The sequence below is a fragment of the Podarcis vaucheri genome, assembly GCF_965113315.1.
Source record: "Podarcis vaucheri genome assembly, chromosome: 6".
Taxonomy (NCBI): domain Eukaryota; kingdom Metazoa; phylum Chordata; class Lepidosauria; order Squamata; family Lacertidae; genus Podarcis; species Podarcis vaucheri.
Window position 1 is genome coordinate 75,284,280 of NC_138764.1, and position 63,386 is coordinate 75,347,665.

Sequence of the window (63,386 nt, forward strand, 5' to 3'; positions counted from 1 at the left end):
GCAGAATGCAGGAAAGCAGAAACTTCCTCTTTCCAGGTTTCCCTTCTCTGTGAAGCACGGTTTGATTTTTGCCTGATTTTTCGGCTCCAGGGACCACACATTCGCTCCATAACACGCACAGACATTTCCCCTTCCTTTTTAGGAGAAAAAATCTGCGTGTTATAGAAAGAAAAATACGGTATGCAGTCACAATTTTAAGTAGTCACAAAATGCGTGTTTTCTTAGTTGTGTAAAGGTACATCTCAACCTTTCTATATTGCAGAATGTTTGTGGAATACTATGTGGGATCTGGCCTCTTTTTCTTTGTCCGCAGCATAGGGGTTTGCAGAAGGGAGATACCCGGTTACCGGAATTAATTGCTATCTCACAGCCTTCTCCAAGTTGGTGCCCTTCAGATGTTGTGAATCACAGCTCCCATCAGCTGTGCTAGCTGGCCCCATGTAAAACTTTCACCTGCTGGTTTTAACAGATCAGGCTGCTGTTGAAGGTACACATGCAACCCTGGCAGCTCTTTTCTGGTTAATTGGCAAACCTACATTGCGAATGTCATGTCTGTTTTCTCTACAATAACTAGCAACCCCCTTGCCAAAAAATAAATAAATAGAAATGCAATATATATTAAAAAACTAATATTTATAGTGCAGCATTTAAGATGTTAAGTTTATTTATTTGCCACACCTTTCTGTCAAAGCAGAACAAGCATTATGGGAATCATAGAATGAGAAAGGGAAATAGATTCCTTGAATCACATAGCCAGAAAATAAGTTCCAGACATTCAAAAACTTTCCTAATAGATAACCTATCCCTCTCTTAAGCAGAGGCCACTTTAAGGAGATTATTTGAGCTGTTACAAGAGAGATATCAGAACAGAAATATAGAAGTGTTTGCATAGCTTGTTGCAGATGGCAGGAGCTTTAAAGTGAATCTTGTGTCCTGCCAGGGTAGATACATATCTGGCTGCCAGTAAAAACTCCCTCCACAAATCCAATTGTTGATAAAAGCATGTGAAAGAGGACGTCCTCTGTATGTGTGGCTTGTTTGATTCTTAGATTTTTGTTTCTTATTGCCATTGAAAATTCTTTCTTCCCCAATCTGAGGCTGCTGCGTTTGTGTGAGAGAGAGAAAACTCTCACTGCCTAACATCCCACCCCATTCATCACTCAGCTTGCTTTGCCTGTATTCTGAAGCAAACTTTTGGTGTCCTAACGTTTGACCATTAGAGGCAAAAGCATCCTGTTTTATATGTTGCCATCTAGTGGAACATGTGAATAAGAACAGATCTGGTATCGTTCTGAAGAAGTGTGCATGCACACGAAAGCTCATACCAAGAACTAACTTAGTTGGTCTTTAAGGTGCTACTGGAAGGAATTTTTTTATTTTGACTATGGCAGACCAACACGGCTACCTATCTGTAACTAGATCTGGTATATGAGGAGTTTATATGATGAGTTGGCTAGTTTGCCAGAAATCATCACTTTACTATAAACACTACAAATGGTTTCCTGTGGATTCTTGTTGCCTGGCCGTTGCTAATCCCAAATCTGCAAATAAATCAAGATTGGATTATTTTCATTTTGGTTTCATATTCCATACATCCTACTTCTAAGCATCAATTCGTCCTCCTAGGATGGATCTTCATGTAGTAGCCAAAATAGAACCATCCACACATGAGTCTGAGATTATGAGGAGGCATGTATGCTTGGGGGAACCAATATCTATATATAGATAAAATAATCACACCATTTTACTCTTAATACCCAGCATCCTTCCAGGATTTGGTCTGAAGGCATATGGCACAGCCTCTTAGGTGATCTTTTGCACATCTCAGTCTGGTGAGATCTAACTCTGGCCTGGATAGGAGACTGCCTGCAAATCCCATTACATTGCTGCAATTTCTGTAATGGAAGAAAGGTGGGATAGAAATGTAATAAAATAATGTCAGACATTCACTGGCCTTCCTTTTGGCCCTTTTTGCATGCTTTAACTTGGATGGAATGTGTCCTTGAACTGTGATAATGCCTCTTGCATGCGTAGACGGCAAGACTGGCCTGCCTATGAGGTAGACTGAAGCAGCCACCTCTGGCGATGGAATCCTGTGGGTGCAATCACTGCAAACTCCTTGCCTACCACCTCACAAGATCTCACCAGAAGACACTGCCACTTAACCTCAGTAAGCATGACCTTTACAGGAGGTGGCATCTTTCTGTTTCGCCTCAGGCAGCAAAATGGGACAGGTGGAGAGACGTATGTAGAGATCATAGAATCATAGAGTTGGAAGAGACCACAAGGGCCATCGAGTCCAACCCCCCTGCCAAGCAGGAAACACCATCAGAGCACTCCTGGCATATGGTTGTCAAGCTTCTGCTTAAAGACCTCCAAAGTAGGAGACTCCACCACACTCCTTGGCAGCAAATTCCACTGTCGAACAGCTCTTACTGTCAGGAAGTTCTTCCGAATGTTTAGGTGGAATCTTCTTTCTTGTAGTTTGGATCCATTGCTCCGTGTCCGCTTCTCTGGAGCAGCAGAAAACAACCTTTCTCCCTCCTCTATGTGACATCCTTTTATATATTTGAACATGGCTATCATATCACCCCTTAACCTCCTCTTCTCCAGGCTAAACATGCCCAGCTCCCTTAGCCGTTCCTCATAAGGCATCGTTTCCAGGCCTTTGACCATTTTGGTTGCCCTCCTCTGGACACATTCCAGTTTGTCAGTGTCCTTCTTGAACTGTGGTGCCCAGAACTGCCCCAGATACCATTGATTTTTTTAGTGGTTGCCATTTAGCCTTTTGTGTAAAGCTAAGAGTTGCATCCATTGCTCTGCCCCCTTTTACTTATGTTCTCCATCCTGGTCTAAGGACACAGAACAGAGTGAAGAAGTTTGGCTAGAATTTGAAGGCCATGTCTGGTCCATTATATAGGAGTTGTAGGGAACCAGTCAGTGGGGGAAGTGGATTATCAATAATATGTTGGCCATTTCTGTTTGCTGTTTTTTTTTATTGCAGGAGGAGATTGCCTTGGAATTATTCAAGCCTTGGAGTCAGCTAGGAAGATGTTTGCAATAGAGCTAAAACCGAATTTCTCAATATGTCAATGGCTGTTGAAATTTTAAAATTCAGCTTTGATTTTGAAATTTTATTTCAAAATGTGAGTGCTTTAGACTGTGGGGGTGCATGCTCTTTTTTTACTGGCAATGCAATGTTTCTTGATTGGTTCCTGAATCCCACCTTAGCCCTTTCAAGAGTGGCCAATTGCCAAAGAAGACAGGGCTGCACAGCGGCGTAGCGTGAGTTGTCAGCACCCGGGGCAACGCAAGTAATTTGCGCCCCCTAACCCGGGGCAAGGCAAGTAATTTGCGCCCCCCCTAACCCCTAACCTGTGAGTTGCCGCTGGCGCTGCCGCCCAAACGACGCCGCTTGCCCGGAGGAGGAGGGGGGCAGAGAGGCGAGGAAAATGCAACGGCCCAGCAGCTGCAGCAGCACCGGCGGAGGCAGGGCTGTGAGGAGGGGCTGCCTGGCGCGTCCTCCGCGGCGAGCACTGAGAGCCGCTGCCTGCCCAGCGCCTTCAGCCCGGACGCGCGCACAGCTCGTCGGTTCCGCGAGACATGCGGCTCCGCTACAGCCTGCGCCCGAGGCTCTTCGGCGACTCCGGAGGCAGCGAGCACGCCCCCCCCAGATGTTGCGCCCGGTGCGGCCGGCACCCCTGGCACCCCCCACGCTACGCCACTGGGGCTGCAAACAATTGAGTAAAAGAGAGTCATTCAGGAAGTGTGACTAGCATGTGCTGAATTGACCTTGCTATTTGTCACTATTTTGCTTTGTTGCTGTTTTACAGTTATTGATTATTTCTGCTGCTTTTTCTGCGGCTTTCCTATTGTTTTTAGATGTTCTATGGTGGTTTTGTATTTTTATTAAATATGATTCTGTATTTGTCTAATGGAAGCTGCTTTGTCAGGATCCTAGTCCTAAAAGACAGCCTAAAATATCTTAACTAATAAATATTGAATGCCAAATATCAAGTAGCATTAAGTATTGTATACAGAAGTGCTGAGCATTGGGTGTCAGTATAAGGTCTACAGAGGAGGAATGGGATTTTAAGGCTGTGGGTTTATTTGTTTTTAATGCAGGCACATATATTTGACCTTTATCATGATCATACAAAAGCCTTCTTAGCATAATGCATTTGATGAAAGCTTTCTTTACATCTGTTTAATTCTGTGCATTCTCACTTGGAAATGAGCCACACTGAAATCACACGGAGGTTAGAATTGTGCTGTTACCTGGGCCTTACTTTCGGGCATAATGGCCCTTACTTCTGAGTAAACATATAAAGGATTGTGCTCCACTATAGCTTTTAATATACACATGCCCTTTTTGCTAATTTTTTTTATTAATCCATCATAAAAAATACTACTCCCCGATTCTGTAGACACAGCAACTAACTTAGATTACAGCTGTGCTGAACTTCACCCACAGTGTGTACTGGGAGTTGGGGCAACGCCTTGCTTTCCGTAACTCAGTAACTTCCTCGTGAAGATGACTCGCGTGGATAAAAGGCCCACGCTTTAGAGCTTGGCAAACCCGCCCCCACTCCACAGTGTGGAAACGACGTCCCCTCGAAATTCAGGGTGGCGCTGTAAGTTAAAAGACCTGATCCCATGTGGCTCGACGGCGAAGACTGCCCTTAAGCTGTTGCTATGCTGGAGAAGTTGCCTAGCGCATACTTAGGGAAGGGCGCGGGGCAATGGAGAAGTCGGGATAATAGAGGGGGCGGTGTCAGGACCGCGGAGAAAGAGGAGTGATGGCTGCAAGGTTGGACGGCGGAGGGGGGCGAGAGGGAGGAGCAGGCTGGCCCAGAAATGCGGGAGCGAATACACGTGTGCTACGTGCAGCGCCCGCTGCTCCCCTGGGTCCTAGAGAGTTCCTCAATGGGGAGCCACCTCCGTGGGGTGCTGTGGGGTGGCTGCCTTGTCGATCGGCTCTTTGGCTCCACCATCCCTCTTTGCTGGGTCGACCCCCGAGGGGAGCCTCATGCCTCGCCCCCCTCCGCCAGCCCAACACGCCCTCCCTCCCTTTGGTAATAATGCTCGATGTGTTTCTTTACCAATGGAGGCGCTTCCTTCGACTCCCCTCGCCGGCCTCCATAAGGCAGACCCCTGCCAGATGCGGAGGGGGTGGGGAGGGGGCCTGGGTTGCGTCCGGGGTGGGTTGTGCCTCCCTTGGAGAAGCTGACACCGGAGGGGGCTGCCCCTTCCCTTTGTCCTGTTCAGCGGCCTCGACGGGGGCAGTGGCCCGGAGTAGGGGCCCGAGGGGGTGTCTGTTTGCTAACCTGCACGCCTTTAGAGCTGCTCACACCCAGGATCACCCGGCCGAACCCCAAGTTCCTCACCCTCTCCCAGTTATGAAATTGGGGGTGCGGAGGCAGGATTAGAGTAGCATGGAAGACTACACGAGGGGGGGGGCGATACTCATCCGGAGGGTTGGGACAGCTGCTGCTGGATTGCTGGAAGTGATACAGGGGTAGGTGTGGGGTAGGTAGCGGAACCCACGAGCTTTGTGCAATACTAAAGGAGGGAGGCATAACTACTAAGGAGTTCAGGGTGGGAAGAGATTACAGTGGGCGTCTCCAGATTTGGAGTGTGTGTGTTGGGGTACAATTGAGAAGATGGCTTGATCTGTTTTCTCTTAAGCGTAGGAAACAGTAGATCCACCGCCGCCGCCCCCCCGGATACACCGTGGGTGTTTAAGAAGGTCTGGAGCGGACCACTTCAGCAACCTTTATCAGTGGCTCCATTTGGGGATGGGGGGGGGGGCGAGAAGAGGAGGAACCTCTTTTGTGCACAACTTTTGGAACAGTTCCAATATCTCCCCCACCCCCTTGGAAGGGAGCCCGGTCTTTGCTGGAAGCGAAGGGGTTCTGCTGGGGAAGGAAGGATTATAAAACGGGGGGCGGGGGTGATGGTGTCAGTTCATCTCATGGAGAAGGTACGGGGCGGGGAGGGGAAAGGTTGTGGCCCGGTGTGGGGAGAGGAGCAGCGACAAAGCTGCCTTTTTTTTGGGGGGGGGAGCCCCACCAGAGATCAGTGGGCGGAGCACTGTTAACAACTGCCAGCTCCCCGGTGGATCACCGCCCCTCCCCCTGAAGCGTGGCACCGTTTATCAAAATAGCCTAGACGTTAAGGCTGCAGCCTTACGCTCGAGAATAAATCCTATTGAGCTCAGTGGGGCCTACTTATAAGTAAACCCGTGGTAGGATTGTATGATAGTTGCGCCGAGCAATGCCCCCCCGCCCCCTTCCTCCCATCCAACTATTAATTCCCATTGTCCTGGGGACTCCAGTGATCTGCCTACAGTCCCCTCTGAACCAAGGGGCCTCCAAGTCTTGTATTAGAGCTAGGAAGCGACAGGGATAGCAGCGTTACAGTGAGCCCCCCCCCCTTTGCCCCACGCACTGCTTTACACTGGAAAGGGAAGGCTTCCCCACTGCACAGAGCCAGGCGCAGACAATGAAACAGCTCGGCCTCCCTCCCCCTCTGACGTCCCCCCAAGCCCTGGCCTATCCCAGAGAATAGAGAGGCTCTTTAAAAAAAGAAGTGCCGGCACTGAGGTGGCTGTCAGCTGTGAAGGATCCCTCCGCACATGTAAACATAGATCATAAAGGCGAAGAAGGTGGATTAGAGAGTAGAGACCCATGTGGTTGGCGTTCTCTGCATGGAGCTCATTAGCTTAGAGGCCTCTAGTGATCCCCTGTTGCTGGCGAAACTGAAGGGAATCTGTCATTGCAGCAGTCACGTTGTAGGTCCCCACCCCCATGCCACAAAGACAAATCCTAAAGTTTTGCACAACAGGACTAAAGGAGGAGATTGTGCCAATCCTGCGGTACTCCTGCTCTACTTAATTTAATAAGAAGTTTGAAAAAGGCCTTTATCTTTTGGTTGAGGAGCCATTAACTTATACAGAACATAATATTTTAGGGATAAAATAATTCTTGTGGTTTAATAATGGAATCCTCTCTCTCTCTCACACACACACACACACTTGGGATAGATTATATGTATCCTCATTTTATTCCTCATTAGTTCTAAATTTAAAACAGCAGTATTATTCTGAAGGAAAGACTGAAGATTGCAGTCTTGTAACAAAATGCATGGTACTAAAAATGATCCATACCTACTTGAAAAGCCACCCACAATTTATATCATGTGATGTTGACTATGGTGATCAAATGTATAATCTGTGCATGATTTAAAATGTACAAGCCACACAATAAACTTCCCTCAGTGTCCCCTTCTCCACTATTAGAGCTAAAATGCAAGCATAAACGTATCTACCCAGAAGGAAGTCCTACTGAGTTAAATGGGGCTTACTCCCAAGTAAATAAGTTATAATTGCAGCCTTAAGCATTCTCTTGGAATCAATACAAAACCACATGATTTTGATCATAGCTTTAGACAGAACTTTCCAAATTTTTCATGTTGGTGATACACTTCTTAGACATGCATCATTTCATGACAAAGTGATCCAGTTTTCCTAGCAAACCTGAGGTTAAACTAACCCCTTTCCAGCCCCAGCAGAAGCACTGGGAGCGTTTGTGCGGACACACCTACACACTGCAGCCAACACACTAATGTTTTGCAACACACAATTTGGAAAGCTCTGGCTTCTCTAAAGATCAGTATCAAGAAATACTTGGGTTATGGGAAGTTACAAAATTAAACAAATAACTGAAGTTGGTGGGCTTTACCCATAAGCCTGCATACAATGTAATCAGGCTGTTATTTCGTTTAATTTGAAAAAAAACAAAGGTAATATTAGAAATGCATGAGAAATAAAGAAAATAAATAAAACTAATGTGAGAGAAAACATACTGCTTAACCCTATTGGCTCAGTCTCCATTTTGAATTAGGAATGGTTTCCACATAAAGAAACTAAAATTCTATCTATGAAACAGTATAAAGTATGAATATAAAGCAAACCCAAACTCAGTTTTAAATGTCAGACTATTATTTGTTTCATATACTGTACCTTGCTGAGACACATTAATATATTTTTGACAATGAAATATTTTTAAAACAATGCATGGCTAAATAAAACCACGGAGTCCTAATCTTCCTTGCATGTGCATTATTCTCTTGTAGAATTAACTACTGCATTTGAAAACACATGTGGATCTGTTGTATGTTTATAAAAAAAGAAGGTAAGAATCCTGCCTATTGAAGCATATTTAAGCACGTCAAGCATATTTAGGCATATTTAAGTATTTCAACATTAAGCTATAGCACATTTAAAACATTTACAAGTTTTTCAGAATTATGTAATTGCTAATCATTTGGCAGTATCAATGTGAGAATACAGCATCCTAATAAAACAAAATGTGATTTTCATCCCACCATATGTGAAACAAACTTATTTTAAATGCATAAATATGTTGTGCTTTGTTTTAAAAGTGCCTGGGGCTGGCAAAATTAAAGCTACTTCACTTAAAATCAGCAAGAAAATATGCTCATAATCAGAATGTCAATCTTTGCACATTTGGGTGTTATCACATAAAAATGGACATTTTCCTGTTATGGACAAACTGTTCTGTCCTAATAGGTGCCAAGTAAGTCAGAAACAGCTATTTAAAGCACAGCTAGTTGAAACATTTTATTAGTTATTAATTATGGAAAAACGATGAAATTAAGTTATAAATACAGATTTTAGAGTGGAAGGCATGTAATGAAGATGATGATTGCTAGGGTTTCCTGGTTTTGTCAGAGAAACAAAATGGAGTGACTATGTTGAGTGTACTGTGTATCCTGAAACAAAATAATGGATACCCAGACGAAGAACGCGAATTGCAAAGGTGGCTCCTTTTTCCTCAGTCCCGTTTTGTCGGCAGACAGGAGTCCAAATAGACTCCTGGATCACTGGATCGATCCCACCAAAACAATGAAAGCCTACCATGGGGCATGAAGGCCTAATCTCGTAGGAAGAACACGCTCCCTCTTTCCAAAACAGACACATTCCCTTTGGGGGAGGGGGCAAGAAACACAGCTGAACCAGCCCCGGCTGCAATACTTTCTCTGCTCCTGCTACAGCCCCATTACTTTTCACGCATATGGGCCCCATGGGCGTAGCCAAGACGGGCCCTATACTCGGCCGTCCCAGAAGAGGCCTTTCTGCAAAGAGGAGCGAGCACGCCCGCACGCAGGCAACCAACCAACCAACCAACCAACCCGTGTTTTGCGCAAGCTCTTTCGGACGCGAGAGTTGGGCGTCCGCGAGCCAACCCGAACAAAGGGGTGCGGTGGAGAAAAGGGGCTGGCACCCCATGTGGCGTGGGGGAGCGGGCGGGCGGGTCCCTCAGGAGGCACTTTCCATAGGGCCGGGCCCCCTCCTCCTCGGGACTCTTTTTCTCCCCCTCCCTCGCTTTGGCGGAGGCACACGGGCCGTTCCAGAGGCGCTCGGCGACGCTTTGGCTGTTGGGGGATTGTTCGGAGCGGCTGCCTGACTCGGCGCTGCCCGTCCTGCCGGCGACCCAGGGCTGACCATGGCCGAGTTCCTGCCGCCGCCCGAGTGCCCCGTCTTCGAGCCCAGCTGGGAGGAGTTCGCCGACCCCTTCGCCTTCATCCACAAGATCCGGCCTATAGCCGAGCAGACCGGGATCTGCAAGGTGCGGCCGCCGCCGGTGAGTGAGCCTGGGCGACCGACCTGTGCGCCGCCTTCACCCCCCCCACCCCCAGCAGCGACGCCGCGGGCGGCCCAGCAGGAACCGGGGGGGGGGGCGTCTGCGTGCAGAGAGTCTGGGGGCAACAATAACATCACTTCCCCCTTCGAGCCTTTTGCCCCCCCCCCGCCGTCCAAGTTCCTAAAAACTCCCGGTCCCAAGACCCCTGCATTGGGGGGGGGGGGTCAGGTATCATTTTACACATCCCCACTCAGTAAACTTGTACATCTTCCGTCGGTCCCCCTCCCCCCTTTAATCTTCAGCGCGTCTCGGGGGGCTTCCATTCGCCCCCCCCACTGCACGCCTTCATGGGGGGGGGGAAGAGTCCCCCACCTCCACCCATTGACCCTTGAATGATGGGCAAGCGTTGGGTTTGTGGACGAGAGTCCTCAAAGGCGTCCTTGTCCCCATATGGACTCGCTTTGGAGGCCAGGCTGGCGTTTACCCCACAGAAACGGGGTCATGGGTTGGAGTGCAGAATGGCCCTCTTGTGTCGCTTCAGCCCGGCAGACTTTTGAGGTTTTGGCTCCCCGAGGGAGACCCACTCTAATATGGCTGCCAGTGAGCTTTCTGCCTCTCTCTCTCTCTCGCCTCCCTCCCTCCTTTCCTCTCCCTCTCTCTCGCCCCCATGGCTCTCTCACTTTGGCCCCTGGCTCCCTTTCTACTCGGGGAGCTCCCCTCCCGCGGCTCCCCCATCTCCTCCTCCTCCACCACGACCCAAATAAAGTTGCCTTGTGTGTCTTATCCCGCGGGTTGGGGGGGGGAGCAAGAAACGCACACCGTTCACACAGAGGCACGTTTCCTCAGCTGCTAGTTTTCCAAATCAAACGGGGAAGTTGGTCCCGAAGTGCTTCCTTTGGGGATGACTCGTCCTAGGGTAGCTCCAGTGGCGAAAGCCTCTCAAGACCCAGTTGAGGCTTTTGTTTCTCTGCACAGGATCATATTAGCAGCTAGTTAAGTAATAAGAGTGTAGCTTTTAGCATGAGTGAGGAAGGGGGAGGTGGAAGAAACTTTATTAAGGCTCAAAACCTGCCTTGCAAGCCCACTTTTAAATTGAGGGAACAAGTTTTACCTCACAGGCAACTACAGTGAAGAAAGAAGACATTATTTATTTATTTCCTAAAGACTTAATGCAGCAGAAGTAGTTGATTTTTTTTATGGCTAGAAAGAGGCAGCCATTGTCACCGTTTTACCTTTTTTATAGTAGGGTATTTTGAAGGTAAATAAGTGTTTGTTCCACATGGTTTGTCTAACAAAGTTTAAGCATTGTCAAATTCTTGGGGACTGGGCTACTAATATCAAGAGAAATACTTTAGAGCAGTCACTGTGTTAAAACCTGAGACAGCTGCTTGGGTGTTGCCCTCCATGTTGGCATTGTGGTTGAGCTAGGACTGTGGATTTTCTTATTTCCATGTTTTCTGTACCCACAAAAAGCTTTTCTGTGGCCACTTTAGTTCCATCTGGGTTAATTTTAATACTGGCACCCATATTTTAAAGTTGGGAATATATAAATAGAAGCCATTGAGTTTTCAGAGATATTTTCTTTCAGAATCCTAGGCAGACATGGCCACCATTTTAGAGTGCGATACATAGTGGGAAGGGTGATAAGTCTTCATCATTACCAGTATAAACAGACACTACAGAGGGCTATAGAAGGGGTGATTTTGAGCCACTAACTCAATTCAGTTTTTAAAAAATTGTTTCTCAGTATAATTTGCTTCAGCTTTATTACCCCAGTTATTTGCACTTCCTTTTTAAAAAAGGTAAACTGTGGTTGAGGAAGGATTTGAAGAAACAAAGATTTGTTTGTTACAAGGGGTATACACTACTTTCACTAAAAAGAAGGCAATCTTCATTTAGGGAGATGTATTGGTAAATATGGATTCAAACAACTTACATTCTAGTTAAAATACTTGAAATGTTAATTTGGAGCTGAGTATAAATGAGACATATTGATGAACTTGAGTTCTGCAATGAAACTTGAATTTTATTCATTCTCTGTATCCAGTTACATTTCAGTATGACTTTCAGTCCTAACTGGAAAACATAACTGAAGATTGACCCTTGAGTGAAGAAAGTAGCTTGTAGGAACTTTTCTTATTCTACTAGGTGAAATCTTGTCAACCTTTGTTCCTGTTAAATTCCATTTATTTCAGTAAGGTTTGTATGCAAAGAATGATTGGTGGGTGGAACTCACATATACACTTGAGTAGGACAGCCTTTTGATTTGAAAGTAACTCCATTTAATATATGATGTTTTAAAGTTTCTCTTCAGTTTCATTTTTATGTTTTAATTGTACATGTGTATGCATTAAAAAGTCTGTGGCTGAACAAGATAAAAACTGCACCTAAGATTGTGTATCATTCCTACCTACATGACATCCATTTTAAATCCCTGTGTTTGTAAAATTATTGTTGGTGGTTGGTTGTGGTTTTAGCCCCTTTGAATAGGGTGGAGGTAAAGTGTGTGTGTTATGTATGTTGTTAAGGCTGAGATGGCCTGGCTTGATTGTTTGGTCCCAGTGGTCCTACCAATCAAGATTTACTTTTTAGGAAAATAAGTCATGAGACATGCATTTCACAGAAATTACTTCAGGTTTAGGTGCGTTCTAGAAAGGCAAAGTATTGCCAGGCTGCCCTTTGAGGTGATTTTTTTAAGGAAGCACATACCACAGGCCTTTTATCATATGAAAGCATTGTGTCCCATACATTTGAGATCCTTGCTGGTAGGTGACACCATATTTATAAAAGAGCCTGCTCATCCCTGAGTGGGTCAGAGCACACAAAATATTGATGGCCCATGGATTAGTATCTAGACTATAATATGACCCTCAAGGACACAAGTTGGCCATCTCTGTTCCAAAGGATTCATTGCTGTTGTTTTTTGTCATTTAATTTTGGCAGCGCTTGGTAGCAAATAATTGTTTATAGGAGCCTGCTTTCTTGCTTCCAGCTTTACAGAGACAAAATGACATCCCTTTTGTTTCTGTTGCCTTGCTGAAGAGCTTTTTAAAAAGGGGGGGGGGAGGAGCAATGAGAATTGTATGTATGTAATAATCCCTCCAACCCATAACACTAATGCTTTGTTCTGACTCAAGATGCAGTCTGCTGCCATTTTGAATGAGGTACACTCTACCACCATGTTCTTTGAGTGTGTTTCTTTTAAACTTGTTACTCCAACTTTTGTTGGTTATATGAGCAGACAAATATTTTTAAAAGAGGGACATTTGTGAGAATTGTATGTTTTCAAATGAAGCTGTTGAATAATGAAGCACACAAAATGCCCATGGAATTTAATGTCGCCAAATAATGCTACTCAACACCTCATATTGGTGTATTTGATGTGAAATTAAACTCTGGACTGTAGGTTCCATCTGCTTTTAAACTGAAGATTTTTTTGCACTGGTCTCAGAATACTTAATATTATAGGCTGCAGTCCAGCACACAGCCTGATTGTGTGCTTAGGCATGCCTAAGACCATGGATTTCAAAGGGTTTAGATGCTCCTAACTCTGATCAGGGTGATTGTTACGGATAATTGAGTCTCACTGAAATTAGTGCAACTTGTGCACTGAATTAAATCTGCAGACTTAAAATCCTGTACACCAGGGGTGTGTGTGTGTGTGTGATAAAGGAAGCCAAAGAAGAAAAAATGGGGTGGTAACCTTTATATTTTTTTAAAAAGAAAAGAAATGCCCACACCATAAATTACCAGTCCAAAATGCCACCCAAAGGATAGTGGGTTTTGTGGACACCATCTGCTAAATGCCTACTTGTTGTAGAGATGCTGTAAAGTTAAGTGGGATGGATGATTGTTTCTCTGGAGCTCTATCCAGAAGGCAGATGAATCTTCACTCCCAGGCCTTCCCTGGAAAAGGTGCTGTAGCAAGCAAAGTTCTGAAAATTAAAGCTTGTTCCCAGCTGTAATTGTGTTGATGTCTAGCAAGCAGGTAAAATGACTTCCAGATCTCCAAATGTTTTTTTCCATCTGCACCAGAACTATAAAGGCAATGTTGATAATGTAACCGAAAACCTCCTTTCTGGACTAAGAATTCGTTTTCCTAATAGCCCAACCAGAAATCGTCAAATGGGAATGTTTGGATTCAAATAATGTTCATTTCATAGAAAAAAAGACAGTTAAAATGGCTTAAATGTGCACATTTCAGCATTTGACATTGCCTTCTTGGTGGCGGCACTGAAGTAGGTTGTTGTTACTTGAATGAGCTGGCACAAGCCTTGGATCAGACCAGGTTTTGAGCCTAACTTATTAACAAACCACCATTTGCCAAGTTTGTAAACCCAACAAACCACAATTTGTTTCTAACCAGGAATAGAAGCTTTACATCTTTCTTTTTTTATATGAAGGGGAAAGGAAGTGCACATACCTAAGATTTGTTTGAGCTTGTTCATGTAACAACACACTATGGTTTTTTTATTACCCCTGATGAAGCCCTTACTCTGAAAATAAAGAATATGCATCTTGCTTCCAATTTTATTTATTATCAAGTGATCCTTTGATGTGAACAACTTTTATTTAACTGGGATAGCAGAATCACTCTCAATATCACATGCCTTATTCCTTCCAGTTGTAGAAGACTTAATATACATACCTTCATAAAAAGGTGAAACTTAGTCTGTTTCTTAGGCATTTTGCTTCCTGAAATGAGGTTATGATAGTATTGTTTACTATTCTGTATGAAGTGTCATATCTATAGCAACATGGAATACAGTCTTCTAGCATTACCATAAGACGATAGCTTTCAATCAAGCTTGTGACCTCTTGACTGTATTTGCTTGGCATAGACATTGTACCTTTGACAGCAAAAACTGAATTCAACAGGTGCTTCTCTTGGAATGGAGTTAGGAGATCATGCATATTAGATTTTTGCTGTCAAAAGGGCATGATCTTTGCCAAGAAAAACACTTTCACCAGACCTAAACTTGCCAAAGCTTGGCACACTGGTACTTCGATTAAATTCCAGCAGTTTCCTGTGTCTATACATTCAGGTGGTATAAATGTTAATTTCAAAATATATGCCTTTCAAAATATGAACATTTGGAAAATCTGAAGCAGGGACCTACCTGCTGATGATGGACATTACCTTAAATCTAATCTGTATCTTAGTCTTCATATTCTACTGTTGGGATGGCACAATCAGATGAAAAACTTGTAATTCTGGAATAGTTTTCAACACTTTCCTTGTGCATGCTATTGGTCTCAAGAGTACACTCTTATTTTTGGGAGGTCCAACAAAGGGATGTGGGAACCAACTCTACATTCCATGACTTAAAATTGGGGCTGTGCAATTTTTTAAAGGATAGCTTCTGTTTCTCTAAGAAAATTTGTAACATGGTCCTTTTAAGTTTTCTTTTCAAGCCATTGTTAGTAAAGGATCACCAGTTGCATTGCAGTTCATTTGCTAAACACCACTTCTCTGAACTTGCTTCTTAGTAGTCTCAATTTGGTTGACTGGTTGTGAAAATCTGCAGTTCTTGGTGAAGGAGGATTTTCCCAGTTGCTTTCTTGCTCTTGGAAAGTCCTCATAAACCCAACATCCTACCTGAAGAAATCCCAGCCAACCTCTACCTTCAGGTTATATCCCCAATCTTGGTCTAACTATAAAAAACTTTTAGGAGTTTGGTCTAGGGCTTGATCAGTGATGCCTTATTGAGCATCAGTCCTCCCCTCTTTCTCAGAGACCTAGAAGTGAATTTTACAGAGACTATACCTCACATGTCTGATTTATATTAATGTAATTTAATATTGCAATTTCATTCCCAAGAGAAACTGGTAATACACAAGTCTTGCTAAAAGGGCATACATAGATCAAAGTGATTTCTTGTGCAAAACCTGTGCATTATTATCACATCCCTGTAGAAACATGTAGAAACCAATCTGGTTATTTGTATGAACTGTGGCATGCTGAGGCATGCCTAATGTGTTTTGAACCAGACAGAGACAAGTGAATGTACCTAAGGCAGTGAACACAGCCTGGAGTTGGTGTACTGCACAAACTAAGAAGCTTGGTGTACATACACACCTTAAAACAACCCGGGCTGGAGAGTTCAGTATGAAGCACTAATTGGGTAGTACTTGTAGGATGGCACTTGAATACAAAGTACTTTTTGTATGATCAAGCTTTTTTGGGTTATCTGTGTGGGGCAATTAAAAAAAATTGCAAATTTAGTATTTGAAATACTGGATTTATGCAGGTAATGAAGTTTTCAAGACTTCATTGACCCTTTTCAATGCTATTAAAACAATTCCAGAGCATGCCATCAAATATATCTTTTAGATATTCCTACCAGTAATTACCCTTATTATTATTATCTTTAAGTTGGCACATCACTGTTTTATACCGTGGACCATGTCTTTTCATGTTTTCTTATCTTGAAGGAACATACTGGAAAAATAATTTCATCACTGTACCACAGTCCCTCTCTGTCTGATGTTCATACAGCAAGACTCAGTTCTGTGAAGGAAAACAACAGTTTACCATTAATCCTGCTATATTAAGGAAAAGGACTCAAGCAAATTTTTGATTAATTTCATGGCTTTGTGATGAGCTAGAAATTATACACACAATATTGTTGTAGCTGATTTATAACTCATTCCAAAGTAGTTGTGGGGGTGACAGCTACTTTGCATAAGTGAAGAGAAAAGGGAGAACAAATGTGGAGAAAATTAACATAAATCAGTATTGGAAAAGTTAGCAATATTTTAAAATCCAAGTCAGGAAAAGGGATGATAGGTTTGCTAAATTTTCAGTGTGGTAACTTGTGTAAAAAGGCTATGTAGCAGAGAAAAATAGCACTTGCAGTCTACAGAATTGAAAAACCTTATGGAGATTTCAGAACATACACTTAACAGGAAACAGTGAGTTACCAGAGTGGGCTTGTATCAGGACCACTTTCTATATGTCTGCTTCACAAGTCACATTAAACCACACTTCAATTTTTTTTAAAAAAATGAATGCACTGTAGTGAATGCCACTGGAAAGTTTTTGCGCTCTCTGCTTGCTCCTGATGTACCATTAGGAAACAAGCAACATTGGCTTGTCCTGGTGTCCAGACCTGGGCTTGTGGTTTGTTTTCCCAAAGCAAATGTTGTCTACTGCTTGTGCTTTTGAAAGAACCAGGAATCCTTGTTTGGATGCAATCACAAGCCAGACTCTGGCAGGAGCTGAGAAGGTAGAGTGAGAGATCCTTAGCTGCATGGGATAGCATGATGAGCATTCATATTAAACCATAGTTAACTTTGAACTATGGCTTAATGTGATGTGTGAACTAGACCATTTGAAAGCCATCTTTATATAGAAAAAAAATATGCCATGTGTGAAGTGGGCCAAACCTGATATTATGGGAGAAAAACTAGTTTCCCAGTATTTTCGCTTCTAAGGCAATGTGGCTTGGGGGATATTTGCAGAAGAAAACTAGTGGGTTGTTGCGTATGGGGTGCGGTGTTCTTACCTGTCAGTTCTCTCCTGTAGATACTGTCTGGACACTTACTTTCCTTCTCTGATTTTTGATTTTAGGACCTGGGGGGGAAGAAAAATTATGTTGTGGGTGGCATTTGTAGGAGAAATTTGCAGGTACTGGAGAGATTACATAGCCCTCCTTTCTGCATTCGAATCAGCACCTCCTGTCCCCCCCACTCTATCAGAAAATTTGGGATTGGAACCTTATTGTTCCTGAGAATGTATACTTTAGCCCTTAATGTCAGTATGCTTGCTGTAGCAGAGAAGTGGTAGCTGTTGGATTCACTTTCACCAGTGTGGGACTAGATTAATTCTTAAATCTGTAGCTGTTATACAGAGGGTGGGGGAGAAACATAAGTGATGTAGCCATCTTGAGTTTAAATAGATCCACCTCTGATTTCTAGTTTAGGTTCTTACATATTAGTGTGGCAGTTGTGTAACTATCCCTTTAAATTTAAATTTCTGCTGGCTTGTCTTTCTGGATGACAACAGAGGCTAACTGTAATTCTCCACTCCCACCCCAAAGGTAAAAAATAGGAATTTGAAAATAGTTGATTTCATACATTAACAAAGTTAGCCATTCACTGGTCCCATCACCTCCTGGCAAATAGAAGGGGAAGAAATGGAGGCAGTGTGAGATTTTACTTTCTTAGGTTCCATGATCACTGCAGATGGTGACAGCAGTCATGAAATTAAAAGACTCTGCTTCTTGGGATAAAAGCAATGACAAACCTAGACAGCATCTTAAAAAGCAGAGACATCACCTTGCTGACAAAGGTCTGTATTGTTAAAGCTATGGTTTTCCCAGTAGTGATGTATGGAAGTGAGAGCTGGACCATAAAGAAGGCTGATTGCCGAAGAATTGATGCTTTAGAATTATGGTGCTGGAGGAGACTTGAGAGTCTCTTGAGAGTCCCATGGACTGCAAGAAGATCAAACCTATCCTGGAAGGACAGATCCTGAAGCTGAGGCTCCAATACTTTGGCCACCTCATGAGAAGAGAAGACTCCCTGGAAAAGACATTGATTTTGGAAAAGATTGAGGGCACAAGGAGAAGGGGACGACAGAGGACGAGATGGTTGGACAGTGTTCTCGAAGCTACCAGCATGAGTTTGACCAAACTGCGGGAGGCAGTGGAAGACAGGAGTGCCTGGTGTGCTCTGGGTCCATGGGGTCACGAAGAGTTGGACATGACTAAACAACAACAATTGTAAATTTGATATATAGGTATTGAGCAGTCCTAACTCCTTCTCCTTCCATATTTATGGCTGGAGAAGGTTAAGATGGGATTGTGATGCTTCTCTGCTGGCCTCTGACATTAGAGTGAAGCACAGTTAGTGGGAGAGGTAGCTGTGTTCAGCCTGGTGGAAGGCTCCCACTGATGGTTCTCCCATTGGCAGAAGCAGGCAGTACATTCTGAAATGAGGTATTTTGAGGTTGGGCCCACAAATTCCCTGAGGAGTTTAATCCTAAGGCTCTTTTGGCTGCTTGAGCAGTGGATCCACCGCTCCATCACTCATTGAAAAGATCACAAAGCAGTATGCAAAGAAAAAGCAAAAAATCCAATAAAAATAGATATATTATGGAAAATATTGAAATCTATAAATAAGACAATATAAGAGATCAACCTCCAAAATGTAGAATTGCACACACTCAGTACACTTATCCTCTCTCAGTATCCACATCTACTAACTCCTCTGTATATCAGTCAGGCTGTAGCTGCACACATTCACCCACACTCATAGAATCTATGTTCTCTATATAGATTTCCATACTTCAAAATATTTCCATATAAATACATATTTACTTTGACTTGGTACAGATTGTTTTCCTTTTAAATTTTATTAAATTTTAGAGAGTATTATAAAAAAAATTGAAACAAGGAAACAGTGAGTTGCATCCAACTTAATCACTGTGCACATGAAACAATTTCTTTCCACACGGTGCAACTTCCCTTTCCTCTCCTCTCTCCACATGCCCTCCCCACCCGCACCTGATCTGGGCCTTCACCTGCCCCTGGAACAGATTTGGGGGTTGTATGTGGTCGGAGAAGGATGAGAGGTTCCATTATGCAAGCTAAAGTTGTTCTGCTCATGCAATGACTTGGATTAATTCCAGTGTTTGAAAAGATTAAAAAGGTAGTAATATTGGTGATGACAGCATTCTACTGTATTTGACTAGATTTCCAGCACTAGTGGTTTTTGGCATGCATTTTCTAATGCCAATGAGATCTGCACTGTATGGTGTGAGGTAGCATTTTTACCCCATATATTTGTGTTTGTAGTATCAGATGAAGTGTGCTCAGCAGAACCCAAACACCCAGAGTCAGAAAACATATTCATGGGATATTGTATAAACAAGAAACTAATGTTTTTATTTTAAATTGCAAACAATTCCAAAGTGTAAAAACTATATTTTAAAAATGCTCTGGAAATACTGTAAAATGTCTAGAAAATGCTGTAAAATGTCTAGAAATTACAACTGAGAATTAACATTAATGGTTTTTTTTGGGGGGGGAATGTTTTTCTTACCCCATTTAGAAACCTACAAGAAAACTCTTCCTGGTTAGAGAACGGTCCCCCAAACAGTGTTAACATAGTTTGTGCCAACCAACTGACATTTGCTTGACCTTTCCATGACCATTTGTCTGTGAAAAAACAGTGAAGTGTTTTACTACCCCAATCCACTAAATTGGCTGGAGTAATAAACACACCCCAGTGGCAAAATTCAATGCTTTTCTGGGCCATTTTATGCTGCAGGTGGTTTTTGTTTACACTACTAAATCAGTAAGTGGTAACTGGCTCAAACTTTGGAATGCTGTACAGCTGACAATTTGTGTGTGGTTATGTGTGTGAGTAAATTGCACAGTGAGAAATGTGCCTGCAGTAAGTGTCTTACCCTGCAAAGCTGGATGAAGGTTAATGCCAGTAAGAAGTAACTGTGAACTATATTTTTCTGTTAGTTTTTTGTACATCTGAAAATAAAGTGAACAAGATCTTTTAAATTGTATATCAGTTTTGGTTTGTCAAACAATTCTCTGTACTGAATTATTGTTTTCCCCTTTCCTAGGATTGGCAGCCTCCATTTGCCTGTGATGTTGATAAACTTCACTTTACTCCACGGATCCAAAGGCTGAATGAGTTGGAGGTAATGAATTAACTAATCGTAAATACTTCCCAGTGGCCACTGATGGATTGGGTGCTTAAAACTGTTGAGAAAAATGCAGTATTTTTAATTAAAATAGCAGATCTCCTTTTCAGACAAAAAGAGGAAACAGGTGTGGTGATTAGCTACCATTCTGTTGTGATCTGTAAGGCCAGATAGAGAAGTTCTAGAATGCTACTTCTCCCTCAACAGTTTGAGGATCTGACAAAGACATAAATTCTAGCTGGAGAGCCTCAGCTGCTAGCTCTCTGGCTGGCGTCTCAAACATTTTGACCTTTTAAAGATGTCTCTTTGGAGACAGTATGCACCATATTTTTCTGCCTAATGTTCAGCTTCCCAGGGATATATTATTTAAGTATGCTTTCTTTCATTTGGCATCTCATGGTATACAAAGGTATAAACAGATTAAACAATTAAGAACAATTAAAATCAGTAAAGATCCATTCCGAAAATATTAAAAATACAAAAGTGATCCAAGGAAAATTAAAGTTTGATACCCTATAGTGGAATCAAACACCAGCAAAAGCCTGGGGGCATTTGTATATTTTTTATGAGTGCTGAAATACACTAGTGTTGGTCTGCAGAAGATGTAAATAGTTCCATAGGGAAGGTGCTGCTACAGAGAAGGCCCTCTTCCTGGTTACTGCCAAATTCACGTCTCTAAAGTGTAGCGCAACCAAGAGAGCCTCCTCATCTAAGTGTAATGAACATGAGGATATCCTAAAATAGTATCTGCGTAGGAGTGAGATGGGAAATAAGATACAGAAAAGTGGAAAGTTTCAAATGTTCTAGAAATGTGAAGAAGGGGTACTTCATAAGCCTGGAAAAATCACACTACTGGTTCATTTGGCAAGGACTTCAGGAGAAGTCAATCTTAGACTGTATTTCTACCACTTTTCCTCTAAATATCTTGGCTGTTACATGTTTTATGTGACATTGAGTCATGCCTACCCCTTTCCAGCGGTTAAGATGTGGAGGTGCTTCAGAAGTGCCGTTTGATGCATTTTGGTGGTGTGTTGACAGCTATTTTGTTTTGAACAGTCTCATTAAGCTTGTTCTGCTCATTCTGCAAGCTCCTTTTGACTACTTTTAACATTCCATTCTACCAAAAATATCAGATGATTATTATTTTTGTCATTTTAAAGAAGCAGGAGTAAATAAATATATGCAGTGTGTATTAAAATGCTATACAGTATTTGCATTTGTTCAGAAGTCTTTTCCTGTGCATGCAAGACATCAGGTGGGACTTAAATGCCACCTAGTGGTAGCAGGCAGAATTCACTGTTTTAAAATTCTGAATGCTCTGGAGCGTTAATTCTCTCATCAACCTAGTCTAAAATTCTATCTCGCCACTTTTTTTGACCTCTTCTGATTGCATGGTTCAAGCCTTCCATTGCAGCGCATTCTTCATCTCTGGGAGCCCTGGTGGACTCTGTTGTGGGAACAATGTACTTGTCTCCAGAGAGGATAGGCAAGGTCAAAGCGGCACTCAGTTCTGTCAAAATCATGAGTGAACCTCAGGGTGCAAATTCTGGGTCTCATGGCAATACTACATTCTTGACCTCTTCAGTGGCTGCTGCTCTCTCATTGAAGTTCCATAGCTGCCAAGTGACATATCCTCATTTCCCTGCCAAGATTGGTATGTCACTCTTTTCAGTGGTGGCTTCAGAAATCCTCGCTTCACCAGGGATTCCCTCTTGGACAGTCATCATTTCAGATAGACAGAGGGCCTCTCTTCAGCAGCTGGATGCTCCAAGGCACCTAGTCCTCAGAGGAGACTCTTCTCATCAACCTGGAATGAAGGGCAGCCCACTTCATAGTCCAGTGCTTTGCAACCAAGGGACATTTGGGGGCGATCCTAATCTTAACCAGCAATGTCACAGACCAACAGTCACACAGACAGAGTGGCACTAGAGGTGGAAGAACATGTGTTCTCCATTTCTGTAAAGCACTTCAAAAGGATTGAAAATGCTCAAGCCAGCTGAGTGAGCAGGGAGCACCTCCTTCGTGGAGAATGAATGCTTCATCTTGAGGTGTTTAGAAAAATTGTGTCCCGCTTTTGGGACAGTCCAGGTGGATCTCTTCACCTCCTTAGTCAATCGCTCTGTCCTCACCATGGACTCCAGGAATGCTTTATGCCTTCCCCCCATTCCTACTCCTCTCCCAAGTCTTGAGAAAAGAGAGGGTTCAGTTCACTTTGTGGTCCCATACTGGCCTTAAAGGCCATGGTTTTCCAAGATGGGGACGGCATTCCCATGGACTCTTCTTTTGCATGACAACCTCTTGACTTAGGGAGAGCTTCATTATCCAGTTCCAGTGTGGCAGAACCTGCATGTTTGAAGACTGAGTGGAAGTATCTTAATCAAGTTGGGCCTTTCTCCCAGCAGCTGATACCATGTTGTTCTCCAGCATCCTCCTTCCTTGGATATATCAAAGCTCTTGGAAAGTACTCTCTAAATGGTGTAATAAGAAAGGGCTCTTGTACAAAAAGTTGGAATCTCAGAATTGTTATTACTTCAAGCTGGTTTGAGCATGGGCTTCAAATCTCATACCCTAAAGCTCCAGTCACCAGTCCTTTCAGCTGTGCTGTCAGAGAATCTGAGCAAGACTCAAGGCTCTCATCCATGTGTCAAACATTTCCTTTGTGGTGCTTTGCTCAAATGTTCTCCCACTCACCATAGATTCCACCCATCTATGGGAATCCACATGGTGCTCCTAGCTCTCCAAAGATCTAGCTTCATAAAAGGACTAGAGCTCTAGAACATCCAGAATTTTAAAACGGCGAATTCTGCTTGCTACAGGTAGGTAGAGCTCAAGTCCCACCAGATGTAGTTTTTACATGCACCGAGAAGAACTCACATTTGGGTGGTGTACATGGTTGCTTAAAAGCACAGCAGATTCTTCCTCCATACTTCTGCTTGCATCCCAGGATAATGAGTGCTTCTTAACCTGAAGAGAGAGTAATCACCTTTATTTTCACTTTCTTTGTTCATTATGCATAATAGATTGGAGAATATTAAATTTGTACTTGAAAATAATAACTAAACTGTATAATAAATCCACACTCTGAACAGGCTCAGACCCGCGTAAAACTGAATTTTCTGGACCAGATTGCAAAGTTTTGGGAACTTCAGGGATGCACACTGAAAATTCCACATGTAGAAAGAAAGATCTTGGATTTATTCCAGCTTAATAGGGTAAGTTTCACATGCTTTTAGGCTGAAGTCATGCTAATTTTCAGTCGTAAGCAAGTAAAAATAAACTTGTTTGGTCCTGAAGGCCCTTGAGTTGATAAATATTTTAGAATGTAGCATCTAGATAAACGGGGATTAAGTAGTTGTATTAATTAAAGCTTTGTTTTTGTCTGACACACTAAGTAATTGTGTTAAGGTAATAACTTCCTCTGGATCTGACATTTATTTATAAGATTTATAAGATAGCACCTGCTCACTGGAGTTAAGCAGTTTCCTTTTCTGAGTTATATTTGTCGGAAATGACCCTGTAAATTTGTAAATCTTGATGTGCAATCCTTTTCATTTGCAGCTAGTTGCAGAAGAAGGTGGATTTGACTTGGTGTGTAAGGACAGAAAATGGACTAAAATAGCTACCAAGATGGGGTTTGCTCCTGGAAAAGCTGTGGGCTCACATATTCGTGCTCATTACGAGCGCATTCTTTACCCTTACAATTTATTTCAGACTGGAGCTAGTCTGCTGGTGAGTATTGACTACTTTTCCTAGATTGTGTACTTCTTTACAAATTGACTGTTTTTCCATTGTGGGAAAGAGTTCTCCAGTGTTTCAACATTGCTTTCAATTTTCTTTCTTGGTGAATGCTTTTAGAGTTCTAAAAAAGACTTACTACAGCAGAGTCATGGAAATTTTAATATTTTTTTTAAGTTTCACTGGGCACAAAGACATAGTGGTATATTAGCTGCTGTTTTTAGGATTTTTATCTTCTTGCTTGATCAAGAAGTTGATACTTACAGTGGCTATTCTTGCCTAGTAGAAAGGAAGTGGTTTGGACTGCTTTGCTCCTTCCTCACAGTTAGAAACAAGGTAGTTAGCTTTTGAACCACATCTAAAGCTGTACTTTGCTTTGAGGGCTCTATGCAGCACTTTTTTACAGTACACATTTTCGGTGTGCTAATCTTCTTAGCTTACATTTGTGCAGTTCTAGCCTGCTTGGGTTCCTTCCCTAGCTTCCACTGAATGGGAGTAAGCTTCTTACTTTATTGGACCCAAAGTGGTTAAAGTTTATCTGCAGTTTCTGAGATAGTTGTGCAGTTGGTATATAGAAAGCTGGTATGTCTGAAAAGACTTGACACTGCTTTATTGAAAGAGTAGAAATGTATGTAGAAAGGATAGGCTTCATCTGATCAAAGACCAGTTTAGACCATCTATAGCAGCCTTTCTCAACCTGTGGGTGCCCAGATGTTGTTTAACTACAACTCCCATCACCCCTAGCTAGCAAGGCCAGAGCTCAGGGATGATGGGAGTTGTAGTCCAACAACATCTGAGGACCCACAGGTTGAGAACCGCTGAGCTACAGAAACATAGGAAGCTGTCCTATACTTAAGTCATTGGGCCACTTAGCTACAGCAGCTGGCAGCAGCTCTCCAGGGGTTCTGATGGGACAATCCCAGCCCCATGTGGAGATGCTGGGGTTTGAACCTGGGACTTTCTGCTTGCAAAGCAGATGCTATATTTCACTGAGCTGCAGTTCTTTTATGGCCAAGAACTTATTACACATGCACTGGGTACATCCAGACTAGACTATTGTCATTTTCTGTATGTAGAGTTGTTTCTGAAGACAGTCTGGAAACAGATGCCAGGATGCTTGTGAGGATTAGGCAGTTTGATTATATAACACTAATTTTGTATTAGTTGCGTTGGTTTACCTTTTTGTTTCTGGACTTAGTGCTGGTACTGATTTCTAAAGTCCTATCTCAGCCCCATTATTCAGGCAGCCAGGTCCCAGGGACATGGCCTATATAGTGATGTCCCTACCCTTGTAGAATTTCTTCTCCCTAGAACTCTTTAATTGGGTCCTAAATATTTATTCTGTCTAGATTTTGATTTTTTGTTCCCTTCCCATCAACTTTATCAAATGCTATTTTTGTTATGCTGTATGTCAGTTCTGTTCTAAAATTGTTTATTGCAAGCCCTAAAACGCAGGGTAGAAATTTATCCGATAAATAAGTGAATAGAATGGGAAGAACTTCATGATCCAGGCTGATTTCCCAGACACCCCCCCTCTCTCTTTGTCTCTCTCTGTCTTGTCAAATGAAAATCATAAAGGGTTCCCCCCTTACCCACAAATACAGGAGTTTTAAAGATTTACAGATCACTTCTGGCAATTTCTAAATAATTGAAGTATTTTGAGCAAAAGGAGAGATCCAAATTATATATGTAACACTAGCTTTAAAACTAGTTTGGTCTGCTAAAAGGCATTTTTATTTTGGAATTTGAGAGAAGTTGTATCCTTGTGTGTACAGACTCCTCTATACCCTTCCTTCCTTTCTTTTACACTAATCTTGTTTTCTTTCTCCTTAAAAAAAAGAAAAATAAGTTGAAATTATTTGGTTTGATATAAATTCAGAAGGTAGATAGGCTTTTAAACTGAAGTCTGAAGTTGCAAAGAAAGCTGCACATTTTAGTGCAAGGTTTCTTCATCACAATTAAAAGGCTGTGCTTGCATTACCTCCCATCTTGAGCATAGCATACTTTGAATTAGTCTTTGTTTATTCTTCATAGTAGTTGTGCTGTTTGATAGCACATTAGAGGTCATTCTAAATATCCATAGTATTGTTTTTTAGAATTTGTCTTTTAAGACATTTACTAACCTATCTGTAGGTCTATGTGGTACTGTGGTGCTTATTCACTAAGTTAGCCTACACAGTAAAAGCTATGGATGTATGGTAGTAATCAAAATAGCCGTCAAACTCTAGCTGTGTCTATAATAACAGGGATCTCTTCATATTCAAGGATCATGCAGAAAGCTGATGTTACTAATTTTATCCCAATCTGCAATATGACAGGCCCTTTAAACTTAATGGTCTTTGTGTCATAAGCTTACTTACAGTGGTTGTGTTTGCACAACATGCATAGAACCACCTCATTCTGGGGGGACTGTAATAGGCCAACTGAAACATAGCTGCTGATGAGCTAAAAGGGTTTAATTAACATAGAAAGTAGATTCCTTTGTTTCTACTAAATAACCATAATGGTATATTGTAGGTTGTAAAAATAAAACTCATATTTTCTCAATGAAGTATATCTATATGTGTGTTTTTTGAAAGTTCTGAATGTTTTGTTTATTTGTAAAAATGCTAATGATGCAAGGACAAAACCTTTGAAGTAAAAATACTAGATTTTTGTATCAGAAAAGCAATTTTAGTGTTTCTGTCATTATCTTTGTTAATACATTCCTATTGTTTGTCCAGTAGAAACCAGTAAATCATTGCAGTCTGTGTTTTGCTCTAAAGGCTATATAGTCATGGTACCATCTTATGAAGATCTGCTGCTTTGGCCTTGTGTAATCAGGTTTTTATAGTTATTGTAATAGGAACTTACAGAAGAGGATCTTTTTGTTCCATCTTAAAACAGGGCTGTCTTAATGCCCATGTACTTACTGAAAATCTAGTCCTGGTATAGGTGTCTTTATATTCCTGAAATGAAAACTTGCAGCTTTTCAGAAAAGGACCACTTAGAAGGAAATGACTTTCAAATAGCTACTTGTGACCCCACTTCACAGGGTCACAATTCTTTGAATTGTAACTCTCCAAGCTCTCTCTTGCAATAGGCGCCAGACATTTGTTCCAAACTGATGTGTTTAGTGGATGATGCAGTTCTGGAAAAGGTATGTTCAACATTTTTTTAAATGATGATCCTTTCCCGTTTCTCTTCTAAGCTGTTTTAGGTGCTTCCTCTATATCCACCTGTGCAAAATAGTTCTATATTCTGTGAAGTGCATCAAGGAATTGTGTGAATCTGTGTTTTGGGCACAGGATTTCAATTATATGCTTTTCAATAATGTTTCTATAAAAGCATGTTACATTAACTTGGTTTATCCTTGATCCATTGACTCAGGCCTATTCACTGTATTTTAATTTAGTGTGGAGTGTTCATTGCCTAACTCAGACAGTATTTCCTGTATTCCGTGATTGTGTGTTAGTGTATAATATAGAGAGGGAGAACTGGAAGCAAATGCTGTATAAAAAAATAGTTGCCTCTTATTAATATCTTGCATTCATTTTTAAGCAGCTATATATTTGTGATGTTATGGAGTATTGTGGTATTTGTTGTTGTATATACCTTTGCAATTATTTACTTAAGATTTTATTTTTTCATATGTAAAGCTTCTACCCTTCAAGCAAGTGCTGTTGTTGGATGCAAAATGATTCTTTAGCAGCTATGATTATTCTTCTCCCCTGTCTATTACTTGTATCTTCATAGCTTTTTGTTTGAAGTCTAAATGTTCCTCAGGAGAACAATTAGCACTGTGATGACAATTGACAACCTTCTATGGAATTTTGTTTTATTGGTGCTTCTGTAAATTTTGGATTCTTGAAAGCTGCGTGGAAAAAAAGTTAAACGCCATTTTGTGCATGTAGAGGTTTATATAAGTAGTTTGGTGAATGATTAAAATTCTGGTTATTTAAAAGGCATGGTGTACATGGTCAGGCAGAGAGAGAACTTTCAGATGCATCCAGGCCATTTTGGCCTTTTCCTTGTCTGGGCATCCCTGTTCTACCACCATGTGGTGTTTACCTATGTACCACATATTGATCAGGCAACACTTTAGTTCAATTGTAGATTTGTAAGTTCAGTTGTAGATTTGCTAGGAAACATATTTCAATGCACAGCTGGCAGAAGAGGAATGATCAAAAGGTTGAGAACTGTTTCTCACTGTGTCTGTTAAATCTACAAAGAATTCAGGTTTAGCTTTTTATGACAATAGCACCTTGGTGTCAAAACAGATGTGCAATTCTCCCCCCCCCTTTTTTTTTAATACTGGGAAAAGCAACACTCTCTGTTTAATATCCCCCTGCTGCAAATCTGCTGCTAATCCTGCTGGGGGAAGGTACAGGTACATGTACATTGACTTAATATTTCCCTCCATTAGAATAGCAGTCAAGATTTATTTATTTTTTTAAAAAAGTGGTCATGGAGAAAAAGTGTATTTTCTACATCAAGCAGTGTATAACTTTAGTGAAATAAATACATAAATATAAATGTTGCTCTCTTTTTTCCCTAGCAGTAAAACATTTATGCTTGGTAACTACTTGCGTTCTTTGCTTCTTCAGCAAAACATTTAATGATTTGTGCCTACCTGAGAGGCAGTGGTTGGAGGGCTGCAGTCAGAATGTTGTACCAGGACTGACCCAATTTCAGATTCCTTTCTCTTTCATGACACTCCTTGGGAGACCTTGGGCCAGTCACCACTCTATTCATAACCTTATCTCACAGCATTGTTGTGACAATAAAATGTGCATGGTAGGGAATAAATGTACACTATCCTTCTCTCTAGGAATGAAGGGTGAAAAAAACAAGTAATACTTCAGTATATTCATAGCAGATTAGGTATTTTCTTCCCGCTGCCCAGAAAACTCAAGTGTTATTATCAATAGCAATCCACAGAAATGGTGAAATTGTCAAGAATTCTATTGCAGGTCCCATGCAGAGTAACTTGGATGTAAATGATCGCAATCTACTTCTCTTCTGTCCACTGTCACTAGTCGCCACCACTGCAAAACTGCCAGATTGTTGGATCCAGATTTACTTCTGCAATTACTGTTGGAATGCCGTATAGAACACAAAACTTGTAACAGATTTATTTTCAAATAAATTTGCCATTATTAAACCATTTTAGAAAGTACAGATCGGTCATTCCAGTCCATCTGTAGTGAATATAATCGTGCATGGTTTTTTATTTTAGCTACTAAAAATACTTTGCATTGGTGTGTGGTTTTTTTTTTTAAAAAATGAAATATTTGTTAGAAAACAGAGAAAGGAAAAAAATCACTTTTGCTTGTTTTTTTAGTGTCTTCAGAAGCCAGATATTACCAGTGGCACAAAGGACAAGGAATATAAACCACATGATATTCCTCAAAGACAGTCTGTTCAGCTGTCTGAAACTTGTCCACCTGCTCGTCGAGCAAAACGCATGAGAGCAGAGGTAGGATTGACTTTTCATGTATTGATTTCTAAAATGACCATAAGTCAAAGCCACAGAAGTACTTTATAAGTAGTTATTTTCCTTGCCAGAAATTAAACAGCAGTTCCAATATTTCCACATCATCGCTGCCTATGGTTCTGAGGAGCACATACAGTTTTATTTATGGACTGATGCAGACATACTCTTTAAGAGATTATGAGTGGGTTGTAGGATCACACTGCCTTTCCTTGTGGGAACAAATCTTTCAGCCTTAACCACAGTGAAGTCTTGTGTTGGCACTAACAGCAGCTGGATAACCAGGGTTCCCATTTAACAAGGATTTGAAACTAGGGTCTAGATTTCACTAGCATTTCCTCATATTGTCTGAACCTGTTGACATCTTAAGTAATGCAGTTTATATTCATACAACATTTCTTATACACATTGGGGTTTAGAATCTCCTGTAGTCATCTATACAACAGCTTTGTAGAATATATGTCATAATTTCCGCTTTTGAGTAAACTGAGGCTGAGAAATGCTGACTATCCAGAAATCATGAGTCACGCACAATTTTGGTTGCCATTGAAAACCGAAGGCCTTAAGCAACATAACATTCTTTTGAATTCCTACTAGAATCTAGTTTAGGAAAAATTTCCATTTGGGTGTCTTAGACTAAGTGTAGCATCCCTGAAGCTTTACAGTTCTCTGGAGAACCACCAAGGTGACTTATCAATTGTCTGAATTGGTGTGGGTTTTTTTTTGTAATTTTAATCATATACTAGCACATCTGTTTTAAAGCAGCTGAATCTAAACTTACTGAATAGTCTAGGATGCAGCTTTAGCCTGGATTGTGTGAATAGCCTTGACTTTGACTTAGGCATCCACCTACAGCTGTGCAGGAGCAATATCAGCACATGAAACTCCTACCTACTTTTAGTAGGGAACAAAATGTCTATGAATGGGACTTCATTCTTCTAGTTTATCAGTAAAATATTAATTGTAGGTGTTGGATACTTCAGGCAAACATTCCTCAGCATTGTCGTTACTGTGCTTCCATAAGAGAAAATCAAATGCCAGCAGTTGAGGAAGGAGTCAGAAGCACTCCTTCCTTTTCACCTTTGCATAATCTTACTATTGTCATCAATAAGTTATGGGGCAGACTATACATTTGAACACATCCAAATAACTATTCCAGGAGCGGTCTACTGTTGCATATTATAAGCTCATGACAGGTAATTCTGTACTGAACAAAAAGGAAGAATAAATAAAGATTAAGCTTAATTCCCCTCCCCTCTAGGCTACTAATATTAAAACTGATTTGGAGGAAGCTACAGAAACCAAAACTCACAATTTGAGACGTAGAATGGGAACCACGCCTCCAAAGCTTGAGCCTGAAAGTGGTAAGTGTATCAATGGGGTGGGGTGAGGGAATAAAATAGTAGGCATTTGCTTTTTAACATCCAAGTTATAGCTTGACCAGTATTCATTTGGATGTAGTATTTGCCAAAATTGTGGTGGCTTTGAAGCAAAATCTTTTATTTTAAAATAAAGCTTTGAAATTTATGAACTTGCTGACCTTTAACAAGAGAAAATACATTGCAAAATACATTGGTTTTTTAAAATGTAACTTCTGTAAAAAATATATTAACAAATTATAAGTAGGTGGTAGGCACCATCTTAGAAGAACCTATTCTCTTTCTCTTTGTTTTTACCTGACTTGCAGATTTAATAAATTAATAAATATTCACACAATTTAATCACTTAAGGATTCTTTAAGTGGGTGACAGCCCCATTTAAACTCTTTTAAAAGCATTTCTATTTTGTCTCAAACACTTCTGAGTAATATTTTCTAATTTTTCTTGCTGAATCAGATAAAGAGTCTCAAGGCCTTGTGAAACGGGAAACGGTTGAAAAAAAGCAACCCATCTGGGAAACAGAAAGAGAAAAACCAAAGGGACGTTCTAAGAAAAGCTTTAATGCAGTGAGTACTCTTCTCCCCCGCCCCCTTTAATGCTGATTGTAGAAAATTATGGGCTTGTAGTTTCAATTTAGTAGTCAGTAGAAAAAGAATTTCTTGGTATGTTGTATTGTGAAATACAGTGATGCAATACTTTTGATTCTTGGTTAATATAGAAAAAATATGATGTGTTAACTGTAACATGTTTTTGCAAAAAGTTGATCCAAATGAGGTTCTACAATTACCTCATTCATTTAGAATGAGATCTCAATTTTGGCATTCAGCTGTCCAGTAGACATATGGCAAATTCCATCTGATATCTGTGTCATGTGCTCCATCTTGCTATGCAATGGGAAAGCTGCTTTTTCTGAAAAGCTGAGATGCAGGAAGCTTTGTAACTGTTACTGGATCCTTTTTCTCTTCTAGGAGACAGACTGACTGCATATTTCTTTATAGCAGCCACAGCTGAGATGATAAAATAAGGTGGCTCATGCATCCCATTATGCTCCTTGATGGAAGGGTGGGATAACTATTAGAAAATAAGGGTGTTTTTGATGGTAGCACACCAGGTTTTCTTTACTCTTTTTTTCTATCCATCTATTCATAGATAACGCACTCCAAACAATTGGGACATTAATGGTGCAATCCAAACCTGGCCTGGCAGCAGTAGGGTTTAATGAAGTGGCAGGATGCTTCTACATCCCTGCCACTCAAGCTGCCCAGGACCGAAGGTTGCACCAGTCCGGAGTTGGCACAGCTATCAGGCTTGGGCCCAGTGCCATCAAGTCACAGCAGTGAAGTCCTGGGGCAACACACCTGCTCCCCCAGAATGCCCTGTTTTGGAGCTTTCTGTGGAGTGCTGCTAGTAGGTTATACTTCTTCTCAAACATACAGTTCATGAATCTTCTCACCAGTTCAAAGGGCGTTTGGATCACAGTGCTTCTAGCTTGAGATGTTTGTAAGAATAAAGAAATGAAATGTGTTTCTGCATACACATGACATGCCTACATCATATCTATCTGTCAAGTGTTTTCTTACCAAGAACCATGCATAGAAGTAAGCAAGGTAATGATGGGACCAATCCCCCATCCCTCACTTTGGCATTTTGTTTTTTTACAGGTGGATTTGTATGTTTGTCTCTTGTGCGGCAGTGGTAATGATGAGGATCGTCTGCTCCTATGTGATGGCTGTGATGACAGTTACCATACCTTTTGCTTAATACCACCTCTTCATGATGTTCCCAAGGGGGACTGGAGATGCCCCCAATGCCTAGCTCAGGTAATAATAAAATATGGGTGAAATATTTCCCCCCCCCCAGGTCTCACAAATATAAAGGGTCAGCACCCAAGTAGACTAAAATACATTAAGCAAAAATCTGTTTTTCTTTGACTTCTCCTCTACCTTGGAGGTTACTGAGTGGTATCCAAGTAATATGTCCCATCAACACAAGGGTTTCCAGAGGTACTTTATCTGCACAAGTGCCTTGCGCCTTCCCCAGATCTGCTGTACAGGGTGTATGGAGGTGTGGGGGCAGGAGTTGTGTTGCACAAGTAGTAATCCAAGTAGTAATCCTTCTTCTGATGGGACTGCAACTTAAGGCTACTCTGGAGACAATCCACTGTTGTACACCTTCATCCTACCCAACCCCATGGTACAATTACTCATTCAGTATAAGAGTTTGTTTAGATTCAGCATACTCCTAGAGCCCCAGACCCTTCTTATCATTCAACAAAGGGTTCTGGTGGCTCCATTGTTCCTCCTGGAGACAATTTAAGATTCTTCTCATCATAGGGCACCCATACATATCTAATATAGTGTGTGTCTGCCTGGGTCTTGTTACAAAACCCCTTCCAATACTGTCCTGTATTTATGGAGTTAATTTCACTCCTCTTATCAGTAGCTTTCCCACTTACCTTTTAGGCAGTTCCCTCTCCAAGGTTAATTTATGGGTCTGGGATGTTAAAAGTGGCCTTCTACTAATTAACATTTAAAGTCAGTTGCTCTGTGTCCCGGTCCAGCCTCATTCTCTCCACACACACCCCGGCCACACTCTTTTATGTTGTCAGAAGGGTACAGAACATGTGCATGCTTGACATATTCTCTTACTCAGGTGATTTGTTTTACCACTATGGTAAATGTACACTGCTGCACTCCATCCAGTTATGGTTAGTTTTTAATTCATGCCTCACAGGGACCTTTGGTTTAGATAATTAGATGTGAGTTATTGAACCCTGTGACCCAGGATTGATGGGAAGCTCCCACTGTCAGCCCTCTGTCCCCCAAACTGCCAATGAGCATTCTCCCCAATGGTTTGTACTCATTTTGAGAAAAAGGTGGTGGGGCTTTTGAAGAGCACCATCTACATTTCTCTACTCCTTGTTTATCCTTGTAGTGTAACCTGCAATTCCTGTAAAAATGGATCCATGCTAGTCCATCTTGGATGAAGTCCATTTTGTTGTTTGTTTAAAAAAAATACTTGCTTTATGTATGGTATGTTTTCTCTTTGTTAATTCAGTGCTGTATTTTAATTACACAGGAGTGTAATAAACCACAAGAAGCATTTGGTTTTGAACAGGCAGCAAGAGACTACACACTTCGCACATTTGGAGAAATGGCAGATGCCTTCAAGTCAGATTATTTCAATATGCCAGTGCATGTATGTTCACACTTCTAATGAGTCTGTTAACTTGGGTTTCATTATTGGGTTTATTAAAATTTGCATTTGGGGGAAACTCTTGTGTTGGTATCTAGAAAACAAAAATGGAGAATTTAGTTTTGAATTTGGAATGGGAAACTAAACGCTGGCAGTAGGGTTTCTATCTCATCCATATAAAGTGGGTGGCAATGTGACGTTTTATAAGACAGAATGGCAGCTGTTTCCCATTTGGTTTTTTACGTGATAAAGTTGAAGATTCAGAATTGACACTCTGGGCAGAACCAGTGTGGGGAAGGAGTTAAGGTGTTGAAAGATTCTTGCCTCCCTCTCCCACTGCTATTCTGGTATTTTAAAGGAGTTCAGTGTAACTTACATTTTAATGAACAGGTGGCTACTTTAACAACTTGACGGCCCCAGAAAGGATTTATATCCTGCTTGGTACTTATTTATTTGCCATGACACTGCCATACCGCCCATCAGCTAAGTCCTTTGGTATTAGTTACTACCTGACAAACTTGTCTTGTCACCTTTTCTAATGTTTCCTCTAGCATTTATTCTGATTTAATGCATTTGTTAAAATTTGTTACTCCACACTGAGTTGTGGAGTACAATATCTTCTAACAGTACCAGTGTAAATAATAATTTTTTTTACTGACTCCCTAAAACTGCATGTGTTTGTAGTAACAGAAAGCAAGTACTGACCCCTGCAAAATGTTGCATGCAAGTATCACTGGTCATTTCATGTATAATTCTTACTGATGCCCATTAGAGACTGTTAAATCTATGACCCTAGGAATAGGATTTCCCCAACCTAAAATATTTTAACTATTAACCTGAGATACCTGAATCATCCACTGGTCCATCTCATCTTTCTCATTGGCATGTCTCTATTCATGCAAGGACCCCCAAGTTTCTTTCTATGTGGCACTTCAACTGGTCCAGGGAAAGTATGAAAGTGGTATTTTCCTTCGTTTTCATGGTTTTCACCACTAAGGTGCACTTCTAGTTCCTTTCCAGCTCTCTTTGTTTGTCTGGTTTCATTGTGGCCTCTCCTACTTGTATTTGCAGCATACCTGCTACATTCCCCCTGTTTTTTGATAGGGGATGGCATTCTGTGTTAGGGATAGTAACACTTAACCCTCACCACCTCACAATTCCGTTTCGGCCCTTTATATTTATAACATGCTGTTGTTTTATTTTTTGTTAGTGAGTAACTTTTACCTGCCTCTTGTTCAGATGGTTCCTACAGAATTGGTTGAGAAAGAGTTTTGGCGTCTTGTTAGCACAATTGAAGAGGATGTTACAGTGGAATATGGTGCTGATATTGCTTCAAAGGAGTTTGGCAGTGGGTTTCCTGTGAGAGGTGGGAAAATCAAATTAAAACCAGAAGAAGAGGTAAGATTTGATTATTAACTTATATTTGGCATGTAGGCTGTTTAGAAACATATATAAAATTTCATGGATTCAAAGTAAGAAATGAGCAACTCGGACTGGCCTCAGCCTTTTGGCGGTTTCTCTGCTTGTGAATTAGGTGGTGGTTATGGTATTTTTCAGTTCCAAAATGGCCATCTTGCTGATTCTCCAAGAGGAAAGCATTTTGCTATCACTTTAGACGTGAATGAGATTCTAGAACAACAATATACTCCCCCAGATCAAGCACTTCCTTTCCAATGTGGTAAAATAAGCCAAAAATATCCCAGATGGGAATAATTTGAAGCCAATTACTTAGCTGCTCAGAGTTTCTATGCTTATTTCAACCATGGAAGCTTTTAAACTAGCTATTTAGTCCAAAATCACAATCTTTTGTTCACATACTATTTTTTTAACAAATCATCCAGATGACTTGGCCATCAAATGATTGTTGTTTTGTCTTTGTCTTGTTTGTCTCTCATTCCTTTTTGGAGCACATAAATTCCAACTATTGCAAGGGGAGGGAATCAGAAGACCATTGTAGCCCTGGCTGGTGTACATCACCTTTGTCCCTACAGTCCCATACCTCCCTTCATTACATTTCTAGCCCAGGTTTTCCACCCACCCTTCCTTGTTGCACTGGAATAGAATTACTGTCATAATTCCACCCGACCCCCTGCCCTTAGACTCCAATTTGAAGGAAGAGGACTTTGTGTGGCATAAAGCTGGGGAGGTTTGCAAAACAGTGAAATACCTTTTGCAAATAATTCAAAGACACTATGAAATCCCCCTCCTTTCTCTGATTCATATGGCACTGGAGTTAGTGGAACACCCTCCCATCAGATGTCAAGGAAATAAACAACTATCTGACTTTTAGAAGACATCTGAAGGCAGCCCTGTTTATTGAAGTTTTTAATGTTTAATGTTTTATCGTGTTTTTAATATTCTGTTGGGAGCCACCCAGAGTGACTGGGGAAACCCAGTCAGATGGGCAGGGTATAAATAATAATATTATTTGTTTGTTTCTTGAAATCAGTGAGAGGTTCTGCTGCTTTTCAAGGCTGAGAAGAGAAGATCTCACTCTCTCTTGCACTGGGCTGTGATGGAAAGCAGCAGGATCTCTTGTTGCTTTCTGATTTCTGCAGCTTCATGTGAGTTAGAAAAGGCAGGGGGAAATCCATGCCATCTGCACTGAGAGATATTTTACTGTTCTGATGTTCAGCACATCAAGGAAATGTGGGAGGAAAGAGTAATCCAGGGTAGGAAAACCTGTGGTTCTCCTGATGTTATCGGATTCCCATCAGCCTCAGTCAGTATGGCTAGTGGCCTGGGATTATGGGAGTTGGAGTCCAGAGAACCACAAATTCCCTGCTCCTGGATGAACCCTTCTTGCATCCCCTTCTCTTCATAAGTTCTGTAAAATTACAGTTGTGTGTGGACATCCACATGTACCCATCTTCATTTGGCCCTTCAGCATACGGGTGGGCATTCCTGGATGCTAATGGAAATGAAGCAACAGTGTTAACTGCAGTATGGAACCATTATTTTTATTTTATTTTACAGCTGAGAATTATACCTCAGCAATGCTAAGACATCCTACTTCCAAGCAGCCCAGGTGATCTGTAATACATGTATTAGGACACAAGTGCAATAATAACTTAATAGGAATATAAATTTATTTTACTGGAAAAGCTAATGTTAAAGCAATAGCTAGACTTCGGGTGGTAAAGTACCCATGCAATATTCTATGGCATTTTTTAAAGTTATCAAATTAGAAAAATGTCCTCCTCAAATAGTAAACTGCTTTTTAAATGTGGTTTGTGTTAAACCTGTGGACTCTCCCATTTGCTTTGCTTTCAGGAGTATCTTGATAGTGGATGGAATTTGAACAATATGCCTGTGATGGAACAGTCTGTACTTGCTCACATCACTGCAGATATATGTGGAATGAAGTTGCCTTGGCTATATGTAGGGATGTGCTTTTCTTCATTTTGCTGGCATATTGAGGATCACTGGAGCTATTCCATCAACTATCTGCACTGGTGAGTTTATAGGGAATGGAACATACAGATATGTTTGTGCAACCTGATATATATAGGTCACCAGACTAAATTATTTTGTTTCCTTTCCTGTTAACATTAATATCTAGGTATTTGTATCTCTGCATACCTAAATTGTCTCCCCACTTATAGGACATATTTATGATCCTAAAACCTGCAAATGGTTGATTATTGTAGTTTATCTGCTTTTTTATGTTTGCAGGGGGGAGCCTAAAACATGGTATGGAGCCCCAGGATATGCAGCTGAGCAACTGGAAGATGTAATGAAGAAGTTGGCTCCTGAGCTATTTGAATCTCAGCCAGACCTTTTACACCAGCTGGTTACAATTATGAATCCCAATACATTAATGTCCCATGGTGTGCCTGTATGTCATTGAGCTTTTGTTTTCACCCCTACCCCTTCTAGTGCAAAGTTCATAGCTTAAGCAGTTGTTTTGTAGTACCTGACAAACTTCAAGCTTTTTTGCAAACACTAATAGTTGTGATGTTTCATGAGGTATAGCTATAGAAAGAGCAATACTGTCCTTGCTTATCAATAATTAATTTGAAACTATCAAAACCAATTTTTGTTTGCTGTTCCAAGCTCCTATTGTGCACAAAAAAATGAGCACAATTCCACAGTGGAAGATTATTAATTCCTTTGTTACACTTTGCTTGCTTTTTGTGCAAATTAGTCTCCAGGTAGGAATTCTGTGACTGTAAAATGATGTAATGATTTTTCTTCAAGGGCACTATTTTGGAGTAATTCCTATAAAGGAATAAAGGTGGAAAGTTACATCAGAATGCAAAATATAAACGGAAAGAGTTATTATTAGGTTTTCTTCTCCTCTCCCTCTCCTTCTCCCAATACTACAAAGCTTTAAAGGTGACTTGCAGAAGTAAGATATAAACATTCTATGCAACAAAACATCTGTGTGGATAATACTGAGCTAGATGGACCAGTGGTCTGACTTAATGTGAAGATGGAAGCATCCTTATAACAGTGATTATATACCAATTATGAGCTATTGAAATCCCCCTTCCCCTGCTGCAACAGTAAGATAACCATTATAATAGGGAGCTAACAAAACTCTTCAAGTAGCAAGAGAAAACATTTTACAATAAAATGCCGAGGAGTCTTGGCCTGGTGCCAAAAGATGTGGAGTTATGGGTTGTTTACATGCCACTTTTTGGCTCAAAACCCCCCAAAGCAGTGAATGACATAGTAGTACAAAAGAAATATACAAAAGATAAATCAAAACAATATAAAATAGCTAAAACACCAAACTCTCCTGATCACATTTGAGAGTTGCATTCATGTTTTCGCCACAAAAGCAGCTCCACAGCATTACGCATCCCATTTAATTTGCATCGTCTTGTGCAGCACCAGTAGCATGCTGTCACTGGAAAACAGGTTGTAGGCTGGGCGAAACAGGTTGTGTCCAACTTGGTTTTACTCGTAGCAGAGACGTTGATTAGCTACTTGAACGTTCTCTTTGTACTATTACAAAACTTTAATAAACATGTTTAAATAAAAAAGAGCAAACCTGTTGCAATGACTAGCTCTGGGCTAGTCATGTTCATTAATTTCAGTGGCTCTGCGCTGAGTAAAAGCTTAGTTGAATAGCTTCCTTAATATTTAGCCCCTTTATGTTTGCCAACATAATGTGACAGGGAGCGTATTAGAGTTAGAGGCTGAGTCACCTGGATAATTGAACCCCTCAGTATCCATGGGTTTCGAGAGCTGTCCCACTTTGCGAACAGCAGTGACTTCTTTCTGATGATGATGATGGCTGTCATCATAGATAGCTTGAAAGAAAGGCTTGGACAAACTCACAGGATATTTCTGTCAGCATCAAATAGATTTGATACGTAAATGTACAGAAGCAGTCCATACTCCTGGATACCAGATGGTGGGGACAAAGAACATGGAGGGTTGTTTCTCCCTTTACACCACATTTATGGGTTTCTTGGATGCAACTGATTAACTATGGTTAGGATCCAAATGGATGCTTGGTCTGATCTAGATGGCTTTTTAAAAGATTCCTAAAAATTCTAAATTTTCAACTTCAGCATTTTCTGGTTTGCTTTGCTTTGCCATAGATTTACCGTACCAACCAGTGTGCTGGTGAATTTGTGATTACGTTTCCAAGAGCCTATCATAGCGGCTTTAATCAAGGTTTCAACTTTGCTGAAGCTGTTAATTTTTGCACTGTTGACTGGGTAAGTTTTCCATTTTATTGCCATCTTGTTGGAAAGCATATTCTGAAATTTGAAGGTGTGGCCATTGTTTCCTTTAACCTTCAAAACACTTCTGTGAGTTGGATCACAGTGTGGTTAGTATGAGTTTTATTCTTTTTTTAGAATATGAAATCCGGTTTTAAAAGATCTTGCTGTATTCTTTGGACACCTTGTCATCATCTCACCATAAGAAGCAAACGAATGTTATACATTTTGTTTCTGGTTCAAAATTTTGTAGAAGGGCTTCATTGTGCATATAGCATTCTTGACTGCCGAGATCTTCCAATCCACTGAAGTAAAATGGATATATCTCTGCCGATGTATTCCAAATTGTGTGAATGATTGAAACATTTCAGCTGGAAGTGTGCTGTCAAGTTTCTGGTTATGCTTCAGCTTTGTACATAGCACTGTACAATCTTAATTAGCATTGAATTCCTTTCTGCAGAGAATCGTTTTAAATATTTATTTGTACAGGGTCCTAGAATGGGCTGTGCTTACCTTGTTTATTCTGGATCAAGTGGACTGCATTAATTTAATATTTTGGCCAGTGATGTATTGGCAAGAACCTGTTGCTTTATACAGCTTCACCTCTCCTGAGAACATTAAGAAAATCCATTTATTGTATTTTTTCTTCTAGTTGCCATTGGGACGTCAATGTGTGGAGCACTATCGCTTATTAAACCGCTATTGTGTGTTTTCTCATGATGAAATGATATGCAGAATGGCTGCCAAAGCAGAGACTCTTGATGTAGTAGTAGCATCTACTGTTGAGAAAGACATGGCTATTATGATTGAAGATGAAAAGGCTTTACGGGAGGCTGTGTGTAAACTGGTATGTTTTATGAAGTTAAGCGATTAGCAGTGAAATTGTCTCAAAGCGAGCAGCTCAGTGGTAGCCACCTACTTTGCTTACAGGTCTCTCTGAGCAGGCCATCTCAGAGCCCTGGGCCACTTACAACTTTTGAGGCCCCCTAGCCAGTGGTGGCTTACTTCTGAGATCCACTCCATGGGAATTGCTCTCTGATAAGTATGTACAAGATTGCAGCCTGAAACCGCTAGTGTTAAAGGTGCCATACAAGGGCCCCCATGAACTTCCAAGCTATGGGGAATTTTTTTCCCCTCCCAAGTTATTCACTTCAATACTTAAAGTGGTGTTGAATATTGAGTGGAATGGGACTTGGGAGATAAAGGGTTAAAAACACTGCTCAGATGGATGAGACCTCCTGGCCATAGGAGTACTTTTGGACTGAGTGACTGAGTTGTGCAGAGAGTTGATAGGCCAGTGAACAGGAGCTGGAGAAGGTCCTCCTGGAGAATACACACTTCTCTCAGAGTTTAAATTGGTTGTAGAAGGATATATGGAACTGGAAAAAATGTGCCTTTGTGATTTTTGGGGGGTGTTAAAAAGCACTTGGTGTTTTAAGCCCTGGTTGCCCTAACGGCTCCACTGCCCCAGCCATAATAACTATGAAACATGACAACATGCTTTTCTACCCTTTTCCTGTGGAAATGCATAAATTACTGAGGTAAAATGGTACTTTCATGTAATATGGCAGTTGATATTAAGCATATGACAGAAATCCATATCAGTTAAACAAAAATGGTGTCTTTTAGCAAATCATCCATTTGTTTAAATTTGCATTTCTAAGTTGGGAGGGTGTGTCGCAATCTGGTCCAATGTATATGAAAACAAGTTGTGAAACTTAACAAATTCCCCCCAAATAACAAGTGTTGAATTAAATTTGAGGCTTCCTTTGAACTTGAGTCCTCGGGGCAAATGGCCCTCTTAGGTCCCTCTCTGTTTGGCCCTGCTTCCAGGTTCAGTTTCAGCATCTCTAGGTATGGCAGGGAATGTCCCTTCTCTCAAACATGCCAGCCAGTAATGAGGTAGATGGATCAATGTTCTGACTCTGCATAAGGCAGCTTCCTAAATTTCTATGTCCTGTACTCTCAACTAGCAAGGAGAGAGATTCCTACTTCTATTCCTTGCATGGTAGCTGCCTCATGAATAGTCCGTATTAGAAAAAACAATCAGAATGTTTGGTCGTTAATGCAGGTAACATTTGTTTTTTTGAAAAGTTTTATTGTTTGTTTACTAACTTTGGTAAGGTAATTAATGTCTTAGCTGTTTAACTTCACTATTTAAAATGCTTAATTCTAAAAAACGATAATTGTTGATAATTTTAATCTACATGATGGGGTAATTTACTCATAAATGTACAGTTTACATGCAGTGAATCAATTTATTTTTATGGAAAGTAGCTATGCCTGAATCTCTCAGGATGGTACGTTGCCATTCTTGAAATTTACTTACATCCATGAATTGTTTTGTTTTTACTGTCCTATGAAGTGAATGACTGTTGATTATTACAGGGGGTTACTGATTTAGAGAGAGTGAATTTGGAAATATTGCCCGATGATGAACGACAGTGCATAAAGTGTAAAACCACTTGTTACATGTCTGCAGTCTACTGTTCTTGTAATCCTGACTTATTGGCATGCCTGTATCATGTAGAGGACCTCTGCACATGTCCCGCTTATAAATACAAAATGGGGTAAGATTTTGTTTGCAAAATCTATTCCGAGGAATAGAAATAATTGCATTTCTTTTTCCTGCTTTTGCTGAATATTGTGTGTAATAAAAGATTGCATCTTAGAAGCTTAAACAACAAATTTTGTTTGGTTTATTATCACAGCCTGTAATAGGTTAGATTTTTAAATAAACAGCAACAGATCATAGTTGTATATAGGAGGGAGGGAAGTTACAGAAGCATAGCTTTTTCTGGGGTAGTTCTAGGTGAATTCTTTGCATTTTCAGCTTCATTTGGGGACAGGCAATGTATCTTTTGGATTTGTTCCCCCCTCAGTGTTTAGCTAATAAATACCTTAATATTGTAATACATTATTTTGGAAGTAGTTGTTGGACTGAAAAAATTAAATGCTTGGTCTAGCTTATGTGACTTAAGTTATGTACACCTTTTCTCTGTAGTTGATTTTATGACTTCCTTCCCAAGTTTTCCCCATCCTTATTGCTCTAAAATACTGTATCTCTGAAAAGCAGGTGCAAACTACCAGGAAGTGTTTCCATGCTGCTGTTTGCCACTCTGTAGGTTATTGGGGGTGGGCGTGTTATATAGACATGGTTGTGTTGCAGACCTGTTGCTGCGGTCATCACACTTCAGGGGTGTAGGGGTGTGTGTGTGTGTGTGTGTGTGTGTGTGTGTGTGTGTATACAGGCATACACACACACCACACCACACACACACACAGCCCTGCCATTTGATTTACCTGTTATCCCTTCCTTCTAAAGCAGGGGCTGAGGAGAAATTTAAAGAGTAGAGTGATGCGTCATCTCCGGAGGAGGAAAAAACTTAAACACGTAGCAGAGTTCCCAAAAAATAGACCAGAGGCCATTGTACTTCATCCAGCAGAGCTTTACTTGCTACTGAAGGCAAATGGGCATAATCTCATTTGCATGGAATAATAATAATTTTATTATTTATACCCCCCCCCCATCTGGCTGGGTTTCCACAGCCACTCTGGGTAACTTATAGCACATATTAAAACGTAGTAGAATGTCAGACATTAAAAAAATTCCTGCTACAGGGCTGCCTTCAGATGTCTTCTAAAAGTTGTATGGTTCTTTATCTCATTGACATCTGATGGGAGGGTGTTCCACAGGGAGGGCAAAGGTGAAAGCAAATCCCTCCCCATCCCATTGTTTTTGGAATCACTTCTCCACAGCTGTCTGGACCTTTGGACCACTTCTGTGGTCAGAAGTAACTCTTGATGAGAGAAGAATAGATGGGGGAAACTGTACAGGCAAGCTCAGTTCCCTGTCTTCCTGCACTTTAAAACTTGTCCTACCCCATAGGGAATTGACAGTATGTGTTACCCCCACATCTTTTCTCCTTTCCTTTTCCTCACCCAACAAATAGTAAATAAAAATGTGTCAATATGATGTAACTGCATCACAGGCTCAGTGATCCCCAGTTCACATTATTGAATTCTGGCTGTGGAGGTGGGGAAGCTTTAAAAAACAGTGACATTGCATCATTCATTTTTGTTTCTTAGCTGTTAGAAAGGGGAGAAGTGGGGCTGCTACCTTTGGCAGTGGCTACAGTCTCCCTAACAATTCGGCATACTGTGCAGATTATAGTAGAATAGTACATGCCAAAATGTTTCACTTAGAATTTCAAATTTGCAAGTCTTTATTGAAATTCTGTACTATTTCCAGATATCGTTACACATTAGATGAACTCTATCCAATGATGAATGCGCTTAAGCTGCGGGCTGAATCCTACAATGAATGGGCTTCTAATGTAAATGAAGCTTTGGAGGCAAAAGTTAATAATAAAAAAAGTATGTATCTTTGCCTTTTTGTTTTGTGCTATGACTACATATTGTCAAATGTTGTTATTAGTTTGATATAATCTTTTTTTTAAAATAATTTTTATTAACCGACCAATCACATCAAATCAAACCAAATTACATAAATTCCAAATTACAAAGCCGAATTTTAAATTTTTGTTGGGGGTACCCATATTTCAAGTTCCGAAGGGGATCCAATCATCTTCCTGCTGCTGCTTTAATGTCCACAAATCTGTCCATATGATGTTCACAATACTGTCCAGTCCTTATTGTTTTCCACATCTCCTCTTGTTATTCTCATATATTTTTCCTTTCTCTTTGTGACCTCTGATGCTCTCCAAAGCGGGTTAAAACAAGTTGTAATCCTGTGTGGATATTTTTATTCATCCAAGAACCATATTCAGACGGTTTCCGTATATCATCACTTCCATAAACAAAAACAGTCTTACTGTCGTTAATCTTCACAAGTCTGTCGCCTTTCTCCCAACCTCTGAGGAGGTTTGCCAGGAATGCAGTCCGAAAACAAATCCATTCCTCCTCCTGGTTGTAAATCCTTCGACAAAGCCTGGCAAGATGGTGACTGTTTTTATTGCTGTGTCACTCCAAAAGCTCTTATTCTTTACTCAATCTCCATAAAACATACTTTTGGTTAAAGTTCATTTCCACACAGTCCTTAAACATCCTGCTTAGGTCAGTTAGCCGACGGATCCAGTAGTGCCCTCACCGCTTTCACCACTAGTGCCCTCACCACTTTCTTTCGAATCTGGGGGTGATTTATGGGCACAGCAGGCAAGGGCAGTGTTCCCCATATCCCTGGGGCAACAAGGGAGGCTGCATACTCCCATAACAGCCTCTTAATTACCTCGTGTGGGCCGGAGAGATGTTATTGTCAGCCATCTGCCAATGTGCCCCTAGTGCCCCCCCCCAGTTTGATATTATCAGGCTGTTATTTATCACATGTACCCAGAAATTCCACTAAGTTCAGTGATACCTACTTTCCACTAAATGTACATAAGACTGCAGCCTAGTTCCGTATAGGTTGAAGATGAGCAACCTCATCTGTTACCAAGCCAGGTTCAAGCTTTAATTTACGAAGCCCGGAACAACTTAGGTCCAGGGTACCCCAGAGCTCTCCTGAACCCTTTCCCCCCAGCTCAGTCACTGAAATCAACTGCAGGAATGCCATTGGTCGTTCCCCAAGTTAATGAAGGCTCATTTTACAACTATCAAAGGCCCAATCCTGTGGAATACTCTGCTCATAGAGATTCACCAGGCCATGTAGGCAACTAAGAATACATTCTTCCACAGTGTTTAATTAATGTCTGTTTTATACTTTTTTATATGGTTTTTATTGTACAGTTTTATATTTTATTGCTGTAAGCTGCTTTGATATACCGTATTTTGCTGTGTATAAGACTAGGTCTTTTCCTAAAAAATAATGTTAAAAATTAGGAGGCGTCTTATAAATCTGAGTCCCCCCCAAATAGGGGGGGTCTTATACATGGGGGCATCTTATAGATGGGAAAATATGGGATATATTTTGCAGTATTTTAATTAAATAAATAAATAAATAAGAAAGTAGAATGGTTTACTATAAAAGTGCAGACCCAAAATAGTGCACTTTACTATTCTAATGACCAAAAATTTTGGTTCTCACAAAGGTCTCATGAATTTCAAAGCTTTAATTGAAGAATCTGAAATGAGGAAGTTTCCAGACAATGATTTGCTGCGACACCTTCGTTTAGTTACTCAGGATGCAGAGAAATGTGCCTCAGTTGCACAACAGCTTCTTAATGGCAAACGGCAAACTAGGTATGTTTAATATGTGTTTTGTAGCTTGATTTCAAATTCCCAGGGGGTTTATTAGGAAAACTTGCTTCATGTCTTTAAATTATTGTGTTTAAACATTTTTTGCTTCTAAAAATGCTGAATACAACCCTACAGCATAAAGTGCTGAAAATAGCTAAATTACCTACATTTTTATTGAGGTTAAATGTGAATAGAAACGTGCATATCTATGCTTGGCATCATCAGTTACTATGATGGTGGGCATTAAAGGTAAAGGGACCTCTGACCATTAGGTCCAGTCGTGACCGACTCTGAGGTTGTGGTGCTCATCTCGCTTTATTGGCCAAGAGAGCCGGTGTACAGCTTCCGGGTCATGTGGCCAGCATGACTAAGCCGCTTCTGGTGAACCAGAGCAGCAGACGGAAATGCCGTTTATCTTCCCGCCAGAGCGGTACCTATTTATCTACTTGCACTTTGATATGCTTTCGAACTGCTAGGTTGGCAGGAGCAGAGACCGAGTGACAGGAGCTCACCCCGTTGCGGGGATTCGAACCGCCGACCTTCTGATTGGCAAGTTCTAGGCTCTGTGGTTTAACCCACAGTGCCACCCGCGTTGGTGATGGGCATTACCTGGAGCTATAAGAGAGCTGAGCAATGTTCAATTTCCCTTTGGGAGGAGTGCATGTTTGCAGCAAATAACACAGTGAAGTAATTGTTTGTTCATTCTGCTGTTCTCAGATAGCCACATTGACCTAATTAATAGGAAATGGCTGCAGACACTCTTGCATCATCAAAGGAACCTTGGTGGCAATCTCCCATATCTTGAGGGGAGAGGTGTTGGCAGGAACAGAGTGTAACTTTCTTAGGCTTCTTTTAGCAATGGTAAACACCAGAGGAGATTAGAAGGAGCAAAACAGGAGTGGGAAAAGACACAGAGGCAAGCATCACATGGTGCTGAAGAAAATACTTTCTTTCAAAAGCACTCAAGTTTTCTATTTTTACACTTAATGTATTTTGAGTGCAGCAGTTCTTTCAGTAACAGTGGCAGCTTCTCAGTTTTTGAATGAGGAATTTATGTTTGGTGTGGCGGTAGACAATTGGAATGAGCATGGTAAGCAGTAAGATGGCCAACAGTGACACCAAATTATTCAAGGTAGTAAAAATAAAAGATATGTCTCCTAACTGGGCATTAAAATGGGAAATACAGCTCAGTGCATGTAATTGTAAAGTAACACACATTGGCACTAAATAAAATATCACCAGTGATGTCAGCTGATGGGCGGTTGGACGTGGTTTAGAGAAAGTGGCATTGCACACCAGTTTTGACTCAGTAGTGGACCAGGTTTGGCCTGCAAACTGGATGTTCTCCACCCCTAGTGTACAGAAAGTGGAGAGATGTCATCCAATGAAGCTAAATGATGGGAGGTTCAAGACAGATAAAAGGGAGTACTTCATAGAGCTAAACCCTGGAATTCACTATTGCAGGATCTGAGGGTGGCCATCAGTTTAGCTTTTTAAGGAGATTAGGCAGATTCATAGACAATAGCAGTGGCTACTACTCATGGCTGCATGCTGTCTGCAGGTTCCAAGGGTGGCATGCCTCTAAATATTAATAATTGTGGGGTAACAGTGGCTGAGAACTTTCCCCATGATGTCCTCCTTGTGGGCTACCCATAGACATTGGGTTGGCCACAATGGGAAACAGGATTCTGGACTAATAGACTTTTGGTCTGATCCAGCAGGGTTCTTCTAATATTCATGTGTTGCAGTGTGTTTGTAAAAAAAATTAGACCATTTTCTTCTGCTCCTTTAAGATTTGCCATTGTTGTATGAAACTTGTGTTGGCCTCATTATTCTCTCAGAAGAGTAAAATTAGCACATTCACACTTTACTTGGCATTGACCACATGCTGTTCCCCACCCCTAGCTTATATGAAGTTTAAATAGCAGGTGAAAAAGTATCAATTGCAACAAAATTCCATCTGCTGTAGGAATTTCATTGAATAGTGGGGCAGAAATCCCTTTTAAAAAATCATTTCTGATTATGCAAATAATTGGAAGCATGTTGTAATTATGTCTGTGTGATTGCAGGTATCGGTCTGGAGGAGGAAAATCTCAAAATCAGCTGACTGTGAATGAACTCCGTTTATTTGTTAGGCAGCTCTATGCTTTACCATGTGTCATCAGCCAAACAACATTGCTGAAGGTAAATTAGAGTGCTCCAGATAATAAATACTAAGAAAACAGACTCAGATTTCTGAATGTTCCAAGAATTTGGATAGAGAAACAAATGCCACTAGAGCCAACAACTTATTGGGACTAAACAAACCGTAGTTAAGCTTGTTGGGCAGGGTTCGGGCAATCAAAACAGCCAAGTCAAGTAACCTTTATTGGCATCACATAAGAACATTCAAAATACATTTAGAATAGATAAGCCAGTACGATCTCGTCACCACCCCAACAGCACGGTCACCTGCCAAAGGGGAAGGAGGTGAGCAATCTGCCTCATATCTGTGGGTTTCCAGCAAGGGCAGGATCCTGTAGCATACTTCGGCAACAAAAAATCAAATAGAGGAACTTAGCTACTGTCTTGGTGAGCTCCTGGTCTCTCCCCTGTAATAATATGTGCTCGCTTTGGCAGCACATATACTAAAATTGGAACGATACAGAGAAGATTAGCATGGCCCCTGCGCAATCAAACAAACAGTGGTTTTAATAAACCATGGGTTAGTGTTTTGTGCAAACCAGATATATATCATATTTTGGTGTATGTATTTGAACATAGTTTTAAATGAATGTAAATTGGCAGGTCTGCATTACTAATTTTCTATGCTTTCTTGGTGTAGAAACCTTACCCCAGGGAGTTGTCACTTCCTAAGAGCAGGAAGAATATGAATTCAGATTGGAGCTCTCCCTGACCAAAATCCACATCTAATAAAGTTGACTTGGTTAACTCATACAAAATTCTGAAACACATCAGAATTTTTGGTCTTTATTTATTTAAGCAGATCTTGGCAAAGTTGATAAGCTCTTAAAATGAGATTTGTTCAGAAATGTTAAAATCTGAGGAATTATTATTTTTTACTTCTTGAAAACAAATATGCCTGGCATTCTGAAAAGCCTGCTAGGTCGCTTGCTGTTCAGGTGAAAGTGACAGAATAGGTTTCATGATATTTTGGTGGGAGAGTTTTAAACCCTTGACATATTTTGCTGCTTTATATTTCAGGATCTTCTTAATCGTGTGGAAGACTTTCAGAAGTATAGCCAAAAACTCCTCTCTGAAGAAATTCCCAGTGCTTCAGAAATACAGGAACTCTTGGATGTCAGTTTTGACTTTGATGTTGATCTTCCCCAGCTAAGTGAATTACGGATACGCCTAGAGCAAGCCCACTGGCTGGAAGATGTGCAGCATGTTTGCTTGGACCAAAATTCTCTTACTCTGGATGATATGAGGAGACTTATAGACTCTGGTGTTGGGCTCACTCCTCATCCTGCCGTTGAGAAGGCAATGGCTAAGCTGCAAGAGCTGTTGACAGTATCTGAACACTGGGATGACAAGGCTAGAACCCTGATAAAAGCCAGGTAAAAACGGAATCTTCCTCTTTCAGAACTATTGCAGTTACCACACACTGCTTTCAAGTAATTATTTTCCCAAACTTTCACAAAAATGAGGAAATGTGAGTCTGTAGCACTCTGTGTACAGGAAAGAAAGTGAGATGGTATATTCTCTGTCCCAGCAGGCAGGAAATGGTTAACCCATCTTCCACTTGAAGGCATTTGGGTGACGATGAGTCCTACAGTAATGTATTGAGCCTAGTTTTAACTACAGGCATTAACTTGTTTCTGACCTGTACCACTTTAGACTTCAAGATGCAGCCTTATGTGTCTCAATGCTTCTCTTTATGTATGTACAGTATATATACACATGCATACAGAATCCCTGCACATAAAAAACTGTTGTCAGGAAAGTGACCAGGCTAGAATTCTGCCCCGGATTCAGGTAACCATGCACACTAGTGAAGACCATCACAAGGGCTCTCACTAGTGTATATGGGCTTTGCTTCTCCCCCACTTCCCCAAATCCACTCAGAAGGGTCAGGAATACTCCCCAGAGCACCACATAGGAAGAGGAAAGGTCAGAAGAGTGCAATGTTGAATTACTCCCTCATATTTTTATGTTATCACCATCGGGCTGAGAGAATCTTCCAACTCTTGGTCCCCATTCCCCTGATTAAAATGTAAAAATCGCATATGTGGGGAATATTTTCCTTAGCAAAAAAAGTGTGTTGGTGGGGGGACAGAGTCTGTGTGTTTATGCATGTGTTTGCCGAACTGCTTTGCAAGCAGCATATGCAGGCAGAGAGAGCATGGAAGGAGCCAGCTGCTTTGGCTTGCTCCCGCTCCCCAGCTGGGCAAGGCAGTGGCAGCCCAGCAGCAGCATCACAACAGAGCCCTTGCACTGCCTTCAGGGCTCTCTGATGCAGATGCTGGGCTGCCTCTGCCTCTGCCTTGCCCAACCCATGCGCCAAGGCGGCCTTGGATGGGGCAAGTGTGCTGGCCTGTCTCAGCTGCTGCTGCCTCACGGGGGGGGGGGGGGAGTCTAATGGATCCTCCACCTGGTGTGCCGGAGGCATGGTGGGGGTCTCCTTTAAACTTCTCCATTGAGAGGCGGGCAGCTGCACACCCCCAGTGGAGAAGTTTAAAGGAGCCCCCACCTCCCCAGAATCCCTCCCCCTGCGTCCTCCTTATTGGCCTTCAAGATATGGGAACCTTATGCAGGCAATTCTCAATTTGTGCATGTTCAGCGTTGGAAGAGAAGCAGGGTGGGCATACACATGTGATGACCTGGAATGTGACCCCTACATAAATGGGGGATTGCCTGTAATTTAAACTGAATTATATATGCTTCTAATTTGTCTGTTGACATCCCATACCGACAAGAAGTGCCTTATGATACCATAATTGTTTGGCCAATAGCAATTTTGCACTAGCGTTTGAGTAATAATACATCATTTTGATCATATATGTTTGTTTATTTTAAGACCACGGCAGTCATTAAGTAGTCTTGAAGCAGCAGTGAAGGAGATTGAGGAAATTCCTGCTTACCTTCCAAATGGCATAGCTCTGAAAGAGGCTGTAAAAAAGGCCAGAGACTGGCTACAGGAAGTGGAGGGCTTACAGGTAGGAAAGATATATCTACTGATCATCAGTGATGTTCATTAGTGATTTCACTCTAACTTCATTTGTTTCTGTAGACTGTGTGGTGTTCAACTGCTGGCAGAAATTTAAGTTGTACAACTGATGTTTCCTTAGGGTAGGGATGGGGAACCTGTGATCCTTCAGATCTTGTTGGGACTCCCATCAACCCCAGCCAGCATGTAGTCCAGCAATATCAGTAGTCCCACAAGTTCTCCGTATCTGCCTTAGATAGGCATGCAGCAGAATAATGCAATTACTTTAATGTTTTTTAAAAATAATGTTTCTACACTGTTAGGTTGGTGGACGTGTGCCTGTGTTAGATACACTTGTGGAACTTGTGTCTAGAAGTCGCTCTATTCCAGTACATCTTGAATATCTGCCAAGATTAGAATCATTAGTTGCCGAGGTTCAAACTTGGAAAGAGTGTGCAAACAATACTTTTTTGACTGAGAATTCACCTTATTCTCTTCTTGAGGTAAGCAGTTTATGGTGTATACATACTTTTAATTCAGTATTTGTGATATATACACACCACATAGAAATTAAGAGTCAAGGGTTGACTGAAAGTATCCCACAAAACTGGACAAGACACCTGACATAGATTTGTCCCAACTATGGTATTTGGATCACAATGAAATCAAGAATTTTGGCCTAAAATTGCCTAGCAAAACTCCCATAGCAGGCTTCTGAGGGTTCCAGCATACTGTTTCCTGTGGCAGCTACTCGAGGATTTGATGGAGGCTGCAAACTAAGCCTTCATTGTTGCCTTCACCACTATGCAGTAGGCACAATTATGTGTTCTAGTAGTAAATGTTCAGTTACCCTCACAGCAGGCCTTATGCCTATTGTGCTTAAGCCATTGTCTGGCCTGAAGCTCCACACAAAACCACAGGGGCATTCAGGCTCCATCATGCCAATGGCCTATCACATCTCACCATTCCACAGTGAAACTAAGGCCTCCGCATCCTTAGCTGCCAGGAATCTACCTAGAATGCAAGAATCCATATTGACAAGTTCCTCACCAAGGCAAAGACAAAAGTATATGCTTTCTGTGTCAGGCCAGTGACAAACTTATGACTGATCCATGGTTGTCATGGAAGTCATGAAGTCCTGAGCTGGACCAGATTAATCCTAATTGTCCCTCCAAAAGGTGGCTTTCATGGTTCAGAGAGGTCTATCAGGACGATGTTATACATGACTGTGTGCAGTAACTAGTTTGGCCCTTGATATTCCCAGATAACTATGATATGGGAAGTGAGATTATACAAGAAGTAAGTGCTGCAACTGACAGCCCTCAAGGTTCAGGTGACTGATGACTATCATATTTTAAAAGATGTATGTGCAGTCTTCTGTTTAGTGTATGCCACCTCCCATGTTTGTTCTTGGCTACAGCTCATGTTTAGTGAGCGGTTAGCTTAACCATGAGTAAAAGGTAAGGTAAAGGTAAAGGACCCCTGGACCATGAGTAGCACTTCTGGTAAAGCATTAAGCCAAACCTTGGTTTAACTAGGTGTGAAACAGTAGTAAAAAGTACTTGGGAGGAGTAAAATTATTGTGAGCTCCTCTCCAGGAGCCTACAAGCTTGTCTTGCTGTGTTTTGTGAAACAGGTCAGTGTCTTGTTGCATCTCTCTTTTTTGACAGCATGACCTTGCATAGAACATCCTGATTCGGATGGATCTTTATTGCTTTTGCCACAACAGACTAACACAGCTACTGTGGATTGGCCATTTACAAGGCGGATACAATTATGCTGTTTTACACCAGGATGAATAATGGTTGTTCTGACTCTTCACCAGGTGTTGTGTCCAAGATGTGATATTGGAACACTGGGATTTAAAAGAAAAATGAAGAAATTAAAAGAGCCTGTCCCAAATGGAAAAAAGAAGAGCACCAAATTAGAGAGTTTAAATGATTTGGAAAGAGCTTTATCTGAGAGTAAGGAAACTGCTGCTGCGGTATGTATACTGTTAGAAATGAGTTTGGAAATAGATGTTCAGTAGATTAAGCTTTTCGCTTGCTTTGTTCTTTTATGATGCTTCATTTCTTCCATTTCCTTTGGTGTGGAGATGCACACTAATCCTTTTTTGTCTAGTACAGTCATACCTCGGGTTGGGAACATGATCCGTGCGGGAGGCACGTTCACAACCCACAGCGCTGCGTCTGCACACGTGCATGATGTGATTTGGTGTTTCTGCACATGCGCGAGCGCCGAAACCTGGGAGTAACCCATTCTGGTACTTCCGGGTTCGGCGTGGTCCTCAATCCAAAAACGCACAGCCCACAGCGTTCGTAACCCAAGGTATGACTGTATAGCTTTTTGCGTTCTCTCCCTAATAAAGAGGGCATGTTTTAATACATTTTTAAAATTGGACTTTCTGAGGATTGAGATAAGATGTGTTTGGGATGGATCTTCTCTTACTCTACATGTAAGTGTATCCCTTAACATTTGATGAAGTATCAGACAACGTGCCATTTTAAAAAAAAAAGGTTCAAAAAGAATGCATCTGATTTGACTCCCTAGTTGGAATCATAGAATTGCAGAGTTGGCAGGGACCATGAGGATCATCTAAAGCTTTCTTGCAGGATTTGGAGAAAATTATAGTTGAGCCCTTCAGTTTAAAAACTTTGCTCTGAGGAATTTGACTGTTTTCATGTCATTTTCTTCCAGATGGCCACACTTGGTGAAGCCCGCTTAAAGGAGATGGAAGCACTGCATTCACTTAGAGCAGCAAATGAAAAAAAAATATTCTCCACTGAACAGGATGTAGAGATCAAAGTTTGTCTCTGCCAGAGTGAGCCCGCAGCACCAATGATACAGTGTGAACTATGCAGAGCGGTCTTCCATACCAGCTGTGTTTCAGTGCCCAGAACTTTGCAGGAACCTCGGGTGTGGCTCTGCCCTCACTGTCATAGATCTGAAAAGCCACCTTTAGAAAAGATTCTACCTTTACTGGCTTCCTTGCAGCGTATTCGAGTGAGACTGCCTGAGGGAGATGCTTTACGGTATATGATAGAGAGAACCGTGAACTGGCAACATAGAGCACAGCAGATGTTGTCCTCAGGGAATATAAAACTTATACAAGACAAAGTGGGCTCAGGTATACTGTACAGCAGATGGCAAACCATGGCAGGCCAGTTGCAAGAGACAAGTAAGGTAAGGTTCTCCTTGATACGGGGAGCTCACCAGGATATGTTGCGCAATATCCAACTGACACATTTATCTAAACTCTGAGCCAACAATACTGTGGTAAATTATTAAGGAATTACATGCTAATTCCCCAGCCTTGGTTCATGCACATTTATTACTTAATGGATTGTCCTATTAGGCCATGAATTCTACTCTCTCTCCTTGATATGTATCCTTGTTGTGGAGTTAAGCTGCCTTATGTTCCTGTCCTAAACTGTATCATTTAGAATAAAGTAAATCCTCCTGTACCCCTGCTTTCCTGCTCAGTTGTTAACAGAGGGCTCTCGTATCAGTCTTGTGTCTCTGGCCCTTCATCAGCTCCTCTGTCATGGACCCCCAATCTGCTTGTGGACCAGCTGATCTGATGTCACAGTCTGTTTAGCTGGGTTGGGATGAAACTTGTTTGACTATTTGTCTTGGGAGGAAAGACCCCCCTCCCCCAAGGTCTAATTAGATTTGACTATGTGGGACGCGGGTGGCGCTGTGGGCTAAAGCCTCAACGCCTAGGGCTTGCCGATCGAAAGGTCGGCGGTTCGAATCCCCGCGGCGGGGTGCGCTCCCGCTGCTCGGTCCCAGCGCCTGCCCACCTAGCAGTTCGAAAGCACCCCCGGGGGCAAGTAGATAAATAGGTACCGCTTACCAGCGGGAAGGTAAACGGCGTTCCGTGTGCGGCTCTGGCTCGCCAGAGCAGCGTTGTCACGCTGGCCACGTGACCCGGAAGTGTCCCCGGACAGCGCTGGCCCCCGGCCAATAGATGTGAGATGGGCGCACAAACCCCAGAGTCTGTCAAGACTGGCCCGTTTGGGCAGGGGTACCTTTACCTTTACCTATGTGGTATCACAAGGGACGTGGGTGGCACTGTGGGTTAAATCACAGAGCCTAGGACTTGCCGATCAGAAGGTCGGCGGTTCGAATCCCTGTGATGGGGTGAGCTCCCGTTGCTTAGTCCCAGCTCCTCCCAACCTAGCAGTTCGAAAGCACTTCAAAGTGCAAGTAGATAAATAGGTACCCACTCTGGCAGGAAGGTAAACGGCGTTTCCGTGCCCTGCTCTGGTTTTCTATGTGCCTTTTTTGAGAAGAGGCAATCATAACATGGAATTTGCTTTTTTTACTTCTACACACAAGAGTTGACATTTTTCGTTAGTTGTCTCTTTAACCCCCTAACACTTTTCCCCCCAAGTCACGGACAGATTAGACCCTATTACTGAATGTGTGGTTAGAATGTTTTGCCCCTTCACATTTCAATGGCTTTTCACTTGCTACTTTTTGCTGGCCATCCACCCAGTTTGGGGAGATGCTTTTTGGAGTTCCTCACATGTTTGTTGATTTTTCACAATCCTGGATAAATTGGTACTGTATTTACTGCAAACTTTGCTACGTCACCCCTAACTCCAGATCACTTATGACTAAATTAAATAGCACCTGCTCCAATACTGATATTGCCTACATGGATTACTCTGTTGTGGAAAATTGTTTATTCCTCACTTCTGCTTCCTGTTCCTTAATCAGTTTCCAGTCCAAAAGAGGACCTAATCCAGTGACTTCAGTTTGTTTTAGATGGTTATAATATTGTGTTTTAAATTGTTGTAGCCAGACATAGCACCTTACGGTGAAGAGTGGCTAATAAATTGAAATAATAACAATAGAACTTTCTAAAACTAAGATATTGGGCATGTCATTTTAATCAATTGTTAATTTAAAGTTACATTTTAACACCATTATCATTCAAGTTCACAGCATGTTAAAGAAATAAGGTGGTGTTTAATTGCTTCTCTTTAATTAGGTTTCACAGACAATTGGTGCTACATCTTTCTCTTTGCCACATGACTGGAATAACAGACCCATGCATTTACACTCTCCTTTCTCTACAGGACAAAACTGCATCCCCCTTCATGGTAAATATGCTGTACTTATCATTCATCAGTGTGAAATTCTAAACATAACATTATGAGCTCCTTTGTGTAGGGTCTTGTAGGCAGAGAATTTGTAAAAATAATTTCAATTTGCTTGATGTGCTTTGGAAAGAAAAGCTTTAAAGCTATGTAACTTCACCACTGATAATTAAAAATTATTTTGTTTGTCACTCTAGCCATTAGTACAGAGCTGAATGAACTGATGATGGAAGCCCAACTACTACAGGTTTCGCTACCCGAAATACAAGAGTTGTATGAGATCTTATTCACAAAGCAAAGCCCAGTTGCAAAGACAGAACAGAGGTCACCAGTAGGACCAACAAGTGAAAAGGTAAATATTTGGGGCCGGAGTCCATCTCAGAAAGGGAGTGATTGCTTGAATCTGCTTGTTTGAAAATCTTGTTTTAATTGCTACAGTGTAAATACAGCCCCCCCCCCATCAACAGTACACATGCACACACAGAAGCATTTTCCTGTGTATCACTTTTATTTCTCCCCTCCCTCAACATCAGCCAGCAGGAGATGATAGAGAGGGCACACTAGAAATCCAGCTCAGTTGTTTCTCTGTACCCCTTCCCCCCCAAAAAGCACACCAGATGTGCAGTTGCAATGGAATTCTTACAAACGTTCTGTTGCATAAGCTTTCTCATACAAAAGCTCTAATGTCCAGGTTTTTGTGACATTGCTTATGAGCTCCAAAAGTGGTTAGGGATAGCTTGCATGCTGTGGCAGCTCACAGCCAATATGTGTGCTCTCAATATTAATTCCCTTGCACTTAAAAGGTGAAAGGAGGTTTTTTGTATCTGTGTTGAAAAAATGGTAAAACTTTTCAAAAAAATCTCATTCTTAAGTACTATAAGAAAGAGATGCTGAAGTATTATGCTTAATATGTAAAGGTAAAGTAAAGGGACCCTTGACCATTAGGTCCAGTCACGGACGACTCTGGGGTTGCGGCGCTCATCTCGCTTTATTGACCAAGGGAGCCGACATTTGTCCGCAGACAGTTTTTCCGGGTCATGTGGCCAGCATGCAGCATGACTAAGCCGCTTCTGGCGGACCAGAGCAGCGCATGTAAACACTGTTTACCTTCCTGCCGGAGCGGTACCTATTTATCTACTTGCACTTTGACGTGCTTTCGAACTGCTAGATTTGCAGGAGGAGGGACCAAGCAACGGGGATTCGAACCACCGACCTTCTGATCGACAAGTCCTAGGCTCTGTGGTTTAACCCACAGCGCCACCCGCATCCCATGCTTAATATGTGCTTCTCATTAAATGTGTGGATGGTTGCTGCATAGCATGCCAGAAGTATAAGGAACTGGCTACATGGTACTTTATGATCTTCTAATGCATGTTTCTTGTAGACTGATTTTTGTCGAGGGAAGAGAGATGGAATTTGCTCTGTGGAAAGGAAGCTGAAGAGACATTTTGAGAGAGGAGATTTCTGCAGTGAGATGAGAACACGAGTCAGAAAAATAGCTCCCAACAAGAAAAAACTGAAATTATCTCATTTGAGGGAACTGGGTACTAGCAAGCTGGAAAGAAACAGGTTGTTTGACATACAGCGGTCTGGTGAAAGCCGGTTGCTTCTTTCGGATATGTCCTTCTCTGAACAAGAAGAATCTGAAGATGAGGATGCCATCTGCCCAGCTGTCAATTGCCTGCAGCCTGAAGGTGATGAGGTAAGTTGAAGGAAATATCTGTAAAGGATGTAAAAATGCATGGTTTGGTAGAATCATAGAGTTGGAGGGGGCATTGTAGGCCACCCAGAACAAACAAACCCAGTTCTTTCAGCCTTTCACCCTAAGACTGTTTTCTGAACACCAGTTTTTCTATCTCCTCAAAGTATTGTGCCCAGTACAGGATATGGTACTAGTAGACTGCTAGACGTAGCTACAGAAAACTTGCTAGCAAACAGATATAAAAGTGATGTACCATATTTGTTGTTGTGTGAAGACTTTTAACTCTCTCTTTGTGTCTAGGTGGACTGGGTCCAGTGTGATGGCTGCTGCAATCAGTGGTTCCATCAAGTATGTGTGGGTGTCTCTCCAGAAATGGCAGAAAAAGAAGACTACATATGTGTGAGCTGTACGGGAAAGGACTCCCCATATCGAAAGTAACATGCCTGATGAACATAAGGACTCTACAACAGAAGATTAGCTTTTTTCCCCCTCCATAAAGCCACTGGGCTGGTTTTAGAGCCAAGTTGCAAATGGTGCTACTTCTATCCTAATGGGATCATTTTTCAGACCTTAAAACAATTTGACACTTTTGTATTTTTATCCTTTAAGCTGTTTGTGGTTATTGAGGTTTGAAATGCTGACTGTTCAGACATGGGTTTTTCGCCAGTTTGAAGGCATCAAAACATGCACCTTTTCATGTATAGCATTAAATTACCTCTTTGAAATTTACCAGCACATTTAATCAACTCTGTTTAGGTGCAAAACACTGCACTAAGAATTCCCATAATTCCTCTTTTTGAAGAAATCCCTGTTTACTCTTTTGAACATTTTTGAAAACTTTAGATTCCCCCCCCCTTTGATTTTGTAGACTAGGTTTATTTATCTGAGCAATAACTTCTGTGTCTGGTTTCAGTGACTGGAATTCTATTTCTGAACAGCGTGTGGTGCTTTTAGCATTGGTTAATGTACAGAAAGCAAATGTTTAGGTTCTAGTGTCACTGATGGACTAGTGATGTAGGAGACAAGAAAGCTCTGTAAAGTAATGGCCACAGCTGTATTTTGGCTTTTTCTTCTTTTTTGGTAGCTTGTATCAAATGTTGCAGTTTATATTGTGGAATAAACCCTTGGTTATGTTACAAAATTCCATGCTGGTGTCTTCAAAGATGTTGCATTGAGGCTGTTTCCCACCTTGATCTCTTTTATGATGCATGTTTTCACATGTTATGTTTTTAAAAGCATCCATGCCATTGCATTTTCAGACGTCTTTCTCTCCTTAATCCCACAGAGCCTAGATCTGCCTTGTAAAAACCTATTTCCTCATTACCTGTGGCAAATAGGCATAGAAACTTAACAAATCTGTTTCTTTTCCAAGACCACGAATGTGTAGGCAAGTGGGTTTTATGAGGTAGTAACTTTTGTAGATATGTTTTACAAAGGTCTCTCAGATGACATAAATGATGGAAGGGCCTTGGCTCAGTGTAGAGTCCATGCTCTGCAGGCAAAACATCCCAGGTTCAGTCCTCAGCATCTCTAGACTTGTCACAGAATTCTGATGGAAATCGGTGTGGAAAATGCCGATGTTCACTTATTTGTCCCATGTCTGGAACAGAAATCAATTCAGTGAATACGATTGGTATCCGCTCTTGTTTTGAGTTCGCCAGTGGTGCATGATTGATTGCTTCTTTCCCCATTTGTATTGAGTTCCCTGTGTATTGAAATGAATGACCATTGCATCAAAATGGTGTGTAATAACGTAATAATAGCAATTAATGTAAAACTCTGACAAATTGGAAAGTGAGGCTAATAATGTAGTTTGTGTTAGAAGACAAACTGCAGCAGAATGGACATAAATGTCTTCTTCCATCCCTAGCATCTCTAGGTATGGGTGGGAGAGACCACTGCTTTAAACTCTGAGTGCCACTGCCAGTCAGTACCTGAGCTAGATGGACTAATGGTCTGATTCAGTATGAGAGTCAGGATTCATCTTTGAGCTTTGTCAGCACAAGCCCTGCCCACGGCTATCTTGTGTATTGGACTGGTGTTCATTTTTGTGTTAATTCCTCATGGTATATATTTGCTCACTTCTGACTTTGGTAAGTTTTTGGACAGCAGTCTTCACAACCAGATGCCATTCTTTCCCAATTCATGGGTGACGAGAATACAGTTTGGAAGTCTTGACCAGTGAGAAAAAGGACAGAAATATTCCTAGCAGCTTTGATCTTCTTGCTTCTATCTCTATATAACTGCCACTTCTAACATGTCTGACTGAGTTCAGAATCAATGTTATGTTAGGTGATAGCTCAGTCAGCAGAGAATGAGACTCTTGACATACATTTGGCCTAAAACGTAACCTGCTAGCGGAAAGAAAAAACATTGGCTGGCTGTTACCTTTTTTTAAAAGTGCCAATACATTTAAAGCATAAAACATATTTGTAACACAAAAATCAAAAACTGAGGGGCTATGGAATTCTTATTTACAGGCTTATTATTTCATTTTAACTTCTGTAATTAGTGGTGGGAATATGCTATGGGATTAGTTCTTAAGACTTGCACTAAATCTGACAGCTAGTGAGTACAAGCAGTACAAATTATGGATGCTATAGTCCAGGAGTTTCTTCTGTCTACCTGCAGCCCTTGTAGTGGTTCCAGAATAGCAATGGAAACTGTTTTATAATAAAGTATTGTCCCAACTGCAATGGGTTGGCTGCACTGACCAGTAGCACTTTCAGAATTCCCATTATTTGAGAACAAACCATATTAAGACATCCTTCCCCATCCTGACACTTGCCAGATGTTGGGACTGCAGTTCTCATAATCCTTTACCCATTGTCATGATGGCTGGGGTTGAGGGCAGTTGGAAGTCTCAACATTTGGAGCACCAACCTGAGGAAGTCTACCTGAGGGAAAGCCTTGCCTTGAAAGCCATGCCCAAAACAATCTTAGTGCCACATTCATTCATTCATTCATTCATTCATTCATTTTAATAAATAAAGAGCATATTGATCAACACTTGGGTGGAGGGGCAGAATGAAAAACATTTTGCTCCTTTATGAAGAAACCTGTTCCAGAACTGTGTAGAAAAAGATTGTGTGTGAGAGAAATACTGTCCTAGGTGTGTTCCTTTCCAAAATGCTGTGTTGCTTGGGTGGAAAATCAGTGGACACCTCTGCTAGCAGATTCTGAGGGAACGTGATTTTTGCAGACCAGCTCTTTCTGCTGTAGTCAACCTATGCCACCTCCCATATTTTCAGAAGTGTCCCTCAACATTCACTCTGATTTTGGGGAAATGCTTGTACCTGTGGGGGCAAGGAAGAAATAGTGAACAACCCCCTCTGTGATCATCCATTGGCTTAGCAGAAGCACCTGCTGAATCAAAAGTCCTCTTGTGAGCTTAAGAGCACCAGTGTGTATCTTTGACTTTGCACAACTCATCCAAGTTATACAGTGGTACCTCGGGTTACAGACGCTTCAGGTTACAGACTCCGCTAACCCAGAAATAGTGCTTCAGGTTAAGAACTTTGCTTCAGGATGAGAACAGGAATCACACAGCTGCGGCTTGGTGGCAGCTGGAGGCCCCATTAGCTAAAGTGGTACCTCAGGTTAAGAACGGACCTCCAGAACGAATTAAGTTCTTAACCCAAGGTACCACTGTACCATGAGAACACAAAGTAGCAGCATCAATAGAGTAGTAACAAAAGTTTTGTAGACTGTTCAGCCCTAAGATTTTCAGAAATGTACCCTCTTCAGACCAATAAACATCTCATTTCAATCGACAATGTTACCTTGGAGCCAGTGCTTGCCAGCCTTTTCCCCTTATGAGAGATGCATGTTTAAAGGTAAAAACATTATTGGCCTATGACAGTGTTTTTATTTTGGGGAGAGGGGAGCACCTATTGTATGGGAGTGGGAGAAAGAGTGGCCAATATTACATTGTTTTGCCAGGTTCCTGCAAAGGCCCTCAGCTTCGAAAGCACTGCATTGTGGGAAGGAAACAAAAAACCAGACTTTATCATATCACCACTGCACAGCCAGCATAAAATTGGGTTACATACAGTGGTCTGGTTGGTTCCCTGTACAATAGTGAGGTTATTACAGAGAGATTGCCATCATTTTGACAGAATCAGATCTAGAACACAAGGATCCTGGTATAAGAAAACAGTGATCTTTCATATGGAAGCACTTAAATAGGATTGTTTTGTCACCATGCCAGTCTATGCAAAGCAGTATTCTCAAGCATTTACTCTAGAACACATGGGTGCTGATGTAACAAGCCAGTGCTGGAAACATTTAAATTGTCACCGTGTTGATCTATGCAAAGCGTCCTCTCAGGCATTCTCTTTAGTGAAAGCCGTTGCACAACAAAGCCAGTTAGGGAGCTTTGCCTTAAAATAGCAACAATGAAATTGGGTTAGTACAAATACTGTATTGGTAATAGGCCAGAAATAATAATGTCTCTGATCATCTGGATGTTTATAGGCTCTGTCATGCACTTCACTGGCATGACACATGTCTCACTACTGCCTGCTCATGAGATCTGAACTGGCATATTTAATTCTGGCTGCAACCCAACTTTACCTCAGAATGTGCTAGTTCAAAAGAAAGATGCCTATAGTCAGACCATGCTTGTGGTTTCATGCATCCATCTGCAAGACAAACAATGGGATATTTATAGGACATGTTGGATTTGTGAAAAATCCACACATTTTTGTCTGTGGTTTTTGCATGATTAATTAAATGCATTTCAGCCTCTCTTGAGAAAAGCATTGCAAGCCATTCAGCAGTTTGCTTCAGCATACAATTAGGGGGTGGAGGAAAAATAACTTTGCTATGTATTGAAGCTGCAGGACATTTGTTACAGGTGCCACATAATACTTGTTCTGCACTTGTAATAAATCTGTCTTTTAGTGTGGCAGCATGTCCACTGTGGAACTTCCTGTGAATGAGGTCAGGTAGTAGGCACTTCCACCGTAATCTTAATGGTGCCTGTTTGAAACATCTTTTGTTTAGGCAAGCCCTCCAGGCATGTAGAAGTTGCAAGTATTTTTTTTTCCTTTTCAGCTCTGATTAATAAAAGTCCCCTCTCATCATCATCATCATCATTATATTTATATATCAACTTCAATTTGAAATTACAAGGCAATGTACAATAAAAAACACACAGTACAAAATAAATCAGCAGACAATAGACAAGGACAGACATAAAATTTATAAATGCAACCAAATTCTGGTCAATTCTTAGGGCCTCTTGGTGCAGCCTTTGTATTTTGTATCCTCCATAGCACTCATCCAATCCATATAAGGGAAGTCAGCTGTGGCAACACAGTGTAGCCCTTCAGTTCTCCTGTTCTTCCAGGGCTGTATGAGCAGTTGGCTTAAGAAAGCAGCCCTTATTGGGCTTTCAGCAATCTCTCTCTTTACTGCCTCACCACTATTTGAAG

At 41.3% G+C, this 63,386-nt stretch overlaps 1 protein-coding gene and 1 long non-coding RNA gene across 3 annotated transcripts; one reads left to right on the forward strand and one right to left on the reverse strand.

Annotated features, from left to right (window-relative positions):
- Window positions 1-1,466: 1,466 nt before the first annotated feature.
- LOC309535385 lies at window positions 1,467-6,618 on the reverse strand. The gene is made up of 3 exons (XR_014221241.1): window positions 6,451-6,618; window positions 1,741-1,895; window positions 1,467-1,541 (listed from the first exon to the last, which is right to left on the reverse strand). It is a non-coding gene; the product is annotated as an uncharacterized lncRNA (long non-coding RNA).
- A 2,826-nt stretch (window positions 6,619-9,444) lies between these two features.
- Window positions 9,445-59,092, forward strand: KDM5B (lysine demethylase 5B). 2 transcript variants are annotated; one of them, XM_082228541.1, is made up of 28 exons: window positions 9,445-9,668; window positions 20,254-20,331; window positions 23,424-23,546; window positions 23,893-24,063; window positions 27,152-27,208; window positions 29,393-29,527; window positions 30,804-30,906; window positions 31,378-31,487; window positions 32,583-32,741; window positions 34,000-34,119; window positions 35,356-35,514; window positions 37,390-37,571; window positions 37,792-37,954; window positions 39,672-39,791; window positions 40,447-40,641; window positions 42,183-42,364; window positions 44,047-44,171; window positions 45,842-45,992; window positions 48,059-48,173; window positions 49,194-49,549; window positions 51,010-51,148; window positions 51,462-51,641; window positions 52,964-53,122; window positions 53,836-54,321; window positions 56,138-56,249; window positions 56,444-56,598; window positions 57,631-57,948; window positions 58,249-59,092. In XM_082228541.1, exons 1-28 carry the CDS (start codon window positions 9,531-9,533, stop codon window positions 58,384-58,386), a joined length of 4,629 nt encoding a protein of 1,542 aa, XP_082084667.1. In that variant the 5' UTR covers window positions 9,445-9,530; the 3' UTR covers window positions 58,387-59,092. The 2 variants fall into 2 exon arrangements, with proteins under 2 accessions (XP_082084667.1, XP_082084668.1); XM_082228542.1 differs by lacking the exon at window positions 27,152-27,208.
- Window positions 59,093-63,386: the final 4,294 nt, after the last annotated feature.

Bases quoted from the DNA above. Each gene is read 5' to 3' on its own strand.
- KDM5B (XM_082228541.1), top strand. From the start codon at position 9,531: ATGGCCGAGTTCCTGCCGCCGCCCGAGTGCCCCGTCTTCGAGCCCAGC. The intron at 32,742-33,999 runs GTAATAATAAAA...TTAATTACACAG, and splicing joins GCCCCCAATGCCTAGCTCAG to GAGTGTAATAAACCACAAGA. The intron at 56,250-56,443 runs GTAAATATGCTG...TTGTCACTCTAG, and splicing joins AAACTGCATCCCCCTTCATG to CCATTAGTACAGAGCTGAAT.